The sequence below is a fragment of the Myxocyprinus asiaticus genome, chromosome 1 (assembly GCF_019703515.2).
Source record: "Myxocyprinus asiaticus isolate MX2 ecotype Aquarium Trade chromosome 1, UBuf_Myxa_2, whole genome shotgun sequence".
Lineage (NCBI taxonomy): Eukaryota > Metazoa > Chordata > Actinopteri > Cypriniformes > Catostomidae > Myxocyprinus > Myxocyprinus asiaticus.
Window position 1 is genome coordinate 47,362,922 of NC_059344.1, and position 59,194 is coordinate 47,422,115.

General features: G+C 38.0%; 3 protein-coding genes, 1 long non-coding RNA gene and 1 pseudogene across 4 annotated transcripts; 2 read left to right on the plus strand and 3 right to left on the minus strand.

Moving 5' to 3' along the window:
- Positions 1 to 6,361: 6,361 nt before the first annotated feature.
- LOC127443484 (cytoplasmic polyadenylation element-binding protein 1-like) lies at positions 6,362 to 19,044 on the minus strand. Its single transcript, XM_051702149.1, has 12 exons — positions 18,937 to 19,044; positions 18,158 to 18,326; positions 17,246 to 17,434; positions 16,254 to 16,465; positions 15,346 to 15,598; positions 15,021 to 15,134; positions 14,854 to 14,943; positions 14,200 to 14,336; positions 12,773 to 12,971; positions 12,570 to 12,664; positions 12,112 to 12,192; positions 6,362 to 7,599 (listed from the first exon to the last, which is right to left on the minus strand). The coding sequence occupies exons 1-12, from the start codon at positions 18,949 to 18,951 to the stop codon at positions 7,489 to 7,491; spliced, it is 1,665 nt and encodes a 554-aa protein (XP_051558109.1). The 5' UTR covers positions 18,952 to 19,044; the 3' UTR covers positions 6,362 to 7,488.
- Positions 19,045 to 20,600: 1,556 nt separating this feature from the next.
- Positions 20,601 to 27,182, minus strand: rbpms2b (RNA binding protein, mRNA processing factor 2b). Its single transcript, XM_051702242.1, has 8 exons — positions 26,732 to 27,182; positions 25,200 to 25,277; positions 24,851 to 24,889; positions 24,495 to 24,557; positions 23,773 to 23,923; positions 23,179 to 23,327; positions 21,599 to 21,671; positions 20,601 to 21,507 (listed from the first exon to the last, which is right to left on the minus strand). Exons 1-7 carry the CDS (start codon positions 26,783 to 26,785, stop codon positions 21,606 to 21,608), a joined length of 600 nt encoding a protein of 199 aa, XP_051558202.1. The 5' UTR covers positions 26,786 to 27,182; the 3' UTR covers positions 20,601 to 21,507; positions 21,599 to 21,605.
- Positions 27,183 to 29,546: 2,364 nt separating this feature from the next.
- Positions 29,547 to 44,847, plus strand: LOC127443612 (ornithine decarboxylase antizyme 2-like; annotated as a pseudogene).
- A 428-nt stretch (positions 44,848 to 45,275) lies between these two features.
- Positions 45,276 to 49,180, minus strand: LOC127443620 (uncharacterized). The gene is made up of 2 exons (XR_007897681.1): positions 49,006 to 49,180; positions 45,276 to 46,092 (listed from the first exon to the last, which is right to left on the minus strand). It is a non-coding gene; the product is annotated as an uncharacterized LOC127443620 (long non-coding RNA).
- Positions 49,181 to 49,256: 76 nt separating this feature from the next.
- Positions 49,257 to 53,720, plus strand: LOC127443528 (solute carrier family 25 member 44-like). The gene is made up of 4 exons (XM_051702221.1): positions 49,257 to 49,394; positions 51,676 to 52,329; positions 52,568 to 52,695; positions 52,896 to 53,720. The coding sequence occupies exons 2-4, from the start codon at positions 51,711 to 51,713 to the stop codon at positions 53,085 to 53,087; spliced, it is 939 nt and encodes a 312-aa protein (XP_051558181.1). The 5' UTR covers positions 49,257 to 49,394; positions 51,676 to 51,710; the 3' UTR covers positions 53,088 to 53,720.
- The last annotated feature ends 5,474 nt before the right edge of the window (positions 53,721 to 59,194 follow it).

A 59,194-nucleotide genomic window follows, 5' to 3' on the forward strand; every position in this document is an offset into this window, starting at 1 on the left:
TTTGTCCTACGAAGGCCGTCTCGTTTAAATGAGACTTGTTTAAAGGAGGACACTCGGTATACTGCAGCCTTCAAAGGACGCGTCCTACCTAGCATGCAGCCTTCCATACGAGACACAGCCAATGAGAAGCAAACAGTGAAGCGTTTAAACTGCTTGCACCTGTGGCTCCACCTGTGTGGTGAGATGGCTCAATTCTCCAGCTGTCCACTGTTAACTTGGAGGGCAAAAATGGTATATTTCTATCCATCTAGGGTGGAGGGTCTTTTAAAGTTAGGCTAGGTAAGTGATGACTTTCCTACTTGAAAAAGTGCAATAGAATGGCACTTGAAGTCAGACTTCCAAATTGGAAATGGTTCAAATTCCTACATGAAGTAATAATAAATTCTGTTTAACAAACTTTTGAAGAGACAGGAGTGTAAAGATACACATATTTTCAAATAGTGGTTAAGGCAGATGTTTTCAAATGTCCAGAAAGAACATGTTTTTTTTTTGGTTTAAGTTGGCTAACTACCTATTAAAGGTTGAGCAGCTCATTCTGTTGTCCAAAGTTGCATGGTTTTTACTCCCTTGGGTCTTATAAGTTTGTAGGATCCAGGAAAGTGGTGGCAGATTTTTGCCAGAGCTCCTCCTCTTTTCCCACGATTGTTTAGCAACCCTCTGTTCTGAAGAGAGACTTCGTCAAATAGACACAACTGAACTCTAACCCCATAGACCTCTGTTTCCTGCAAGTGATTTAGTTTACAAACACAGGGGGGATGGAGTGGGTGACACTTCCACAATTCAGCCATGTTTCCATTTCTCACTCACTCTCACTCACTCACAGGACCACTTCCAAAGTAATACTGAGTGGGTTATACAAAACAATTGCTTTTTCTAATCAAATAAACAGCCCTTCAACAGCTCAATATGATACCATGAAACACAAGCAAATTTGTCCAGCTTACACAGCATGAAATTGTACTTCTACATGATGATTACATTATAAATGATTGATATTATAACAGATATTAGTAACACTATTGTTAAAAGATTCTGAATGTCAACAATAATGTTGAAATGATAAACAACATCTGACACTAACAGTGAAAATACTGTGATGAGGAGCCATTTTACCACAACAATTAAAGATAAAATGCAGGGGACTTCAGGAGGACAAGTTTGAGTGAGGGCGTGGTTGTAAATCATTCTTTGAACCAATTTAATGAAACAAACCATCCGAACGAACTGATTTACCACCTTCCCTCTCTTTTCCCAACAGACACCAGTGGCAGACTGGCAGTGAAGGAATCAAGTGTAAATTGATGTGTAAATCAAGTGATTGGTCAAACCAATAAAAGATTGCAGTCGGTTTTATCCAGGGCTGTGGGGAGAAAATTTATGTTCAGGGTGCTGTAGTTGGAGGTGCATTTTTGCATGTACATTTAGGGTGACCAGATGACTGACAGAAAAATAAAAATAAATAATAATAATCAGGAAAAGATGAACAATACAATCAAGTAATGTAATTTCATTTGTAGCCTACTTCTGGAAAATATATCCCAAAATGCAGGGCTACACTTTTCCTAACCGAAAGAAAATATGATCCTTCCTTCTCTTTAAATAGTTAATGCTGGCTGTTGCATGCTTTTCTTAAGCGTTTGAGGATGTGAAGCGCATCTTTTCATTTTCTGGAGTCTTTGACCAATGACTTTATTGTTGTTTCTGAAGTTCTCTGTGTCTAAAGTGCTCACACACAGCACAGATTCACTGGCTTTTTACCATCATGTCAGTTCGCAGTGGGCCACCATTACCTGGGTTATTTTTAGGGCATTTTATAGAAGATAAAAACAGTGTAATCTTTATTGTCACATGTTCCCAGAAAAAGTCTGAAAAAAGTCCAGAAAAAATACTAATATTAGCCTTTCACCAATATATCGGTATCGGCGTATATGTTTACCGACATGCGCAGATATGAAACAGAACATATAATGCAGAAAACAATGCTTTATAATTGGTGTCATAACGTAGTTTGTCCAGCAGAGCACACTCCGACTCCATTGTTTACAGAGCTGACGGTGGCTCTGCAGACAGGGTGGAGTTAAACGGTGCAGTGTTAAGTGGTGTCTTCTCGGCAAGTTGCTGACTGATACTAAACAGTACTGATGTTTATTAGATTTAATTTTTATTTCTTTATTTTAATGGTCAGCATTTGACTGATACTAAACATACAGTACTGATGTTTATTTAGCTATTTATTTTATTTTAATTTATTCTTTATTTTAATGGTCAGCAACTGACTGATACTGAACATACAGTACTGATGTTTATTAAACTTTATTTATTTTCTCAGTGTTCATTTCTAGAATTTGTTGACAATGTATAATAATAATGTCAAATATTCTTTGATAAAAATATTTAAGAAAGCAGCCTTCTGAGCACCTTTGCATAGTCATATCGGTGCACAATCCACATAGAAAAGGTCCGTTTTCATTCCAGCTCAAAAATTAACTATATCGGCCACCATATCGGTAATTGGTGAATTTCCCCCTTCTCAAATCGGTATCGGTCTCAAAAATCCCATATCAATCCAAAATGCATATTTAGGGTGCATCAAAATAATCCACATGACGCGTCATTGTTTACAAGAAAAACTTGTGCTGTTCACAAACCAAAACAGTCCAAAACAATAATAAAAAAAAAAGTAAACAATGACGTGCTTCCTGACTCCTCCACGTGATGCGTGACCTTACCAACGAGCTTGTGTCATCCCTCTCATAAGCGCACGTCACAGATGTACTGAAGTGAACATTTGTAGTTAAAAAGTATATAAGTTGTTTTATTTCTAAAAATAATCAATCATTTGCATTCGGAAGAACTTGTCGACTGGAGTCATGTGGATTATTTTGATGCACCCTAAATATGCATTTTGGACTGTCAAAAAATGGAGTACATTCACTTGCATTGTTTAGAGGCAGCGGCCTGAAATGAAATCCTAAAAGTCTTAAATTCTGTTTTGATGAAGAAAAACTCAGATACATCTTGGATGGCCTGAGGGTTATCTATCCTGATTAAAGAGTCGATTCCCTCGACTCCAATGGCTGGAGTCAGGAACCCAAGTCGACTCCAAATAAAGTTGAAATTAAACACCCTTTAAACTAACTAACAATTCTCTCTCAAAATCTTTTCCTCACTTCTCTCTCACACACCCTCCGCGCACACACACTGAACCGCCTGGAAGGGCAGCTTTCCCATTATCATCCAACACGAAAGCACAATCGAACTTAGTGCATTATATTATCAGTGCATTCAGAACACTCGCACACAATCTTTAAACACGCTACAATTTCAAATGTATGCCAGTCTTGTAACTACCAGGTCCCAGGTCCCACCAGATTATTTTGATTTCATCCACACTTTGGCTAAATTTGAAAATCTTTCTTTCACCTGTTGCTAGTTAACACACATAAGCAGCTCAAAAAATATTTTTGTGCTATTTACGCCTTTGTCAAATTTTTGATGAGGCCTTGCTTAGACATTTGGTTTAGAACTCTAGCCAGTTAACAGTAACCGGAAAGGTTTTCTCATTTTATTTTTTATGCAAGCAACTTACAAAAAACAAACATTTCATTATCAGACTAGATGTTTACATATAAAGCAGATGTAGCTAAATAGATCAAGAACAGGAAAATATTCATTAAGTAATTTCAACACCAAGTATCAATCTATTAGATCTAGTTAAGTGTTTGCAAGCTTTACATTATTTGGAACTGGAGAGTTAAAAGGACAAATTTAGCATTACGATGGGGTGGTATCAATTTCTTGTTTATAACTTTGACATCAACAAAATACCTGTAAAACTGTCTACATTTCAGTCAAGCTTTTATGGCATGGAGTTCAATCTACGAACATACATTTTCACCTCACAAATACTTCATTTGGAACAACAATGACATTTTATATCAACAAAAACTATTTTCTTTGAAAATTGGTTTCAGAATAATGATTGTATTGGTTGACCAGTTAAACAATAATAGATAAATAAGAGCCCTATTCCAAATGGACAGTTTAATTTGGTCATGTAACTATGTATTGGAATCAATATGTGGGTGATGAGCTGGCCGGTTGAACTGCTATGCACCTCACTGATCTCTGCTGCATCACCTTTGTTTATTGATGGACTTCACTCTTAAAATGGAATACAGAATATCAATTAATAGCCAACAAAAGTCTTCATCAGCCAACTAACAAAGGACAATGCATCCATGTGAACTTCTGTTAATCCAGGATGGACTTCAAGACATTGTATAAATTGTGAGATTAGTCAAAATCTTTTAAACACTGGCCCTTAACACTTAGTTTACTCATTTTAAACCATGACTTGCACTGCACATAAACAACTAATACCCACAGTGAGCCTGGTTTCTTCCAAGGTTATCTTTCTCCATTAACCATCTTATGGAGCTGTGTTCCTTGCCATAGTCGCCTGCCGCTTGCTCACTGGGGTTCTTAATACAATTATTTCCTTTTTTATACACAATTTACAATCCTATTTAATCAAACTACACAATGACGACTAAGACTTTATGGATATTACAGTTTCATTTTCTGTTAATGCATGATTTTCTGTAAAACAGCATTGAAAATGTGTTGTGTAAAGCACTACACAAAAGAAAAATAATTTGACTTGATGTTAACTGGAAAAAGGTGTGGCTCTTACCTAACAATTATCCAATAACAAACAAGGTTAAAGTAGCATCTTTTAAACTCATTCCTAGAATACCCTTCAAAATATTAAAAGGTGCTGGAAGCTATTTAAGCGTTCTGAAGCTTTCACGTGACTGAACTGTCGAATTAGCCAAGCCCCCTCATTCCAAAACCACATCCTCCAAAGATACTGTAATTGAGACCAAAACAGAGCAAAAAGCGCAGCATTGTTTGTTCCTGTGGCTGTCAAATTCAACAGCTGATCCTCCACCTGTTCATCTAATGGTTAGACAGAGACCTGGAGAGGCCTTCAAGCCACAGTGTCCCACACCAACTATGAAATTTTCTGGAGGATCGGTGATGATCTGGGGGTGCTTCAGCAAGGCAGGAATTGGGCAAATTCATCTTTGCGAAGGACGCATGAATCAAGCCACATACAAGGTTATCCTGGAAGAAAACTTGCTTCCTTCTGCTCTGACAATGTTTCCCAACTCTGAGGATTAGTTTTTCCAGCAGGGCAAAGCTCCATGCCACACAGCCAGGTCAATCACGGTGTGGATTTAGGACAACCGGATCAAAACCCTGTCATGGCCAGTCCAATCTCCAGACCTGAACCCCATTGAAAACCTCTGGAATGTGATCAAGAGGAAGATGGATGGCCACAAGCCATAAAAAATAAAGCAGAGCTGATTGAATTTTTGCACCAGGAGTGGCATAAAGTCACCCAAGTGAAAGACTGGTAGAGAGCATGCAAAGACACATGAAAGCTGTGATTGAAAATCAGGGTCATTCCAAATACTGATTTCTGACCGCTTAAATGTTAAAACATTAGAATTGGGTTTAAAAATTAATGATCTTGCATCTTGTTATTTTGACCAGTTGTCATTTTCTGCAAATACATGCTCTAAATGACCATTTTTATTTGGAGTTTGGGAGAAATGTTGTCAGTACTTAGTTCCTTTTACTCAAACACATACCTAGTAAATCCAGAGAAACTGATAATTTTGCAGAGATGCACACACAAAATGTGAAACTTTTACTTGACAACGGAGACACATTTAGTTAGGCATTACTGCAGATCATAAAAGGCAAGCATGCAGACTCATTTGATCAAGTTGATTCCTGTAATGGCTAAATTCCACATTCATAAAATGCAGATTCAGGGGAAAGAAACCATGTTTTATAGTATTTGAAAAGGAAACTGTGCATCATTTTGAATCAATTCTCCCCTTGAAGCAGCAAAAATCTATTTAAAACTGAAGAGGACACATGCCTTTACAAAGTCGGTATGTAAATAATACTTATCCCAGAAGACTTCGATTCTAACAATTATTTGTACTGTAACAAATAATAAAAGCTTGACAGCTAGCCGGCGCTAAAAAACAAACATTAAATTGTTGTAACCCGAGGCATCTGGAGTTAAATTAACCCCATTAATTAACACCAAACAAGCATAATTCCTCCTTTGTTACCAAATCTGCTTACACCAACAATGTCTGGATTGAAATGTTAGTGCCACAATTAAAGAATGCAGCACTTCCACCTAGTGGACACAGAGCCAATGAATGACAATAAATCAATGTATGGAGGACACAATTGTGAAGTGGATAAACACTCTGCTACAAATCAGGGTTATGAAAAAAGTCAGTGACACAGGATTAATGCTTAACACCTTTATTGTGCCCAGTCAAAAATCGAACTTCACATTTGTAAGCAAACTTGGCAGACAACAATGAGGTAGAATGACAGAGGAGCTTAGGAAATAGCTCTGCATGGAATGCACATGACGAGGACAATCTTAGTTCTGAAAAGTAATGTTAACCATTCAGACAAACAGTAGAGGATGGAATAAAGTGACATTTGCATTTAGTCTGCTAAGGCTCTTGGTACATTCTTGGGAAGTCAATGGTTTTAAATTCAAGCAGCCATTTGGGCTCACACCCATAACACCTGCTGATGTACAATACAAGTGATTAAAAAACTACCCCTTTACAAAGTGCAAATTAAAAAAAGTGCAATAAAACTACGTGCAGTCGATGGCCATTCTCATTCTGGATTAATACAAGTTGATTTGAAATCTGATCAAGAGCAGTAAAAGCAATGCCTAGTGGAGGCACGCACTGAAAATGATCTGAATTGGCAATTAGATTTGCAGGATTATGGTGCAAACCTTGTTCTACCAAACAGAACACTGATAAGGCAAAAATACTCAACATGGAGAAAAAAAAAAACAAAACAAAAAACCCCACGCAAAATTAAAAAGCCGCCAGGTAGATTGCCATTCAAACTTTTCCATGCCATACCTTAAAACTGGTTCATGTAAAAATCTGAGAAACTAAAACTGAAGTGTTGATGAAAATCTGGCTTTTGTAGTTGCGTCTCAAAAAGTAAAAAAAACATTGGCAAAAAGGCACTGTATGGCTTCCGTCTGTTAAACAATGAGACTTTAGAATGATTTTTGTTTTTACCAAAACCAACAGCAACCGATGTAAAGGGGAGAGAAGAGGAAAAAAATAAATAAAAAAAAAACCCACCCCTTCAACCATGGCCTGAATCTCAACTTAAACTCTGGGTCTTCCCATCCTTGGGCCCCAGCTAACCCATCTCACGGTGTACAGTGCCAAAGTGAACAAGCCAAACTAAAAGAAAGTGCAACAGTGAACTTTCTACAGTGCTTTCCCATGCCCAAATCCTTTGGGGGGGGAGGGGGGGGGAAGAGATGGGGCAGGCAACTCTGGAGCAGTGCCCCGGTGGAGCAGGCGCAATGAAGGACCAGGCTGAGGCATAGTGCTGCCATGCATGGCTTCAGTTGGAGTCCCGCTTCTTCTGGTTTCTCATCAGAGGGCGGTGGTTACTGAGGATGTCCATGGAATGCTGTCGATGCCAGCAGGAGCGACAGTAGTATTTGAAGCAGGTCTGAAGGGATGAAAGATCAGAGGTTAAATTTAGTGCCTTTACAGTTTGCGATGCACTGATCCGAAACCTGGATCAGTATCGGCTCCAATACTGACATTAACCAGTTCGGGTATCAGTTTGATGAGCCAGATCCAAATAAAAAGGAATATTCCAGGTTCAATAAAAGTTAAGCTCATCGACAGCATTTGCGGCATATTGATTACCACAAATTAATTTTGACTTGCCCCTCCTAGCTTGCCCAAAAACAACACTGAGTTCCAGTGAGGTACTTACAAATGGAAGTGAAATGGGGGCCAATTTTTTTAACATTAAAATACTTGTACAAGGATAGCCACAAGACATTAACCATGTTAACATGATTTGTGTGATAAGATAGCTTACCAACCTTTTCGGTGTAAAGTTGCAAAATTGGCTATAACTCTGCCATGACGATGTAATGTCAAACCCTAAAATGACTATAATGCAGATTTAAAACGTCACAGCTCAATACGAGTTTTAACAGTCGAATTAATGCAATGCTTTAAAAGGAATAGTTCACCCAAAAATGAAAATTTGCTGAATTTACTCACCCCCAGGCCATCCAAGATATAGGAGTTTTTCTTCATCAAAACAGAATTTGATTTCATTTCAGGCCTCCTTTAAACACCACAAGTGAATGTACTCCATTTTTTGACAGTCCAAAATGCATATTTAGGGTGCATCAAAATAATCTACACTACAACAGTCGACAAAAAGTTTCTGAATCCAAACGATTGATTTAGAAACAAAATGTATACTTGACTACAAATGTTTGCTTCCGTACATCTGTGACATGCGCTCACGAGAGGGATGACGTAAGCTTGTAAGGTCACGTGTGGAGGCAGCAGGAAGCGCATCATTTACAAGAGAAACTTGCAAACCACAGACCAAGGTGCCGTTCACGAAAAAAATAAAACAATTACTGCAGTAAATAACCATCCTTTATTTCGGAGCAATGCCGTTGCGTTATCTACTTGTGCTTTTTCTTTAGCAGAAATATATAGGCTATATGAATGTCAGGAATTCAAGCCACACAAGTTGTAGTTAGTGAAACCAAGTGCGAGCGTTTACCAAGATTCACGGGATTTACACAGATCAATGGTACAGGTGATATCACACAGAAGAGAAGCTTCACAAGGTTGATGTCCACAGAACTGAAGAGGTAACGGGCAAAACAGCAGGGTAAGGACTAAACATATCGACGAAGATCAAGAGCAAATACAGACAGGTAAATAAACACTGCTTGAGAGCAGCGCAGTCAAAATAGAGTCCTTTGTGTGAGACTTGACAGTGAGGTGGTGTGAAGGAGAGTTATTTATGCAGGCAGTGATGAGCGAGTGAATTGAGTGCAGATGCAGTGCATTAGAAATCGGGTGATGGAGCGCTTGGGGAGGTATAGAGCCCGAGGGAGGCGTGACAAAGTTCACACACCCAAGTTCGCTTGAAAAACAGCCCTGACACAGCCAGTGAATTCAGATATCGACCCTTTGTTTCATTCCATGGTCTGAAATCCTCAGGGGTAAAATGTTCACTGCACACCCTCCAATATTTGAGAATATAGGTGTGTACTGATATCCAGGTTCAGCACAATAAGCCAGAGCTTCAAATCGCTCATGATCATGTATAGGCAAATCGATGAGAAGTTAATATTTTTCCCAATGTGCATTTTCTTTGGGGTTTCTGAAGGCTGAAGCATCCAGGATTCACACAACCATTTTGAACAATACACATACAAATCTACAGCAAAGACAATTAAACTTTTGTACTTCAACGTAAACAATGATGCACTTCCTGCCTCCTCCATGTGACGCGTGACCTTACATCACTTTCATGAGCGCACGTCAGAGATGTACGGAAGAGAACATTAGTTAAAAAGTATAAGTATTGTTTTGTTTCTAAAAATAAAATCAATCGTTTGTGTTCAGAAGAACTTTGTCAACTGGAGTCCTAAATATGCATTTTGGACTGTCAAATTGAGAACCTAAAAATCTTAAATTCTGTTTTGATGAAGAAACTTACATCTTGGATGGCCTAAATGGAGTAAATTCAGCTAATTTAAATTTTTGGGTGAATTACTCCTTTAAAAAGCTTCACATTTCTGCCTTTAAACCCCTCAAAAATTAGCCCCCCCCCATTCACATCCATTGTAAGTGCCTCACTGTAACCTCGATTTTTGCTTTACGTTTTCTAAAGTAAAAGGATGGACGAGTCTAAATCAAATGTTGATTACCACAAATTACACCACAAATGCTGTCGACTGGGCTTAACTTGTATTGAACCTGGAATATTCCTTAAATAAATGGTCGTAACAGTCAAGCAAAAAGTGGAAGATGTGATCTAGGAGCTTAATACAGCTTTATACCATGAGTGCCATTGAAGAAATGGCAAGCCTATCCCTCAAAGGTTGTCATTGCCATTAAAAATCAAAGGTGGCGCTACTGTGAATAAGGTTTATGACTCATACAGTTTAAGTTTTGTAGACATTCGATAGCTTTGGGAATCTTAAAAAGGCCACATTTAATAAAATCAGAGTCCGCATTTGCAACACGCTTCAGTAAATGCAGGGGTGGGTTTACAATTGAGGCCCCAAGCAACCGACCAACCCGGGGCCCATTTCGAATATTTTGCTTAAATTACATAATGCATTTTAAATCAATTTTAAATTCCTCCCATCAACCATTATAGCCAAGTGCATTCAAAATGTTTAATTAAATAAAATTCTAATATAAGAAAGCATGTTTTCCAGTTTGACAATACAGTGAACCATTTATTTACCTACATATATTTTTACAAACACTTATGAATAGGGTGTGAAAAACCTAGTTTCATTATATTACAGTATGATACAGTAATATTACTGAGGATTTGTTGTATACATTAGCAATATATTTCCATCTTATTTACTTTCACCTGGAGCTAATATTCTAATGAATATAATTATTCAGTGCATTGTTCATGTTGCAAAAGGCTGTATTTTATGCAAGCAATCTTAGGCAACATTCGCAACAGTAAACATACAAGGCATGGCAGCCCCTCAGCACACTAGAGCAGAAAGGATAAGAAAAAAAAAGGAAGTCGTTTATCAAGCGCTGAAACTTTGCTTGGTGCAGAATAATCTGGAATAATGTTAAACATTGTAACAGTCACCACTTTGCAACCTGAACTTGTTCAAAACATTAAATCTTTGGTTTTTAGCACAGGTGTCACAATCTAGACAGCGCAACGAATTAAACAGAACGCTGGTATCTCGACATGCGTTAGAGACCTGAAGTTATTTTTAACGAGTCTAAAAACGTGCTGGTCCTGCATGAGACACTGAAGAAACAGCGAGTCACGGTGCACCAGTCAAGGACGTTCATCCAGCGCACGTTTACATTGGAAAATAAACAGAGCAGACGCACGCAAAAACACGATCGTGTGAACAGCTGGTCACTACGCCACAGAGGACTTAGAGCGCATTGGACATTCCAAATTGAGAATTCAACCAGCAGACCTCTAAGGTGAACCGCTCTAAGAGCGCTGAAAACAGCGTATTCGCACCTGTACACAGCATGTGACGTCACACGTCAAGCGTTTTTTTGCTGAGCTATTTCCCCCCCCCCCGATGTCCAGGGCCCCACACAATTGCATGGTAATTAAACAAGTAAATGAGTGGCGCTCTGTTGTATCACACAGCTGTATGGGCGCTCCACATGAACTACATCTCGGATTTAGATGCTCGATAGTTCAGCTGGCTTACAACATGCAATAATATTGCAACCGGACAAACAATTCACCAAAACTTCAGTTAAAAGCTTAAACTGTGAACTAGCACACAGACACTCTAAAGTCACCAATCATCCTGGAGAGTTTGGTCAAAACAAAAGCTCTAAAGGGGTCAAGGAACATTTTTATTTTATTGTTCCTTCAGGGTCGCTTAGTTTTCACAGTAATCAGAAGTTGTAAAATATGATCATTTTCCACCCTCGTTCTGACACTGTCAGAAACACTGTTTTGGTGCTGCTTCAAGACTTGACCGTAAACGCCCACTGTTATGATTGGATCTCTGCTGATTGAAAAGGACTGATCCCTTTTCAACTATAGAGAAAATGAATAAGGACTGAATCCATTTAGGTCCAGATTCAAGCTTAAATGTGTGAGAACTGGCTTTTTCTACTGAAGACTCACTGGAATTACAATAAATTTTTCTGCTATATTATCCAGTAGACTACACATTGTTATAGTTTTGTTTTCTCCATTTTATAATGGAATAGGTGGTTATTTGGTTTGAGTATCTCCATATAAAAGAGCACCCCCAATCAGTTCCATACAGTGAGGTATAGATATTCTACACTGAAGGAAAAGAAAAAATAAAAAAAAAAAAGGTATCTGATTGGGTTCGGCTGACAGTTCAGGTATCGGAATTGTATATACGAAAAAGAAAAAAAAAAAAATCCTACATGACACATTAAAGAAATCTTAATATAATACAGAAGCACGACCTTAGTAACTCACCTTGTCCCTGCAGAAGAATGGCCCAGGCTCATGACTGCATGATTGACAGATGGCATCCTCCAAGTACGGGTCAATCTGAACCTACAAAAGAAAACCAGTTACCATGAACAGCATATCTGGAACAGCGTACTCCTGCTAAAGACGCACTACACATCATGTACTGTATACAGCTGGCAAAGGCAGAAAGTGGCAATGTCACCAATGAATGGATATAATTTCTCAAATTGAGGCACAAAGAGACATCCACTACATTATACAACAGTGAGCTCATGCAACACCACATACAGAAACTCTTTAACAAGTACACAGTGTAGCATGCAGTAAGCAGTCTCAGTATGCCAAACATACCTTAACACTTGACTACAGGATAAGCAAAGTTATTATATAAAAAAAAAATAAATTAAAAAAAACCCACACACACACACACACACACACCTCAACTTAGTTGACAGATTTACCTTCTTTGTAAATTTGGGTGTCTTGATCTCAACAAATGCAGCACTCACAGCTTTCAGGTAACTGCGTTGGTTGTTAAAGGTTACACGCCCAGAGCCTGGAGAAATAGAAAACAAATGTCAAAAAAACCTGTTGTCAAATCACTGAAGTAATTTCAGTTAAGAGACAACATTATGAACAAAGGGCTCAATTTGAAATGTTTTACCAATTGGGTACTTGTGCTTGTCTGTGTCAATGCCTGCATACACAACTCCACCAAACAGATCATTCATGATGCTGGCCAGAGCTTCGGCATTGAGCATGCCATGCAGAGCTCCTACAAACACAGTATTCCGAGGGTCCAGCCTCTGAGAGGGGCAACTCACAAAGTTACTGTCAGAAATCACCCAAGGAATCACCTGTGCCTGAGGATCACAAGAGATGGGAGGTTAGCATAATATAAACACAGATCAAGATCATGACCGAATGCTTAAAAACAGGGGTCTTCAACAATTTTAAGACCAAGGACCCCTTGGTGGGTAGAGAGGGAGCCGGTACACCCGTCACATTGTATAAAATTGAGTGTTGCGTTTTAGGCCTATAAACATTTATGATAGGCTATCATATTATTGTATGTACATTGTTTATATTGCAAAGCTTTTGAAATAATCATTAAATATACAGCAGGGGTCTGCAACTTCTAACATGAAGTGACATTTTTCCCCCATTCACTTGTATCACTGATCCATACACCCTCCTTAAACACCAGACAGACAAACCCTGTCCATGCAGAATAAAACATTTTATAAGGTTACCAATATGGAGACTTCATCTCAATTGAGCAAATCAATTTTTTTTTTTTCCCATACAAGAGTAAAACTTTGCAATGAGGAAAACAATGATTTGAGTCACCATCTTGCGTGTAGAATGTTAAGGACCATGTATGCCAGCTTGATAATCTCAGCAGTAACCATTTATTTACAGCAGGCAAGTATGCCATTGTTCTGAAAACAAAACGCAACTAAGAGAAACTGTAGGCTGTCATCTGCTCATTCGCACAACGAAAAGCAGATGCATTTACTCACGCGATCCTCCACTGCAGCGCTGCTGAACCTGATATGTGTTGCGCTTTGAGCGGCTCCTGATGAGCATAGGCATATGAATGGTTTGTCCACGCTGGGTGCTTCTACACTTTTGTGTTTAGCGTTCCAATCAGTTCATAACTAAAAACAACAGGATGCACGAATAGGAGCAAGGATTAAAATGTTTTGGCATGCAGGTGAGAGGAACTTAAACGTCAATGGATTCAAATTTATGCACTCATCTCTAGCTAATCGCTCACATGTGAGTGATTACTACAAGTGCCAGTGGTGGATCAAACAATAATTTGCAGACCCTCTCCAGTACCACCGCGGACCCCCTGATAAGACTGTTTGAAGCTCAAGTAAAGCAGATTTCTGTTCATTGTAGAAGTTGTGGTAACTTGGTGGGATTCCACTACAATCTCCCACAAATGCCACTAAAGCCAAAACTTGACAAAAGGCTCAATTTCAACACATTTGCGCAAATTACAAATGTAATTAACTCTGAAAATAAAAGGATAAGCCATTTACCACTTGGACACAAACACACATCAAGTCCACAGAAGCTTACATCTTTGCAGCGCATTCTCCTGCTAGACATTTTGAAGTAATACTCGCTGTAACCCTCAGGATGAAGCAGGTCCTCAGTGCAGTCCTGGAGCAGGGCACGCACAGACTTATCAGACTCAAACACCAAGTACACGTAACCTGAAAGAAAGACATACATAGACAAACTTCAACACATGCAGGTCTCCATGTTCCCTAACATGTTGAAATCACAAGTTCAATGCCTTTCAACAGCATGAACAGAATGATGCCCTCTAGTGTTCTACAATAACCATAGAGTCTCTTGCATTTTAAAATGGTGACTTGGGATGTTTTCACATTTGGTTTATTAACAAATTTCTAAATTATAAAATGAAGATGCTCTTGTTTTCTATAGTGTAATAACCACCTAAAATCAGTCTACAAAAAGCCTAAGTAAATCTAAAACCAGTAGTCTTTTGCAAATATAAAATGTCCTTAAAATATATAAATAATAAATAAAAAAATAAATAAATAAATAAAAAAAGTTAGCTTTTCCTTAATTCCCAGAATAAAACCACATGTGTATAAAATCTTATTGTATCCACCATGAAGTTGTGCAATTCACCACACCATCTTGCCACAGTGCTGTAATGAAAGTAGTATCCTACCCTTTCAGCATTACCTTTGGGCATATTACCTTTCGGAGGGCAGCGAGGGTGCTTGCCATCCTTACCCGGCCACTCCACACTTAGAGGGCCATAGCATTTAAAAGTGTTGATCAAGCCAACTGGGGACACAAAGAGAAGAGCCATTAACAAACATGACAGGGCTATGGAATGGTTTTAAACTGTAGGCTCAGATGACCTTCTGTAATGTCCCAGGGAACACCGCCTAAAAAGACCTTGCAGGAGTAGATGGGGGTTTGGTAGTGTCTGGGGGGCAGCTGTCCACTCCATGTGAAAGTAGCTTCATTAATCGCTATGGAAAACAAATTCACAAGGTGGGCATAACACCAAGCTGTATACCTGCATCATGCATTGACAAACATTACAAATATAGTCAAAATGAACTGCAGCAACAGGGTTGGATAAATCTTTTCACTTTCAGTGCGGAGAATTGAAGTTTTAAACCATGGAAAGGTGAAGAGGAGAATAATCTATGCACTCTAGTAGTATTAAACAAGCCATACAGGCTGCCTGTCTGTGAAGCCAGGCCTCTCTTTCAATGCTAAAGGGGCTCTCAGGGGTCTTCATCAGGTCCCAGTTGGGCCAGATGGAGGCACCAGGCCAGCGGTGGGACAGACCACCCGTTGGGGTGGCACTGGGTGGTGGAGAGAGGGAAGAGCCGCTGTGGTCCAAACGAGAGCTCAGAGCTAGCTTAAGCGGATCCCTTTGCATACTGGACATAAGGAAGGGCACAGTTGGCGAGATCCTCAAAGATGACTACAAAGAGAGGAGAATAGCAAGTTAGCTAACTAGTCAATTAGATATGGGTCACTGACAAAAATAAAAAAAAAAAAATAATAAAAAGGGTTGTCCAAGGTGATTAGAAATCTTTAAGAAAATTCAAAAGATCATACATTTGAGTCAGGACTATCAAGAAGTTTCCTCAGGGTTACACTACATGACCTGAACAAATATTCCATAATGTTAAAATGAGATTTTTAACTTCACATTTAGTCTCAAGTCTAAAAGGATAGTCTCAGTTAAGATGTCAAACAAGATGTCTTCCTAGAGGGTTACACCATGACTTTTTGGTAAAACAAAAAAATTCACTTCCTTTAGTTAGAAAATAATTATTCTGCACTAAAGCCTCATTAAAAGCTGGAATTCTTAAATGTTGGCATGTGTTATTTATTTTTACCAAATCTGGACAGTTACACCACATGACAACTTTGACTATAGTATAAGTCCCAGAAAAAAATCAAAATAACTTTGAACTCATAAATTGAAAATATGCTCAGAATAGGCGTGAATTACATTTATTCAGAAATACATAACAGATCTGGACAAAAGAAATTGAACACATTTCACCCAGGTCACTACTCTAGGCATCCTGAATGAGCAATACAGAAGTTCTAAAGGGGCCAACACTTACCAGCAGGTCTGAGAGGTGATCAGAACCAGAGCTGAAGCCGCTGGTCTCAGAGTCCACTGGGCTGATGGAGTGAGAGTCCAGGAAAGACTGAGAATTTAACCGTGCCATACCTGGAAACTTCTCTAGGAAGTCTGTAGCACCAATGGAGGACTCATTGGAGTAGCTTGGAAGCTTGTTTGAACACTGGCTGGAAGTACCCAAGATCTCTTGCACTGAAAGTCACAATTGTTAGAATAAAATGGTGAAAGAAAAAAAAAAAAAAAACCCAAAGTGCGACACATTGACATTTAATCTTAAGGCCCCAAAGATGTAAAAAAAAAAAAATAAAAAAGGCCAAGAACATTCCATTTTCCCAAATTTTTGCTGTGAAGATTAACACACTTCAAAGACCCTAAAAACAAAAGGAAAGCTCCCTTACTGCAGCTGTACTAATAAGAATAGACCATGCATGAGGCAGGCTGAGAATGTGACAAGTCAACAAAAGGCTCTGACTCACTTTACAGGCCCAGCAAGAATAGGTTTAATTTTGCTAGCATTATAGAGAGCCATAACTAACAAGACAACGGACTTGTCAATACCACTGCAGCTTATAAACAAAATTAAAGCAAATTGTTTAAAAAAAAAAAAAAAAAAAAAAAAAAAGACCAAATAGGGATCGAGCCAGTTTGTAAGAGAATGAAATGCATGCAGCACTTTATTCTATCTGCACATTGAGTTCGAAGAGAAAAGTTCTTAAGTAAATTTACTCAGCCTCATGTTGCTCCAAACCATACATACATGGAGAAAAAAAATTGTTAGGCAGCATGTCAAGTTTCAGTCACCATTCACTTTCAGTGTATCTTTGTCATTTTGTCCAACACCTTTTATGTTCCTTTTGTGTAGAAGGAAGTCAGTCAGTCATGCGAGTTTGGAACATCATGAGGGCAAGTAAATACACTTTTGGTTAACCATCCCATAAATAAATAAATAAAAACCAAACACACTTCACTCACGGGAGGCTGTGTTGTTCTGTGAAGGTTCTGTATCGTCGCTGCTCCACGGTCTCTCCCAGTCAGACAGGCTGAGGGACTGTAGGCCCAGACCCCAGTTATTGATATCAGGCAGACCCCTGGATGAATCCTGGCCACTGCTGGGAAAAAGCATCCTGCTTCGGACCGCAGAGAGGTCCGAGTCCGGACGATCTGTAAAATGTGTCCAGAAATCACACACAATAGTTGGCAACTCTGCATCTGCAGTGGGAATAAAAGACATGCAGATTCGAGAAAGCACTGACTCTAGATCTCCTCCCTCAGCCTAGCTAAACTGCACAGGAGCACCTCTCCGCAGAGACGACCCACCCTGCATGTGACCCAGGCGCTGCTGCCCTCACAGCCCCTTGCTAATGACATCAGTCTCTGGCCTACTCCGATGCCACACCGAGCATCCCTGACAAATTCTCCAGCAAAGAGGCAGCACCCCTCCCACCTCTGGCTCCTGTTCGAGGTGGCAGGGAGAGCGAGATTGCTAGCGGCAGGCTAAGTGATAAAACTACAGTGAATCGCAGGACTGTTGCTATTGGCCAAATAGCTGAAGGAGCAAACTGAGCTGCTCATACAAAGCTGGATGGCATCCAACTGCTTGCTCCAGCCCTGATTCAGCATCCTCAGTCTCGCCTGCATGACACTGCATGACTGGTGCTGTAACAATTCCCTGTGCATGTACAGTATATGATGCTTGAATGCAGGCCAAAGCAGAGGGCACAAACAGTACTTAGGATAAATGGAGTTCTATGTAATGCTATTGTATCTGAATGGATGTCTGTGAAACACTAATGAAGTACAGAATTAACACAAGTCTTAATAGCTGAAAGAAAACTAAAACTGTAAAGAATAACAGATGGTTTATGCACAAACAGTCAAATTTACCATTAAAGAGATCTCGCTTGCACTTGGCAGTAGGAGATGTGCACACCTCACTGAGGTCCAGTGAATTGTCCAGCATGGTGTTCATCCTGCAGAATGCATCTGCATAGCTGCATGTAGACAATGCTGGAATGTCAGAGTCCAGGCAGTTAAGAAGTCTGGGATTTTCTCTCTGTGAGAACAAAATAGATATAGGATAGTAATCCATGTTTCACTACTGTGGTGAAAAGTCATAGGCCTTCTTCCCCTGCCCTTTTTCTCAATTAATAGTCGGTATATATATATATATATATATATATATATATATATATATATATAATAAACAGAAACTGATGATCATGTCAAAATTCTAACAATTTGAGACATTTACTCAACCATTTCATGAACATCTGAGGGAGTTTTAATAGTGTGATGGATCACGTTATTCCGGTGTATGAAATGGCAATCCACGAGAGCCCCATAATCATGCCTGGTGCTAAATTTATCAACGTAGTGAATGCTTAGCTCGGACAATCCTAAACAACGCAAACTGTATTTAAAAAAAGCAGCTCAATGCCCAAGTAAACAATCATTGCTGATGATATACCATGACTTAATGTCCAACAAAAGGGGAATACATGCTCAAAAACACTTAAGTTAAGCGTTATTAAGATAATAAACGTGGGCCAAACCAACTGCACAAACAAAATACACATAGTTCTTACAAACCCAATGGTTTATTTGAAACAAGTGATGCAGATTAAAAACAGAATGGGCAGGCTTTGTCTTTCTAAACTACTCACCAGGGAAAACGCCATAGTAGAACTGTCAAACAAATATATCAAAAACAACACCCAAGTTAACTCTCCTAAAGTCTACTTAAACTTTTCGACGTAAAATTTGCTTTCATTTATAACACCTGTGCTCGGGTCATCCGCCTCTGCCCTAGGATCTATTTCTTCCCTAGAGTAACCAATCACAGGTCACATATTGATATTATTCATGAGGTGGGCGGAAACTTAGAGTGGACGTCATTTTTCAATAAAGCGACGGGCTCCCATTAACCAGTTAAGTAATTTATTTATACCAAAGCAACCTGTATCGTCCTTTATATGTCCTGAATCAGAAATATTAATTATTATTAAAATTTATATTCATTATAATTATTATATACTAGATGTAGCGTCTAAAACAAAGCTAGACGCAGGTGTATCGAGACGCGGCTTTAAAGGGGTAGTTCACCCCAAAAAGGAAACTTCTCATCCTTTACTCACCCTCATGCCATCCCAGATGTGTATGACTTTCTTTCTTCTGCTAAACACAAGATTTTTAGAAGAATATCTCAGCTGTGTTGGTCCTTACAATGCAAGTGAATGGTGACCAGACCTTTAAGCTCCAAAAATCATAAAGGCGGCATAATCCATACGACTCCAGTGGTTAAATCCATTTCTTCAGAAGCAATATAAAAGGTGTGGGTGAGAAGCAGGTAAATATTTAAGCCCTTTTTTTTTTTAAACTATAAATCTCCACTTTCAAAATGTGACAGAATATGAAAGTGTAAGTGGAGATTTATAGTAAAAAAAAAAATAAATAAAAAAAGGGCTTAAATATTTACCTGCTTCTCACCCACACCTTTTATATTGCTTCTGAAGAAATGGATTTAACCACTGGAGTCGTATGGATTATGCTGCCTTTATGATTTTTGGAGCTTAAAGGTCTGGTCACCATTCACTTGCATTGTAAGGACAGTTAAATATTGATCCGTTTCTCACCCACACCTATAATATAAGTTCTGAAGACATAGATTTAACCACTGGAGTCGTATGAATTCCTTTTATGTGCGTGTTTACATAGAAAAAAAAAATGGAGAAACATGGACTGCAAAAAAAAAAAAAAAAATAAAAAAAAAAAAAGTGAACAGCCCTATTTTTGTTTTTTTCATATTGTATTTTAGGGATTTCAGAGATCTTTAGATCCTAAACTATGAAAGTGACGTGAGGCTTATGTCTGTCTTTGCCATTTTATTAGGTCTACCAATGAAACCGTGGCGTTATGTTTTCCTTTCAAATATCTGAGATATGCCACGTGTCGAATGCTTTTATTCGCAGAAATCAGACCATGGCCAGCAGCGTTTAGAAATTGGGCCTTTTGCCTCATACAACTCATTTGGAATCAACACGCAAAACATACAGTAACTAATACACAGGCGTGCAAAGCAGTGTTCCTTTGCATCTGGCTGGACATCAACATGAAAATAGTTTGACTAAATAATTTTCTCTAGAGGGCAGCACCGATCGTATTTTCTTGACTTCTGCTTGCTTGTGTTAAAGTAGAAAGTTACTAGAGATTTTTATTGCATCAATTATATGACGGTGTAAATAACCTGTACTGAAACAGAACAAATATTATTCCAATTTAGCAACCTAGAGATGAAAGTATGGTCTAAGAATTAAAAATACACAAGACATTTTAATGCATTCCCATTTTAATACTATCATACAATGGTATATTTTTTCCAAACTATTTTTACAAATACATTGTCTGAATAAACCATTACTATACCCACATTAAAATTCATGCACCATTGTAACCTACTGTATTTTTATATTCAGAGTATTAACTTGACAGCAATTTAATCTTAGCAGCCAAACCTGCCATCCACATACTGTTAGTTTTGTGCCACACTGACACAGTCAAATCAAAGAAAATTACAATTTAACCTCTGAAACTACTACAATGGACATTGACACAAAAAACAGTTACAAATATCTTATACAGATTACTTAATTGCACAAACTCTTTCCCCGCAAACATATTGAGATAGTCTTGTCATATTTTGTAAATTCAGACCCTCCATGATGTGTTACAATGGAAAACCCTCTGCTTGCCTGTCTAGACATCACATTACCCATCCAAAACATGAGTTGGCCACTGTTTTGCATGTAAAAAGCAACTTAAGACCACGCTATATAAATAGGAGAAAATTAACAAGGTGACACCTATCATGGGAGCAAGAAATATACTACAATGCACAGAGCTACACTTCATGCTCAATGTCTGTATGTCACTTGATTGTCTCATATCCCATATACTGAATAAATGAACAAAAGAACACAGTCTAACAATTTATATTAACTTTAATACAAAAATAATAAATTTCAAGAATCTGATCCATTAAGAACTACCAAAGTCTACTGAACCATTGATATGCCTCTAATATTGTATGCAGTTGGCAATATGACTTGTCTAGCAAATATCAACTTCATTGCCCAATTCCAAAAAGTTAATACATCCAAAAACCAAGTTCAAATGAACTGTACTGATTTTAAACAGGAGCTGGAAGGTGGCATTTGAAGAGAAATTGAATTGCACACCTGAAAGGGAATAAGAGAGAACATTAAAATAATGACTGCAAAACAATTAACATTAAGCACAAAGTGTTAAATGGAAGGGTAACATCCTCACTAGGTATTTAACAGAACTGCCGTGATTTCCATCCAGGCTGGGATGACTCTGATGTGGAGGGATACCAGCGCATCTAAAAGAAAAGGGATTGAACATATACATTTAACTCCCATCAGCAATGTTTTGTGCCTCCAGCAGCCTAAATCTGATTTATCCAAATTATTTCAGAATTGACACCTAGTTAATTTTATCCAAATATTTCAATAACTTGACATTATCCATTTGTTAACTTAAGGCTAGACTATAAAACTTCCTTTTAGGAAAGCACACGACAAAGCAAAGGAAATCTTCAATTCACTGGCATGAGACCCAAGCAGTCACAGCTGACAGTTTCGATGAATACTTCATTCCAGCACGCCTTGTGCCAAGCCAATTCGTCATCACTTTCTGCTTTACTGGACAATTAAATAGCCTCTACTTATCTGGAAAACATGTTAGTATTGAGTGAGTGAAGAAACTGCTTCCTTTCTACCCAAAACTCATTACCATTGAATAAAATCACTGAGCTCTACACAAGTGATTTTAATTAAAAAAAAAAAATTAAAAAAAAACCGTGGCAGCAAAATGGTCGGCAGACTTATGTCTTCAGTGAGACCCTCAAGTAATCCTACAACCAGTAAACTAACATCCGAGACTTAAAAATCCCCAGCTGACTCACCTCAGATACGGTCTAAAAATACACTTGCCTCAATCCTTAAGACACTAATCTTCCAAATAAAATGTAATAAGTGGTTATAAGGCCTCAATGATATTGCAAAAATCATATGAAGTTCGCCCAATCATGTTTGGGTGTGCATTATGATCAAACACCACATTTTGTGTAAAACCCAAATTAAATAAATCACAAAATGTTCAAGTAGGGATTTTTGTGTTTGTCTATTCAATAAATGAAGTGACTGATGGAACAAAGTTAGTGCTATACCTTTTGTTTTGTAAATTTCAAAACTGATATTTCAGCAAAATGGTTGGTTTGATTGTCACAGAAAAGGTAGTCACTGCACTTTTTTTTGCCTAATTAGTAAGTTTCCAGTAAAATATCTAAATTCTTAAGATATATACTTGACAATTGGCTCAAGTATTTTGTATATCAAATTAAATTGAGGTTAATGCATAAACCAAACTATTTGCCAATGGGGCAAGAATAAACATTAACCTATTGGCAGATTTCTCTCTTGTTTTAAGCACAGTTTCCTACATTGTCAGATTTTCTCTGCCTGTCAATTAAATAGATATTTTTAATAGAAAACAAGACAATATTAAATTTAACAATTGATTTTTGCAGTGTTCTAGCCATTCAGCAGATGTTTTCATTCATGGTGACATAGCATACTAATTGCAGGGAGAATTTAAAAGACAGACTAACCCCAAAGTTAGTCAGCCTTATATAAGTGCATTAGTCAAAAGGCAAGATGATGATCTCAATAAGATGCGATCAATAGGAATACTGTATGTCCAAGGGTTGCATCTACCATGGTAGTCTCTGTATAAGGGCTCAATCTGCAATAAATCAGCAAAGATGTTGTTGCTTGGTCCACAGTTCGGTAAAAAATAAGGGAAAATGAAGAAAAAGATGGCCTCACCTGAGCATGAAGTGCAGCAGCAGCAGCAGCCGCCGCCGGATAGGTGAAAGCAGTGTGGGGCAGGCCGGGGCCGAGCTCTGGGGTGTAGAGGGGGTAAGGCGACCAGGCCTCTGGAGATGCTGGGATCAGTGCTGCCCCTGTCAAGTCATCTGAGGCACAGCAAATCGTCACCTCAAGGACACCTCAGCATGTCATACATGCCTGAAATCTCCACTTCAAATCAAAAACTCAAACTCCGTGTTTGACAAATTGTATAGTCTGACTCAGAATTCAGATGTCTTCACACTCTTAAAAGGCAAAAATAATGCAAAGAGCAGAGGCAGAAACCTTTGAGTATTTGGTACCTTTTATCTCTGGTAATGTTTGTGAATTTGCTTGGAACAGAGAGGTTGAATGAGATGTGAAGCGCTAATGTTGAATTCTAGTGTAATAGAAATAACAGAACAGAAAATGCCATTTGCTAATGACGCATGCATGTGGAGGTGGATTAGTTGTTCTTGCGTTATCCTAAGCTCTACTCTAGATGCATAGCTACAAAGTGTGTGCCTGTCTGTCTCTGCAGTGTGTGAACTACCATGTGGGCCGTAAACTTACATGGGTCCCGTGCTATGAAGTGTGCTCCTAGAGCTGGGTGGAAATTTGTGGGATTCGGAGTGCCCATCAGCTTACTCTTTGCCATCTTCGTGTTTGCTTTAGCAAACTCTAACCGGAGGGTCTGCGGGTTTTCAGGGTCAAATCGAACCCCCTGGAGACACAAGGGGGGGAGGGGGATAGAGTAATAGGGATGGGTTGTGCCTGCCTGACAGACCCTGGTCTACTGTGCAGTGTGTCTTAAGCTGGTGCCCACATGCAGGTGAACATTTCTACCAGTGACTGAACAGCAAAGCTAGTGGTTAACTAAACAGAGGCCAGACAGACAGACGCTAAACCCTAAAAACAAGAGAAAACACTAATCGATAGTACTGTAGAGTGATTCTCCTATACCAATCGTCAATGTCTTGGAATTAACCTTTCATGCTTATTTGCGCTGTGCTGAAACGAACCCACTTTACATAAAGAATACGGGACAGAGGCTTAATACAATAGTTACTTATCAAGACAGTCAATAAAAGACTGAAACTTAAATCCATTAAATCAAAAAAAAAAAAAAAAAAAGGTCCTTATGTCACATCCATGTGTGCTATAAACTGCATGTCTAAAAGGTATGCTCCTAATGTATATTCGGAACAGCCAAACCACATCAAATATGAATCCAGCTGGGCTTCTTTCGATTTTCAATAATTCAAACCATTGCTTACAGACAGCTGGGTTCTTACGTTTAATGCATTTTTTGCAGCTTCAGCGCCAGAACGACTTTCAAAGGTTACAAACCCAACAGGCTGGAAAAGAAATGAGAACAATCAATGGACAAAAGCATAGTGTTAAAGCACAAATGTTTACTTTTTACCTAAACCATGAAGGATATAAGTCACAAAAAGATTTTACTTTGGGACAAGCACTTACAATTCCCATTTTTAGACCTCCATTTGTTTACTGCTAATAAACTATCACTGTGTGTTAGCTCAATACAAAACAATAGATATTTTCCATAGCTACACAGGCCTAAATTCAGGTTTCAAATGAATGTTTAGGACACAGAACTACTCAGCTGCGATATCCAACAATGTCTCACCTGCTTTGATGTTAACTTGATTAGTGAACCCTCATAACCCTGAAAAGGAAAATAAATCCAATTAGCAGCGATGTAGTCACATGCTAGAAGACATTCCTGCTGCACTCCTCAGTTCACTTTACAGGGGATGCACTCCTCTGCACTGTTAACTTGTGACATGAGCTGCATGTCTCCGTGTTAAACATCTCCATTCTTCAGTTTAATTCATAAACGTTATTCTCCCAAAAAAAATTGGGATTGGGAGTGCATAATTATGTAATTCAATCAAGACCTCAGAGGGAAACAGTTACAGGTTAACAGTCAATAAGGAGAGTTTAATTTCTTGCTCTCGCCTTTTGTATGTCTTTACCTTAAATGGTCGAAACAGCAGGTACAGTTCACGAGGTTTGATATCTGTTGGCAGACCACTGACAAACAGAGTTCGTACCTGAAAAGAGGAAAAAAAAAAGGAATGAAATTAAATACATAAGTGTCTGATTCCTCAAAATAGTTAGATATCCATGTTGTTAGACACCATAAAGATGCTATCAGCACACCACTAAGGACCATCAGAACAAAGTCAGTATTTAATAATTACATGTAGAATATAAAAAACCTGAGCTCTAATAAGGGGTGGAAAAAAAAAAAAAGTCAGGAATTGCGCTAGGTTCAATAGAAATACTCCATTTAATAAAATCCTGAACTTCCAAAGATTACCAGGAAAAGTGTCTCAAGTATAGCCACATTTGGTTAAATTGCAATGGAAACAAATGTGCATCCCTTCGCTTTTGACTTAGGATGTTCAAAGCCACAATGGACAGCCAGTGGAACAGCAATGAACAACATCACACAGCAGGACAGCACTTCCTTCCCCCAAACAACAGCAGCAACCCCTACAGTGCAATGCCATTCCTTAGCCCTCAATCACATCTCCATAACCTCTCACCTTAATGCTTAATCTGACAAAGCATACTGAATGACACTGAAGAGTTTAATAAAAAAATAAAAACACCCCACTCCATAGTTTAAGGGTAATATTCTATTAATTGTGGTTATAACAAAGTAGAAAAATGCATTAAGAGTCTGAAAATGGTAGTCTTTATCCTATGAGCTACTTTTCTATTAATCCACGGTATATATCCTGGAGCCAGAACCCAAAGTAGTACTTTGTAGAATGTGTGTGATATGATGTTATGACGAGGATCAAAATGGCCTTCAATCTGGACATCGTCCATTTAAATTATAAAATGAACAGCAACACCTGTGAAACATGCATCAATTTATAAGCTTAATTTTGTTAATTGTATTCAATGCTCTCATATTGGTTGATTCCATTTTTAATCGCCCCATTTCCTTTTCTCTGAATAAAAAGTAGTGTTAAATCCACATTAGTTTACATGCTGCATTATTCTCATTATACAAATTTTAGACCATAAAATTAGTGAGGCTGAAGGTGTGAGGTGCTTTTAAGACGCACGCGCACATTTAAAATAATTGCCAAGAAGGAAAAAAAAAAAGATATTATTTATAATAGTAAATTACTATTATTATTATTATTATTATTATTATTATTATTATAAATACAAACATAGTAGCCTAGAAATTTGTTTTAATATATGTTGCGATATGGAGCAATTTAACTCAAAGCACCAATACAACTGCGTTTAAAAAAAAAAAAAAAAATCTGCAATTTATTATTTTCATTTTAAAATCATGAGTATAAACTAAAGCCATGCAGCCTACCATCCATATAAACAAACGGAAATGATCTTTTAAACGTCGGCTGTGGCAGACGCTCCCTTCCAAACATTTCAAAAGTTTGAAGCAAATTTAGGCTCCATAAGACACCGAACAATTAAGTGTCTCTTAACAACACCTCAGGCACTTCTACAAAACTCTTACCTCCTCTTCAACAGAGACATTGTTGTTTGGCTCGGAGTCAGATTTAATACTCATCTTGAAGGTTAACTTGAGACACCGGCAGAAGTTTCGTTTTCAGTGTCGAAGTGCGTCCGAAAGTGCGACTAGACCTTAATGGCGATCCGTGCGGGACTCAGCAGCAGCAGAACTTGTGCAAGAACACTTGAGAGCTCGTGTCAAAAGTGGCAGGTGAACTGAAGAAGCGAAGGTGACTCGGTGAAAAGAAGTGCAAAGTGTGTGTTGCGGTGGGGAGAGAAAAACTAAGAGCAATGGCGGTGCCACCCCACTCACATTTACCCTTTTTTTAAAAATATTAAATGTCAAAGAAATCAGAGATCATGGGTGAAACCTGTTCCATAGTTGACCTGCTCGCCAATTAGGTCATCAAGTGAGATGGGGCGAGATTGTGAGTGGCATTCACGGCCAGGAAAGGTTGCAGCTGGCAGAGAAGCCAACCCCTCTATTAGTGAATCATCGCCTTCATGGGAAAGTACGGACCAATTAGAACCGCTCATTTTATTATTGGAAACATCTCATATCAAGTATATTGGGAGGAAGGTCTGAGAGTAAATACATAAACGACAGATAGTGCATATTCAGTTGTTTACCCAAGGGATATAAGAACTGTGTAAATAAGCTTACTTTTAGGGGGCACTTGTGAAAGGGTTGTGATGCACACATCCTTTACTTGTTTGTTGAAAAATGATTATTAGGAGCTATTCTAAAAATAAACCTGACATTTGAGTGCATGTAATTATGGGAACATCTGTTTAAAGGGAAAGCTTCTTGTCTTTTCCCTTTTACACACACAATGCATGAAGATGAATTAGGGACCATCCATACACTACATGTACGCCATGGGCAATTATTATAAAGTTCATAAATGTTATGTTAGACTATTTGCACCTTAAATTGGAATTCTGTCCAGTTTCCTGACATTGTGTATAGTTGCACAAAATAAAAGAGCTCGCAGAAGCCGACTTCCTGTGTGATCATGTTGAGAACATGTCCTCTTCTGTACTGATTGACCCGTTGTTGTTTTGTACAATCTGACTAAATATAGACAAATTCTTTTTGCCAGGGCTCTCTAATTCCATTGTACATAAGGGAACCATGAATTATTTATAAATCCTACAGATGTTTATACACAGACCTTCAATTTGTTTGAGGCCCTGTCTTACAGTAACGGCTAAATTCGGTTCCAAGCTCTGAACTGAAAGTTTTTAAAGCTATAATGTACGAATAAATTGTTTGGAGTTCATATGAAAACACATTTGCAGACAAAATCTAAGATTGGCCACCCTGTTCTGATGTCAGCTTTTCCATGAACACACATTCTAATAGTAACCTATGCCTCCTGTCTTGTTCTCATGGGCCTTAAAAATAAGTCACACAGAGCACTGGGGCGCACAGAGCCAAAGATGATTATACAGTGGACGGACTGATAGACATATCAGTGCTGTGCTCCTAAAGAATGACAAGTGGACAGATTGGCTGAGTGTGGACATGCCACAGCCAGAAGGGTGCTGGCGTTCATCTCAGACATTACATTGCAAGTGACATTCCAAACCAAAGGTCTAAAACACATTTTAAGATGTAATTCTCTTTAAAATACTATTGAGGCTCCTCAGAACACTTGATAATCTTAAAGGGATAGTTCACCCAAAAATGAAAATTCTGTCATCATTCACTCACCCTTATGTTGTTCCAAACCCATATTTTTTTCTTTTTCTTTTGTGAAACACAAAAGGAGATTTTGGCAGAATGTAGTCTCAGTCGCCATTGACTGTCATTGCATTTTTTTCCATACAATAATAGTGAATGATTACGAAGGCTGTCATTCTGCCTAACATCTCCTTTTGTGTTCCATGGAAGAATGCAAGTCATATGGGTTTAGAACAACATAAGGGTGAGTAAATGATGAAGGAATTTTCATTTTTGGGTGAACTATCCCTTTAAGATTTAACAAAGCAAATAATACAGTGTCATCATAATAATGACAGGTGTAGATAATCCCTGCAAAATTGATGCACATTTCTCTGTGAATTTTTGATCCAAATCCCACTTCATGCTTTCTGCTTTTTAATGGTGAAGTGCCTAACACAAAGCAGTGGGGCCAGACTCCTGCAATGAGGCCTTCATGTTTTATTGGAGAAGAGCAGGCCCTTTGTCCCAAAAGCCACCTCAATCCACACTCCTCCTCCTCACGCCTCACTGGCCCCGTCCCATCGTATCAGCGTCACAGAGCTCCACAGCACTTAGCTTGTGTTCCCTGCGTCCTCTGTGCCTCACTGCATATCCACCGTTTACTCCAGCTCTCCCCCCTTCAGCTCAGAGGAGACGTTCAAGTCTGAATAAGGAAATACAATTATTATTCTCTTTTAGGCAAGGTTTCATCACTGATTATGTTTTTGGGAGCTTTAGAGATTTTGATTGATATTTCGTGTGACGAGTGATGGTGGGTGTTTTTTTCTGTGCGTTCACATTAATAGGCCTCCTAACCACAAATAATTCTTTGATATGCTTTTCTCAATGTGAAACAATTTTTCCAAGACAGACAAATATTGCTCCTTCTGAACGTTTCTGGTGCCGTCATCACTCCAATTCTGAATAGCCAGCAGTCACAAACAGTGGTCACCAAGTCTCCTCATTGTAACATCAGCTCTTTGCCCAGCTGGGATTCAGACACTTTTCAGTCTCAGGAAACCCTCCTACTAAGTCATTTTATGGCTGATGACACACAAACGGCAAATGCCTAAAACACAAAGTCACCACAGTTCATTGCCTCATGGTCAGGGACATTTCTGCCACTACAAAGGCAAAGCACTGCCATAGAGTCTCTGGAACAATTGTTGAGGCAGAACTGGATAAAACAAACACAAACAGAATTATGGTGAGTGATGCTTTCAACAATACAGTCCTTTTCCTGTTTACTTCTTGATGGACTCTTTTGCTTCTTGAAGTAATGAGACCTTGTGACCAAAGGATTTTAGGATGGTCTTTAGCTTTCTCTTGCAACTCTCAAAGTCCCAGTGTTAATCTATAATTTCCTCTATCTATTGCCATTTATTTTTGCTTCTATAAAAGGAAAGCACCCTGTAAAGACAAATATAAATCATATTTGATTGATTTTTTTTGTTAGTTCCAAGCATCTATATTTAAAATCTTTCCCACTAGGGCACTTTATTCTATTGTTTATTTTGTTCACATTATAAATGTTTAAGTTAAATCTATATTTTTATTTTTTTTTGTATGTGCTCTCTTATAGTTTAACAAGTGATCCCTTGTTTCCTGTTTAAATCTGGAATATTCACATGAAAGGTTATGCTGTTGAAACAAATGGCAATACTTTCCCAGAGAGACAAATTAGGATCTGATTCCATGGAGTTTTGACAGTGTCTTACATAAACATTCCATGTATTTAGGAAATGTAACCCCAGCCAAACTGTTGTCTAACAAAGTTTGTTTAATATATGTAGGTAAAAAAAAAAACAAGACCGGAAATGGTAAATATTCTGGAAAGTGTTGGATGGGAACATAACATTTTGGCTGTGTTCCTTGTGCCTAGACTGGCTGCCAAAACAAAACAAATTCTCAAAGAGGCTCTTCAGTGCTAGATCTCAAATAATTGGGCTTAGCTCATACTGAGAGAAGCAAACGTGAGCCACTGTGTTTTCAGATGAATTTGAACCATTTGAATAAACTGAGGCTGTCCAATGTGAGAAACGTTCGATAAAGAACAGGATGGACAGACTTCATGCAGCCCTTATAATCACCACCTTTAGTAATTCTAAAAAAACGATTAATATTATTCAGTGCCTTAAGCCCAACTGCAGTCTAGAATAGATTTTTGCACATTGTGTCAGCTGACTGTACCAGTTCTCCAAGAACGCTGTTCGGAGAGTTGGGTGTAATCTAAATACAAAGTATATTGCAAGTTACTGTAATCTAATTACTTTTGAGTCAAAAAAGAAGTATGATGCATTACATTTGTACCTCCTGAGACCAGAGCGTGACTGCTGTGTGCATTTTCCATTTCCCTTTTTTATTTGTAACTAGTAGCACCTAATAAACATGCAAAAAAAAAAAAAAAAAGAGCAAATTGTTTTCCTAACATTTGATGTCCTCATATGGGGACAGCGGGACTAAGCTGTGAAATTTTAAATAATACCAAGCAATAGAAAGTCAGATTTTGTTTTTAAATCAAATTGTTTATTATGTTTCCAGGAGTGTTGGTTATTCATGTTTTTAAGATGTTACAGACATAACAGCTAATTTTCTGGAAAGCTGCTTTGGAACAATGTGTATTGGGAAAAGCACAAATAAAAAACTATACAAATAACAGTTATTTGACATAATTTGACTTTTATGTTACAATGTTTTTGGCAACAAAATTTCAATGTTCTCTCTTTGCACTGTCAAACAAACAAGTGATAGCCAATGCTGAAGCATTTTACCGATCAGCAATTAGCATAATTAATTCTGATAAAATGGCCAGCATCGTCCAATCACTGCCAACCATGTTAAAATAAAATTATATATTATAAATTCTGAATCTATGTACCGATTACCATTGCCCCATGCCTGCCAACCATGCTGAGTGGTCCAAACATCATCTGCAGCCTGAAACTGAACTTTTGGTCAAATGTTTGGAGTGAATGCACTTGGCTGCATAGAAAAGTATAGGATGCTCCCTTGCTCCCTATTAAGTGAATGACTTAATCTCCAGTGTGCTGTCTGTCTGCAATGGTCTCAGACCAGTTCAAAATGCACCTTATTTTTTATCCTAACTCCATATAAAGCCTCTGAAAGCAAATATGTTCAGCTTTTGGATGAACCCATTGATTCTAAATGTTATAATGCACAGTGAATTTAGGATTTCTAAGGGAAAAATAGCCCTTTAATCCACATCAGTGGTCATTGTGTTTAACAGCGTGCCGTTTCGCAATAAATCATTCACATTTTTAAAATGGCATACCAGATGAAACTAGAGACTCTAATCTTTTGACTCAAACAGGTTTCAATGTAAAAATGTCATTAGGTTTCTTACTAGATGTAGTTTTGCTGGCGTTTCTCCCAAAGACAAACTTCACTGAGATCAGTGCCATGTTGTTTTGTCACATGATTCCGTGCGTTAAAACGTTTAATCCTTTACTAACAGCCCAGAGTGTCCTGAACTGAGATCAGTCAGTTTAAATGAAATTAAATTATGCATAGCGTGTAGCTATCAGATTACAGATAATTAATTTCATGTAATTACCTTCAAGTTCATTAATTGGATTACACTTATTTCCAAAATAATATTATTTATGTACAATAAATGAAAAATATTATGTTCATATGTAAGTCTGCTTGTGTTTCTGTAACAGCTAAAGGGTGTCTGCCCCATAGCAAGTCATTGTAAAGGAGAAACGTGTGGTGGTGAGTGTATGACTTGTGTGTGACAATGAACAAAGAAGAAATACAGACATTATTTGAAATTTGTTGAGGGCAAAAACAAAAACCATTCTGAAAAAAAGTGTTTTAGAAAATAATGCAAAAGTAATCAGTAACGTGTTTATCAATGAAGTAATTAATCAGAAAAGTTTTCTAATTATTTTTTTTTAGAGAAGTAGTAAACAGTTTGTAGTGTAACATTTTTGAGTAACTTAAAAAACTTGCTGTTCCACATATTGTTTTAAAGACTCTTTATTGTGTGATTTTATGTTTTACGTCCTGTGCGCACCTCGTTTGTGTATGATCAGCGTTCAGTCTATTGTTGTTTCTTGAGTACATGGAAACACACTCCAAACAACCAAGTTGTTTTGGCAATAGGGTAAAAAAAAATATATAAAATGGTTTTTAGGTTTATTATTATTTAGCATCAATGGCAAACAGCTTTAGAGACTCACTGTTCTGATGGCGCAAGCAGAACTTCATTTGCCAATTTTAAACCTCTCTCACAGTACAGCCTGCAAAGTAGAACTCCAGAAACCAGTCAAGAGGAACTGATCTCATCAAATATTAAACAGAAGTCAGGGAGTGATTCAGTGATGCATGGGGCTGTTAAGGCCTGGATAAGGGGGCGTACATGATGGAGCTTAAATGGGCCAGTGCGTATGTTAAGATTTACCTTCTCGATAGGTAAAAAGTAATTGGAAAATTATCACATATGTTTCAGAAAAGATGTTCTGGTGTTGCCTTTATACTCTTTGAAAATGATGATTTAATATTGCTATTATGTCACTGTGTTAAAAAAGTCAGTCCGTATTCTTGATACTGCTCGGATATCCTAGCCTCAACATCTTCCCAGCATCCATCTTTCTCATTTAAAGGAATGTTTTAGTAGACAGTGAGGACAATCACTTGGAGTCACTAGAAAAGGCAATGTATTCCAAACTTAAATGCAGGAAGTGTGGGTCTGAACACTGCGCAGCTATCCATCACATCTACTAACGTTTCAGCTTCTAAGAAAGATGAATATTTCATAATGACCCTCCCTTTTGCACTGGCCTGTCAGCCCCTGTTTCTTTCCGCAATTGCACAATGCTCTCTCTGGACTTAGAAGGACGGTACAGTTTGCATTATTCAGATGCTCCATGCTGTGCTCTTTCTGTCCCTTTAAAAAAAAAAATGGGGCCATATGGGATGATAAATAAAGTAGCCTAAATGTAACCATACATGCACAAGATCAGAAATGTGCTCAGTGCTCCATAGCCTGTGCAGGTTCGAAACTATGTGCTTATACGAAACTCTGTGTTGACTAAGACGCAGAGAGGGAAGCTACGAGTGGTAAAAGTTTTTAAAACACAACCTCACTCACCCTTTCTTGTTTACATAATATGGGACACAGTTATGCCCAGAGAAGTGGACACAGTGTTTGTGTAGTGGAAGGATTGAGAATGAGAAACAAAAGGCCTATTGACATCAAATGGTTCAGAGGCAGCCAGCAGGACAGCTGCTTGCTCAGGTCATGCAGTATTAATCTATTTTTAATAATAATAATAATAATAGTAATATAGGTTTTGTAATGCATCTGATGAATCATCGTTCTTATAATATGACACTTCAAAGAGATCACAGGCATTACAGATTACTTCCTAAATGGCTTTTGCTAAGTTATCGAAACATTTTACAGGTACATTCAGGTATTTACAGTACAGGTGTGTGTGTGTGTGTGTGTGTGTGTGTGTGTGTGTGTATATATATATATATATATATATATATATATATATATATATATATATATATATACACATATATACATAATTAGTTACTGTAATCTAATTACTTTTTTAGTCAAAAGCAGTGTAACGCATTACACAAATTATTGTAATCAGATCACAGTTACTGACCTTCAGTGAAGTTAATTACTTTGAAATACATTACATATATTTCTAAAATAATTCTAGTTTTGAGAAACACAAAACATGAATTACACTCAAGTCTGTTTGTGTTTCTGTGTCAGCTGAAGGATGTGCACCCTCTAATGCCTCATTGTAATGGAGAAATGTGTGGTGCTGAGGGTACATCTTCCATGTGACAACAAACAAGAAGGAATTTGTTGCATTTTTCTGTAAAAAGTGATTTAGAAAGTAAACATAAAAGTAAACTGATTAGTGCTATGATTACTTTTTTCAATGAAGTAATAAGAAAAGTAATCAGATTAAAATTTGAGAGAAATAACTAGTCATTTGTTATGGATTACTTTTGAGTAACTTACCCACTGTTTATAATTATATCTGATAATTGTAGCATGCTTGAATATAAGTTTAAAAAAAAAAAACTCAGCTTATGTTAGTGAATTTTAGTGCATGATTTTTACTAGCAGACTCCCGGTCACTCCAGAGTAAGTGAAAACATAACGAGAATTAAAGAATTCTTCTTATAACCACACTACATCCTCTTAATTACTGAACGCTTGTTTCCAGCATGTTTGTTCCCCAGACTTGACACAAGTTACATCATTATGAAGAACATGTTGTGGGAGCTATACAAACTCCATTCTATTAGTGGAATTTATTTAAAAAAAAACAAAAAAGACTAACATTAAAGGTCTTGATCTCAATTGTGCTGACAATAGTCATGTTGTAGTTCAATATGGATTTCTAAAATAAAAAAAACTCTTATGTTTCCAAGATTATGGGTCTCTCCAATGCCACAATGAGTTTACAATAAGTTTATGCAATAAAATCAACAGAACAGCTTTTGACTAAAGCTGCTATAAATCCAGACTCTTTCAAAGTTTTGTTTAACTTGTCCCTTTCAAACAAGACTATTGTATAGATATACACCCTCAATCCTCTCTCCCTGCTCCTCTTCCTGACAGTATATCCCAGTATTTAGAGGCTGGTGGGGGTGGGCGATGTCATCCATGGGCTGATGTATACCACCTGCCTTGGCCTCAGCCTGACCCTCCAACACCCCCACAGCAGAGGCATTCCACAACCTTCCAGAGTCATGTTTGTACTGAGGAAGATTAGACAACCCTCCCCTTAAACTCAGCCCTGCAAATGACCAGCCTCCACTCCATGCCTCTTTATCTAATGAGGCAAAGTGAGGGAAGCCATGCAGTCTGTGCTGCCAAGAGCCTTGTGCTCACTGCCACACTAAGCAATGGAGTAATGTTATTATATTAGGTCATTTCTGAAGTCATATAATTTTGATATATTTGACAGGGTTGTGTTCTCATGCAGACATATGCAGTATAATCTCCGAAAGAATGTGTAAATTTGAAAAACTAAAGCTATACATAGCTCCAATAAGCAAAGATGACAAACACCTCTCTCCACCCCCCCACGCATCTCCAAACAATAAAACCTCCCAGCCAGCATATTTGCCGTTTACTTGTTGAGGACTTCCATTTGGAAGATACTTGTATAAGCAAATATTTGATTAATGAGAAATTGTTGCGAAAACAAAACAAACATGACATTTCCACCCTCATGATAAGGACAAAACTATTATTTTGTTTTTAACAGAGCAGTCTGCCACTTTTTGAAGACAGCGTGTTTCAGTTTACAACCTTTAAAACAAGTTATGAAAAAAAGCATAACCTTCAAGTCATAAACATATGCTGTTTCTCACATTCTTGTGGAGTTCTTACATTCTTGTGGAGACGTCATCATCCACCACCGGAAAAAAAAGAAAACAGATATGAGGTTGTTGAATCGACATCTCACAGCACACATCAATACTCTCATCCTGTAGATGCGTATCCTCCTGTCCTTCAAGGTGTGCAATGTGGTTATTGAGCTATTGGCCAATTTATTCTTTCATTTAGGATCATTTCAAAATACTTTAAAATATATCAGCACTGACACTACTGACACTGTGAGTGAGTGAGCGAGAGAGAGAGAGAGAGAGAGAGAGAGAGAGAGAGAGAGAGAGATTACTTGACTACAAGAGTTTGAGTTTGAGATTGAGGATTGAGATTTTAGGATTATAGCTCCATCTACTGTTAATGTCATGGCATAGTAAGAAATTGAGACTAACTGGCTTTAGAAGTGACCAGTAGGCTTGACCTGTCTGCCACGACGCGAACTGCCCGATCAGGCAGCAGTTGTAAATTCCACTCATACATTATTTATTATTATTCATTTCATAGATACTTTTTATGCACTAAAATGTTACTTTTAATCACAATGTATAACATAATAATCCTTTCTTTTTAGGGCAGTCCTCTTGAAAATCCTTTGCCGAAGACTTAATAAAATTGCATTAATTATCAGATGCTAAAATGTATCAACTCTCCGGCGCACTTTGACTGCAAGGGGTAAGGTACAATTTATGTAGAGTAGCTAATGAGAATCCCGCAAATCTTTTTGCGATGACAGAAATATTTATTATTATCAGTTTTGTTGTCCAATAAGTGAAAGATAAGGATTTGGGGTAAAAAGGCCCCCTGTTTGAGGGCTAATGCCCCCCAGAAAACACATTGTTTTTCTTAAGTGGGGGGAATAGATTAGTTTTGAAGAATTTTCAAAGAGGGCCCACATTAACTGATTCAGTCATAATGGACATTAATTTGTTTATAGAATACGTGAGATGTTATGAAATGCCAAATGTGATAGAAATTAACAGAAAAAGGTGCATCCTTTTCTGAAGTGGTTATTTTGAATATACATTAGGCTATCTTAATTTATTTCTCAAAAAAGCATCTTGCTGTCACAGTCCTGTCACCTTGTTAGGTTGGGTTTCTGTCTGACAGGACCATGGCATTATCGCCCCCTGTCTGTCTCGTGTTTCATGTACATTATTTGTGTGAGCGCACGGGTTCGGTTGTTGATTACCGCTGTGAGGTTGGGTTTTGTCTGACGAGGACCGTGGCATCATCGTTCCCTGTTTGTTTTGTTCCAAGCGTGTTGACGTTTTTGCCCTCATGTGTTTCAGGTGCTGCTGGAACACGGAATCAGCATTTCAATGGGAACGCTAATCATGCCAACTTTCAGCTGCAAGCGGCACCTGACCCTTGTTTGTTCTATATCTATATCAATCCCCTCATGTGTCATGTCCTTTGCTGGATTGTTTAATGTTGAGTGTAGTTCGTTGTAGTTTGTAATGTGTTTACATTATAGGTAGCAGTTTGATGTTGAGTACTAAACTCACTCTCTCTGGTGGTTGCCTTCCAGTTCGCTGCGTGTCAGCTAGGCTTCCACGGAGGATACCTCATCTCTGCCCGCGTGTCGTGCGTGTGGTTGCCTTCCAGTTTGCTGCGTGTCAGCTAAGCTTCAGCGGAGGATTGCACTATTCTATTCCTGACTTCCACAATGCACAGAGACTACTATTTGTTGTAAAGAAATCCTTTGAACTGTTCCTCTGCTCTTGGGTCTGGTTGTTCTCACTATCACTTGTTACACTTGCTGTCTCAAATATATTAGCCTAATTTGACTAATTTTGCCCTTTAAGTATTGTCCCTATATTGACACAGTATCACTATAACCCCCTGGGGGCCTTTTACCCTAAATGTGTATGAATTAAAAAAAACAAACAAACAAACAAAAAAAAACATTCCTTTGTTATTTCTGTAAAAGCTCGTAAACACTATTTTGTAAGCACGTTTTTCTTAAGGTGTGCCTTTAGCCCTTTTTACCCTAAGAATTACAATTTGATCTCAAGAGAAGTCTGTTTATTTATTTAATTATTTTTTTATATTTGAAACTATTTTATTATGATATATAAGCAATGATGGTTATCAGTCTCAATATTTTTTTTCCACTGATTTTTCCACTGAGCAAATATCACCCCTGTAACCTACTGAAGTGATGAAGACCAGCTTGATCCATTTGAGAGAGCACGCTGAAGGATGCAGCACCATTTAGTGACTCGAACAAGAGTGGCTCTACACCGATTGCTTTACAAGCAACATATACAAATATACAACGCCGAGAAACGCTATGATCAACACCGAAGCGAGGTGAGTAAAAAGCTGCGTGATTCTATATTTTCCGGTTTAGGTCAGTGCAAACTGTAGCCTTATCGTCCGATCAGAGCTTGCAGTTCAGAGCACTATGACTATATATATATATGTGTGTTTTTTTTTTTTTTTTTTTTTAAAAGAAAAATTATTATTATTAACATGCAAAAAAGAGCCACAAATAAAATATGTGCATTAATTATGGGCACATTTGTAATAGCATAACTAATCTAAATAACTGCTTAGTGCTTAGTAACTGTGATGGGGAAAATGCACGCAAATGGATCGAGGTGTTTACATTATTATGCAAATTCTAATCAGATTATCAATTCTGAAAATCCATCAGGTAAAGCTATAACCTAACCCGTTACCTCCCATATGGCTCAGAAACTGTGAAGATGTTTCCATTGTGTTTCATATTTACAATTGTTATGGTGTATTTAGCCTATGGCAGCATCGAGGAACACAGTGTCCTTGTTTCATGTTGCATCATTATCACAGTTCTCACACTGGGTAGCACATTTATCCTCAGTCCTAGCAGTCCTTTTTTTATCAGTGTGGTATTTGATCTTTGTGTGCATGCTGTAAGGATTTTTAGGAAGGAAATTATTTTTATTTGTATTTTTATATAAATAAAAGCTCCAGAATCCAGATGTGACATGCAAGAATGAGATCTCATTTGCTGAAATAGATGTTTGTACATCTACATTTTTAAGAATCATTGGAATATGCACCATAGCACCACTATTCAAAACTATAAGCTGTGCAGCAAAGCAAAAGTGTTAATTCACACAGGCTGTATCTTATGTCTTGTTATTTCAACCCTGTCAGCAATAAGACATCCCTTTGAAAGTTCATTGTTGTCCTTAGCATCTCTTTGCTCTCCTGTCTGTACAGAACTGTACTTTTGGATTCAGCTTGTGTGCTCCGCTAGGCCAGGCAGCAGGCTCCAGGGCCTCTGTGGTGCTCCTGATGCCCCTCACCCACACAGGATGACCACAGCTGAGCATGAGACAAGCACGAATCAGCCACAAGATGTAGTCCTTTACCAGGTGAGGCTGCCACCACCTCACAAAGGTGATGCCTACTTGGCAAAGCAACATACAAGAATATATTATATTAACCAAGACTTCAGTGGTCCTATCTATAACTACCTACTTTTACACGTGATAATGAGACGCATATGATTTTAAAAGGATAGTTCGTTCAAAAATGTAAATTCTCTCATTATTTACTCACCCTCATACCATCTCAAACTCATATGTCTTCCTTTCTTCTGCAGAACACAAAGACATTTTTTAGGATGTATGATGTATTTTTACAATGGAAGTCAACTGAGAGCAAATCTTTCGAGTTCAAGGAGGCATAAAGGCATCACAAAAGTAATCCACGCAACTCGGGTGGCTTAATACATGTTTTCTTAAGCGATACTATCGCTTTGGGTGAGAAACAGACCAATATTTAAGTCCTTATTTACTATAAATCTTGACATCCAGCCTAATTGAAACAAGATGGTGATGATTTGATGCTGCATGTGGTTTCCAGGTGCTGAATCCCGGCAACCTCAAGACGCTGCATTTTAACTGTCTAGTGTTTATCATCAACCTTTTGGTGACCGTGGTACATTTTAAAAGTATCCCAAAAAAAATAAAAAATAAAAAACAAAACCTGTAACTTTTTAATTCATGTCTCTATTTTTTTTAGAAACTAACTGGGCATAAAAACCGCAATCCTGGCAACACTGTGTCTGGTTTGTGTATGCTTTGAGCATGCGTCAAGCATGAGGAAGTGTGTGAATAAGCTTATCTCATGTACGTACCAAGGAAACTGTGATTGTCAATATTTATAGTGAATAAGGACTTAGACTTTTATAAGGATTTAAATTCGCACCCAGTGTGATTTGAATCGCTTCAAAAGACAAGAATTAGACAACTCAATTTGTATGGATTACTTTTATGCTGCCTTTATGTCCTTTTTGGAGCTTGAATGTTTTGGACGCAATTGACATTGTACATTGTATGGACAAAAACACATCATACATCCTTCAAAATATCTTTGTGTTCTGTAGAAGAAAGTCACACACGTTTTGGATGTCATGAGAGAAAATGACAGGAGAATTTTCCTTTAATTAACTGCAAGGATGTTATTGGGGTGGATAGAAGCACAAATAATCTGATCATTCCAAGCCAGTCTTTGGTGTATCTTTGCTGCAGGATGGCAAGTTAACTGCAAAATAGGTGACCTCACTGGACAACGAATTATCCATTCTGCACTTTCAGTATCTCCTAAGTGAGCAGCTGTCATGGAGTATGCAGACTGTACTCTCTGGCCACAGCCTCTTTGTTGGTATACCGAATGGAGAACTTCTCAAGGGCAACAGAGAAGGGTAGGACATTACTATGGACTGCACTCTTTTTTGCCTTAACTAGGCTGTAGGCCTTTATGTTGAAGGCAAACTGCTAAAGTTCTAATCTGAGTATTTTTGTTTTGTTCCAAAAGCACTTAACCAATCCACACTATATGCACTTAAAATTTTTTTTTTTTTTTTTTTAAATCCTTCTGTCTCTTTCCTCTGCGCTAGCATCTATACTACTCACACTGCTTTGAGAACTTGGCAGTGAGATACTGAAGATGTTGTTGACTTTTGTATCACATATTGCTTATGTTCCTCATTTGTAAGCTGCTTTGGATAAAAGCGTCTGCTAAATGACTAAATGTAAATGACTTGATGTATTCATGTATAAGGCATTTTTTTATTTTTATGTAAAAATGTTGTAAAAGTAAAGGTAACAAGAACTCTTTGTCTGAAAATTCAACATATAATAGCCAGAATCAGTCAATATACTGGTGTAATGTAGAAGTATGTGCTAGTATGTTGACAGAACAAAAGTCCCTGATATAAAGTAGGAGCAAGAGCTATTTTAGCATGAAGGCACTGTACGGTGTGAATGGATCACTGAGCCCCACTTCTTTCACATTAATAGATGTTATTAATGTTTTAGAACTTTCTAAGCATGACCTAAATAGTCTTGCATAACTAATTTCTGTAATCTTGATCTGTGTCCCAGGGTCAAATTCTTCACAGCAATACATTTAATATACATTGAGATATTGGTGGAAGCATGTTTTCTTTTTTGCTTACTCCCTTTTTTTTCCCATTTTCACCTTCTAAAGACTCACCAGTGTTTTGGAGTTTGCAGAAGAGAAACTGAAGGTCAGTGATGTATTTGTGTGGTTCATGAAGAGCAGGCCAGATGCATGTAAGTTCAGGATGAACACTATATGACAAAAAGGCATGCTTAGTGAGATAGATAGCATAATCTTATAGGCATTGTTTGACATTATCCTGATGAAATATCACCAAAGGGTGTTCTAAAAAAAATCTTGCTTTTTGTTTTTAAGTTGCCATTTGTTAACTGTTTTAATAACCTTTAATAGCTTTTTTTCTTTTCTGTCTTCCTCGGTGCTCCTTACCAGAACATTCTTCTGCCTTGGCTTTGAGCTTGTGAAACCAGGTCATCTAATAACATCCATTGCAGGAGATTTGCATCTCATGGTGTACACAATACAACAAATGCACTCATCAGAAGAATGACTGCAAAGCCTAAATTCTATAGGCTGCTGCAAAGTGCACTAAATGCAAAACCCACAATACAGTGTCTTTATCGTGCTAAACTAACATTCCACGAGGCATTCAGGGTACAGCAACTCAGTAGCTGAACAAACTTGATGGTCTTAAACTAATATATCATTAATATTATGGGTTTATGTACCCTCGGCCTGGCCGCGCGCTCCTCCTTGTAACAGGGTTATTTTGTTTACCTGGAGGAGCGCACCTTTTCACCCTGAGCATGCTATTTAAAATTTTACTTACACAATTAAAAAATAAATAAAAATATGTATCAAAACAGTATAGCTGAGTTTGTTTATTGAGCTTTTGTCTTTAGTCTATGCATCAAAGGTGTTTTCTAAAAGCTACCGAACATTAAACATGCTCACTCTCTGAAGTTTACTGAAAGAAACTTTTTTTTTTTTTTTTTTTCAATTCTCTGTGGCAGAAGAAAAACACCTTTTACCCAGCACTCTTTGCATTAGAGTAAGATCTGCATGTGTTTCATTTTTTATTTTATTTGTTTATTTTGCCTGTAATGTAAACTGTTATTGCACTTTATCATGAATTTATTGACAAGATCTATCAGTAAAACCACAAACAAAACCAAATGCAATAATTAAAAATACATGTGAGCATCAATAGAAACAGAAATATAGGCACAATTTACTCTTCCCAAACTTTTTTTGTCTTTAGTACACCTACAGCCTTAAAATGTGCCCCTTGTAATTACTTTATTACCCCCTGTGCATTCCTCTGATTAGAAATCACTGTTATGGTGCATAATTTGTGGGTCTATTCACTACATTATTGTAACACCTGCCAGCCAGGTTGGTTCCCTCGAGCGCCACCAGAGGACTCTATTGCCTGAATACTGACACTCACAGTCACCTGTTTCCTGTTAGCTCGTTAGCTTTTGGCTATATAGCACCTAAATACACTGTGAAGTCTTGTTTTAAATCACAGTTAGGAAAAATTAAAGAGAATTCAGTCACAAGCATTAAGAATTTGTTGTGGAGCTTATCCTTCTTCTCCAGTACCAGCATTATAGGTGGAGATGGGAGAGATGTAATCCACTTAAGAAGGAAGCAACTGATATTGACATACTGGGCAAACTTAAAAGGTCTGAAGGATAATCACCCTGCAAAAAAAGGTACTAGAAGCATGCTGGGAACATGGGAAAAGGAACATTAATAATTTTGGCTGGATTATTAAGGATTTAATGCAGGATATTAAATTAAATGAGTATAATGTTACCCCAGAGGTAATATTACCATCAATACCTATATGGATCTTACCACAGCCAAACGTTGATTTATTCCTATTGGAAGCAAGACAAGATAAGGGTCAAAATGCATTAGAGTCAGAATTAACAAAGGAGTATATATGGACTAAGTATGAAAGTTATATACAGGTTTTTACAGATGCATCTAAAGATCCAGGGAAAGGTCAGGTGGGGGTAGCATACATCATCCCAAGATTGAAAGAGGCAGAATGAAAAAGGATATCAGATCAAGTTTCAGTGTTTACAGGAGAATTACTAGCAATTTTGCTAGCAATGAACAAAATAAGAGATGGGATTAAACGAATCATATGTTCAGATTCAAGCTCTGCCCTGTTAAGTCTGGAAGCTCAACAGTCTGAAACTAGACAAGATACATTGATGGAGATTCTTCAGATATTATATATAATGCAGCAGGCAAATAAGACAGTTCAGTTTTTATGGGTTCCTACGCATACTGGAGTATCAGGGAACGAGGAAGCAGATAAATTAGCAAAACAAGTTATGGCAAAGGAAAATTTAGACATGCATATAATGTATAGTAAATCAGAACTCAAATCAATAATAAAAAGGAGTTAAATCATAAATGGCTATTTTATTTGGATAATGAACAAAAGGGTAGGCATCTACACTTTAATATAACCATTAGTAGGAAGAGGAAGGAATTCAGGTGGGAGCAGAAAAAAAGATTGTATTTTATCTAGACTCCGACTGGGACATACAGGACTTAACTCAAGAATGTATATAATAGGAAAACATCTTACAGGATTGTGTGATTGGTGTGGAGTTAGAGAAACTGTGGAACATGTATTAATACAGTGTAACAGATCTACAGAAGAAAGGAGAACAGCAATTAACCTTAAAGAAGCTTTTAAATCCAGTAAGAGGGGATAGTCTATTAATACAATTTCTGAGTAGAACTCGGTTAATTGAAAGAATATAGCTAGGCCATAATTTTTTTTTTTTTTTTTTTTCCTCCTCTCTCTGGGCAGTGAGGGACTTGGGGCTGAAAATGGAGGAGCTGAACACGCAGCACCATCGGAAGCACGAGTCCTGAAAGGTCTTTGGAGAGAAGGAAAAGAGTCTCTGATCCATAACCCACAGTAGATGGCGGTAATGCTCTATTTTAGAATGCGAGCCGCCAATTAAAAAAAAAGTCTTTTCTGAGCTTTTACCTGTGGGTTGCTTGTTTCTCTGTGCCTGTTTCGCTTTTTCTGGATATGTGCCTGGACTGTTTTCCCGTTGTTGATCTCCACCTGTTATGTCATCTGTGGCTTTAGACCAGGGACTGTCTCTCTGTGTTTGATCTTCGCCTGTTCCATCTTCTGTGGATTTATTCTCTGTCCGATTCTTCGTGTAAGACCTATGCCTGTTTATCACATGATTGGATTTATACTTGGACTGATTTTCTGTGTACCGATCCCTGTCTGTTTAACTCTGTGGATTTGCCTTTCAAACTCTAATATTGAGCCCACTCGTATTATCTCCTGGCAAAACTAAGCTGTCTCCACGAACTGTGTTTGCTCTCAACGCTTTGTCCTTTCACAACATCTAATAAAACTGCATATGGATCCAAACCAAACTCTTTCTGCCTCCATTGTTACAATTAACCTGAATAGGAGCTTTTATCTCTAGTCTAGCTACAGTATATCTGAAGTGTTTTGGTGATATTACATGACTATTAACTTAATACTATAACTTATTTAGGACCACGTTGTGGAAATGAAGCTCATATAAAAACTTTGTATCAAAGGCAGTGATAGACTCCACTTACCTCTTGGAAAAACAATCAGTGCACCTTTGAGGCCTCAAACCCATTTACATTTGCAAGAGCAAAATATAAGTTCCTCCCAAGAAATGCCACTTGATCCTGAAAATGAAGTAGACACTTATACGTAACAAATGGAGACAAATGTTTACAATATAAAGTATAATGCATTGACTGTTACTTTTTGCAAAGTGACAGACAAAGAGTTGCAAACTTAATATCATATCTTAGTGCAAGAATCTTGCTTTGTCCATTTAAATCATGATTTAAGCTCAGCGTGATCCACCAAATAAGGTTCAGTAGTTCACAAGTAATTGTAATCCTTCTTAGAGGATAGTATAAAACATTTGTGGCTCGCTGCCCTGGGCGAAGTGTTCAAGGCTTGACCGGAGCGCGAATAATTGGTCGGATTAAATTATCTTGCTACCGAACCTTGTTTATAAAACTCCATTTCAGTAGTTCACAAGTTAATGTAATCCTGCTTAGAGGATAGTCAAGTCATTTTTATTTGTATAGCGCTTTTCACAACATGCATCGTTTCAAAGCAGCTTTACTGGAAATCATGCATATAAATAAAAAATGAAACTAATATCTATAATGTCTTACAGTGATCATTGTGTAGATTAAATATGATTGTAAAATGTGTATCGAAATTAAATAATTATATAATTGTATTTAAAACCCCTGTGAACAAGCTGAAAGCGACTGTGGCAAGGAACACAAAATGGAGAAAAATAACCTTGGGAGAAACCAGGCTCACTGTGGGGGGCCAGTTCCCCTCTGACTAAACAACATGATTATAATGCCAGTATTAGTTATCTGTGTTCAGTGCAAGTCATGGTTTTAAGTTTGTAAATTAAGAGTTAAGGTCCAGTGTTTTAAAAATAAAATATTTTTTTATGAACTTTAAGATTAACGACTAATGTCTTTGAAGTCCAAACTGGATTAACAGCAGAAGTTCACATAGATGCATTGTCCTTTGTTAGTTGGCTGATGAAGGCTTTTGTTGGCAAATGATAGTCTATGTATTCCATTTCAAGAGTGTAGTCCATCAATAGGCAAAGGTGATGCAGGCAGAGATAAATGATGAGGTGCATCACAGTTCAACCTGCAGGGCATTTCGGTGAGGTTCGGTGGGGTCCATCCTAAATCCAAGGTACAGGCAATGGCATATGAATTATCCGATGTCTTACAGTTGGAGTTAAATCAGTTCATCCTCTTAAGTAAAAAAACTGAAGCGATGTCTGGCTAGCACTGGCTGCAGGAACGGAGCTGGATCTGGCAGGCTCTGGTGAGACATGGAAACAAATAGAATAATATTAGCGTAGATGCCATTCAATTTTATGCAGGGTGATAGATCATGATGGGTGTTTCTGGTTCCGGCAGACCTAACTAAAGCAGCCTAATTGTGAGTTGATGGATAAATTAGGTGTATGCCTGGCTAAATAGATGAGTCTTTAGTCTAGACTTAAACTGCATGTGTCTGCATCCTGAACACTGTTAGGGAGACTATTCCATAGTTTAGGAGCCAAATATGAAAAGGGTCTACCTCCTTTTGTGGATTTTGATAGTATAATGTAAAACGTTTGTGGCTCGCTGTCCTGGGCAAAGGGCTTGAGGCTCGAGGCTCGAGGCTTGACCTGAGTTAGGACAGGGTCGCCCTGGACAGAGGCATGAATTCTAGCAGCCCGGACCGGCTTAAGTCTCCCTCCTGGCTTAGTGAGTTTGACGGATGGGTTAGAGCAGCGAACGGGCGAATCCCGAGGGACGGGGCACTGCAGCCGCTGGAGCAGGCAAGCCCATCCTGCGAATGAATGGGGGCTCTCGCTGCATTTGACCGGGAGAGTCCTCCAAGCTTCGAACGGGAGAGCCCACGATACAAATAAATGTGAATAGCTCACTCTGCGTTCAGAACAGGAGAACCCTCGCTGCTGTTTGAACAGGAGAGCCCTTGATGGATTGTGCTGGAGGATTCTGACCCGCCCGAGCAGAGGCGTGAATCCTAGCCGCTAGGGCAGTTCGCCCCGAGTGTAGGCGTGAATCCTAGGCACTCGGAATGACCTCAGCCTCTCCTCCTGACAATGGGGGGCCCTTGCTGCACTTCAAACGGGGGAGCCCACGATACAAATAAACGTTTGTTAGCTCGCACTGCATTTGAGCAGGAGAACCCCCACTGCGATTCGAACGGGAGAGCCCTTGAGTGCTAAAGGCGGGCCCATCCTGTGTTGTGGGATGGGGCTTCCGGACTGGCCGGGGTGGACCCCTGCTGCATCCGAACGGTGGGGCCGGCCTATTGGAAAGACGAGGATGAAGCAAGTGTCCCCCTGACCCTGAATGTCTGTGTTTAGCTAATTAGGGCTTGATGTGCTTTCCTTATATGGAGACGGCTGGTGCGGACATAGCCGAGATATGCGTCGGATGACCAGCGGCCCAGTAATTGTATTTGGTGTTTGGGCAGGCCTTTGTGGGCTGCTGTGGTTGTGGCTCTGATGCATTCTGTGATTTGTGGATGCCTGGGGATGGTTATTGTGGGGGAATTTGTTCTGAAAATTAATTTGTGAAAGAAATGTATGCCGCTTAGGGACCCTTTAATAGTACTGGGGTGGAGGTTTTTGGTTTTTTGAGGTGAGGCGAAGGAGGATACGGAGAGGAGAGAAAAATCAGTAAATGGCAGGTTATAAGTTAAGTGGAAATCTTTGAAGCATTTCCAAGCTGTCTGGTATGTTTGTAGGGTTGGGGGGGAAACTACTTGAGGGGGAAGCGTGATGGAGGAGTCTGAGAGGATAGTTTATTGGAATTTCATTTCTGAACAGGGAGTTACTCGGGTTGGTGTCGGGTTTGCTTCTGGGGACAAGACTCTGAATTTCTGAAAGAGAAAATGAGAAGGAGTCAGCAATCTGGTGTTTTGAGCCTGGAATGTGCTCTGCTTTAATAATAAATTGGTTACGTATGGAAATCCAAATAAGGCGCCTAAGAAAAGATGACCATTCTGGTGAACTGGATCTGCTCACGATAGATGCTTTTAGATGTCCATTCCAACCCCCAGAGGGAAGCTGCTACCACAATGGGATACAGTTCGAACAAGGTGGAAGATGCCGAGTGAGGGGGGGTTGGTCATGTTGGGGGCCAAGTGGATGCAAACCATTGGCCCTGGTAGTAGCCTCCAAATCCGACGGATGAAGCTGCGTCGGTGTACAATTGGATATCGTCGGGGGAGGAAATGAAATCATCATAGAAGAAGGAAATGCCGTTCCAGTGACTGAGAAAGGTTAATCATAGTATTAAGTCTGCCTGGCATGCTTGGTCCAGGATCATGGTGGTGTTTAAAGAAAGAACAGAAGAGGCTAGAGAGAGGGGGTGTGAGATGAACGGGCGGCCTTGGGGAATGATGCACATGACAAAGTTTAGATGGCCAAGGAAGGAGAGATCATCATGCTTTGAGCAACTTGGGATTGATAGGATGTTTGAAATGATCGAAATCATCCAAACAATCTTCTCTTTGGGAAGAGAAGCGACAAATTTGGCTGTATCAAGTTGGATGCCAAGAAATTTGATGGAAGTGGATGGACCGATGTTTTTTTTTCTTGTGCTATGGGAATTCCCAGGTCGGAGAGCACCTTGGTATCTACGGTGAGATGGAGAGCTGGGGGGAGTTGTGAGGCAAGACGGGGACACCTGGGATGGCATGAGGGTGAGTAAATAAGAAGACAGTTCTCAACTATTCTCTCTCTCACACACACTCACACACACACACACACACACACACACACACACACACACACACACACACGTTGGTGCAGCTATCATTATGAGGACTCTCCATAGACATAATGATTTTTATACTTACTAACTATAGATTCTATCCCCTACCCCTAAACGTTCTGCATTTTTACATTTTCGATAAAACATTGTTTAGTATGTTTTTTGTTTTTTTTGTTGTTGTTTGTTTTTTAAGCGATTTGAATTATGGGGACACTAGAAATGTCCTCATAAACCACATTTATAGCATAATACCCTTGTAATTACTGGTTTGTAACCTAAAAAAATTTCCTCATAAACCACCCAAACCAGCCACACACACACAAACACACACACACACCCAAACAAAGTAGTATGTGTAAAATACTTGAAATATAGTGCACAGACTATTTTAAAAGACTTTTATAGTACTTTTATGTTAGTTTTTTGTCCATTTACTTACGTTGTATAATGAAGAGCAGCCTGGACATTCAGCTAAACATCTTATTTTGTGTTAATCGCAAGAAGTCGGCCAACGTAGATGACAGAAACTGAATTTTTGTTTGAACTTATAGCCGAAATAAATTAATAACTTGTGAAGCGTGACATCTATTTCTGACACTTCGGTTGATGAACTTTAACCTGAAACGGCATGTCATATAAGAGGGCTGTGATTGGTCGGTTAGGCAGCGTGAAGGTGCGTCATCCTCAACATCACCATAGATATCTGGTGAACATGGTAGTGATGTTCATACCCAGAGAACAGCTGTAGCTAATGCTACGTTCCTCCTGTGTTGAACACACCAATGTCAACATAAATATGCCACATTACTGAAACATCTCTGCTGCATGGTAAGGCGCCGGTTGGTCCTTTTGAAACGTATTCGGACTGATCGTTCGTAAATACTGACCAAATTGAAATGCTAACCAGACGTCCTGTCTATTGCTAACTAGCCCACAGAATATCATGCTATTACACCGAGCAGACTATCAAACTTAAGTCGCGTGTTGAAGCTCGATGAATCGTCTTTCTTGACATTGTATATCAGAACATGACGTGAGTGAGAAGTATGGTTTAACACCAGCAGTGAGAGCTGATGAAATCCAGTAGCAGAAAGCTCAGTCATATTCAGACTGAAAGCTAATGAACACTAGCAACTGTCTGACGTTATGATGAACCATCATACTTAATAGTAGATGCCGTTTAGCCATCATTGAAGCAAACACTGCAGCTTGTATCATAGATGTTTGTAGGTCATGATATGTACTTTACTGGCTGCTCTACAATGTTTTTTCAGAGATTCTTGTTGTAGTAAATGTAGCAGCTAAAATATTAATATTTTAATATTGCTACACATAAGGACCTGAATATAAAAAGTCAGAATCTGAGTGATTGGCAAGTATTTATTTATTTATTTATTTTAGTTTTTATTTTTCCAGTGGCATAGCTTGAAATTGCAGCTTCTGGTTGAATTTGACCAATAGTGGATTTTGCTGATACTGATAACTTAGGTGGTGGAAAAGGCTGATAACTGAATAATCTGACTTTTAGCTATATTAAAAGGCCATATTTTAAAACGACAGAAAGTTGAGTCTGTGACAATACTCTATAATTATGTATTTACAAAATTAAGCTTTTTGTGGACAGATGAAGGGTTTTATGTGTGTAATGTGTATCTATAGTTCACCCAAAAATGAAAATTCTCTCATTATTTACTCACCCTTGTGATATCCCAGCCAGGTGTGTTTGACTTTCTTCACCAGAACACATTTGAAGAAAAATATCTTGGCTCAGTAGGACCTTAAAATGCAAGTGAATGTAGATTTCTCATTTAAAGCTCCAAAAATCACAGACAGTCAGCATAAACGTCATCGTTACGACACCAGCGGTTAAATTAATGTCTTCTAAAACGATACGATCACTTTTGGTATGAAAAAAAAGATCAATATTTAAGTACTTTTTAACCATAATCAAACACTTCCGGTAAGCTTCATGAGAGGGTGGAGATCATGCGGTCTCTCGTGTGACGTATTCGTTGCGATGATACGGCCGTACTCACGTTCTCCTCTCAGTTGAGACATCCAGGATGAGCACACAAATGTATCATTGTGAGTAAAGAAACAGATAAATGTAGATCTAAACCAAAACCAATTAAGCTTCTGTACAGCGTTCCTCCTATTCACTTGTAAACAGCGCTGCTTTTCTATGTGTCACAACTGCCTCATTTAGTTCTCGTATGCCAATGTTATTACGTCACACGTGTATGTGTGTAAATGGTCTTATTTAAAGTTAAAAAAGTGCTTAGATATTGATATTTTTCGCACCAAAAGTGATCATATCACTTTAGAAGACATTCATTTAACCGCTGGAGTCGTATGGATGATGTTTATGCAGACTGTCTGTGATTTTTGGAGCTTAAAAAGATAAATCTCCATTCACTTGCATTTTAATGTACTACTGAGCTAAGAAATTTTTCTGTTTTCTTCAAATGTGTTCTGGTGAAGAAAAAGAGTCATACACACCTGGGATATCATGAGGGTGAGTAAATAAGAGAATTTTCATTTTTGGGTGAACTATACCTTTAATGATTAATAAGGTTTATTATTATTTACAAGATATGAAGTTGGAGACACAATGTATGTGCCGACGGGGAACGTTTCCATATAGTCAAAATTTTGCTTTGCATGCCCTCGCTTCAATTAAGAACACTTGAGGATCTAATCAAAATAATAAAATATACACTGAAGTGAGAATAAAAACAGGGATGAATATGATGAAAGATTTAGATTCAGCAAATCCCTACATGTTTGTTTTCATTTCACCTCTAAAGGCTGCAGTTATACTGCAGAACCAAGCCAGTCTAATTGTAGAATCCTCCAGCACCAGAAGAACACAGAGGATTAAAATAATAATAATAAACATCAGCAACTATCAGCATAAATTGTTTCTGATAACTGATATTTCTAAAAGGCAACTATCTGCACTGAAAAATCTGTAAATCCGATATATTTGTCTACCTCTAGTTTCTTGCACTTGTTGCAGCACATCCTCATCACATTTTACATATATGCTTATTTTACTTATGAATGCTTAAGATGCTTGTTAACCCTCAAACTGTTATTTTCCAATAAGTGTGGGTCTGATGCTGGGCTCTAAAGGCAGGAAGCATGCAGCAGAAGCGGAACATTCAAATCATAGAATGGGAGGACTTGGACAAACGCAAGTTCTACTCATTCGGAGTATTCATGACCATGGCCATCCGTGCCACAGTTTACCCGGCCACACTCATCCGCACCAGGCTGCAGGTTCAGAAGGGAAAGTCACTCTATACTGGAACCTATGATGCCTTCCGGAAGATACTCGGAGCTGAAGGATTGAGAGGACTTTACAGAGGCTTCATGGTGAACACTTTCACGCTCGTATCAGGGCAGGCATACATCACCACTTACGAGCTGGTGAGAAAGTATGTCTCCAACTATTCCAAAGACAATACACTGAAGTCATTAGTGGCAGGAGGGTCAGCATCACTGGTGGCCCAGAGCATTACTGTTCCTATAGATGTAATATCCCAGCAGCTCATGATGCAGGGCCAAGGGGAGCATCTGACCCGCTTCAAAACAGTTTCAGGTGCAAAGCATCCATTATATTTTGGGCAGACGAGAGACATTATTGCACAGATATTTGCTGCAGATGGTGTTCATGGGTTTTACCGAGGATATGTGGCATCTCTCCTGACATACATCCCCAACAGTGCAGTCTGGTGGCCATTTTACCACTTTTATGCAGGTAAGAGGTGATTAATGCACCTACAGAGGTTATAAACCATCTATTAATGGATTAAAGCAAATTATGACCGCTGCAATTTTTTTGCCACTGTAATGGCTTCAGGTGTTGCATGTTTTTGGATGACACTTGTCCAACAAGGTTTAATTTACATTTAGCCCCAAAATTAGAATTTACACAATCAGAATGCTGAGTTGATTTTCAAGCCATTGAAATGAATGCATTCTCTTTGGCTTCACAGAACAGTTGTCCAAGATGGCTCCAAGTGACTGCCCTCATCTACTGCTGCAGGCCATGGCTGGACCTCTAGCAGCTGCCACTGCCTCCACCGTCACCAACCCCATGGATGTCGTCAGGGCAAGAGTTCAGGTGATTCCCATGCACACAGTAACACTAAAGTCAGACAATAGACTGATATGTGTAGTAGACATAGAAATGCGTCACTGAATATGTTTACATGTATAACAGGACACTGCTAACTATCAAAATTGATGTCATGTCAAATTGTTTGTTTTTTTTTTTAAACCACAGAGAAAATAACTATTAAATATCTAACTGTTTGCCAACAGGTGGAAGGCAGGAGATCAGTCTTAGAAACTTTTAACCTATTGATCAGAGAGGAAGGATTCTGGGGGATGACCAAAGGCCTCTCTGCTCGCATCATATCTTCAACACCCACAGCAATAGTCATGGTGGTTGGATATGAAACTCTCAAAAAACTCAGCCTACGGCCAGAGCTGGTTGACTCCCGTCACTGGTAAAAAATAAATAAATAAATAAAAACTCTACAAAAAAACCATTTACAGGGTCTCAGTCATCTGCTCTATGACTCTTACACACCATCTTTTTTGTCATTTTTGCCTTTCAAACTTCCTGCCTTTTGATAATTCAGTGTGACTTGGCAGATTTCATTTTGGGTTTTTATGGAAATCGTTTTAGCTAACTGTAACATTGCAGCTAGTGAGCTCTGTTATTGCATTTTAATGGAAAACACTGCTCAGGTTTGTAATAGGTGCATTAATTTTTCTGAATGATTTTTAAGAAGTATGAGATCTAACAGATTGAATGTTTTTGAAAAGGAGAGTATTTTGTCACTAATTTATAAATCATTGTATAAGTAGTATTTTAAATGTCTATTTTGTCACTGCTCATTTTCAAAAGTAGATACAGAATATTTATTTTAATGTATTTAATTTAAGGAACTCGCTGTATCAGGCTGTCCCCACATTGACATGTTTTCAGTAGTAGTGCAGTTACTATCATAATTTAAAACATACTTTTAAGGTGCATGTGCTGTAACTATCTCCTCATGTGCATGTTGTCCTTGTTTTTTTGTGGGATGTTTGAAGTTGCCAAAGTTTGGGGATATTCAAGGAAAAATTGTGTATCTGTTGCTGGAGGTGAATAATGAAAACTTCAGGTTATATAAAGTGTGTGTGTCCTTCAGTTTCATTTTAAGGTATTAGCAGAACATATGATGCAATTGTGTAAGTAGTAACAGGAAACTAATCCACATCCCTTATATGTGATGTCTGTAAAAAAAAAAAAAAAAAAAAAAAATTTCACCTGTAGATGTTTAACTGGCAAAGTTCAGTTACTTTATCATGAAATACACATCATTCAGCACATGTGGATTATGTACTGTGCTATTATATCTGTCACCACTAGGGAGCAGACGCTTACAAAGAGTTGTCAGGTAACGCTGTGTATTTGGGGAGCATATAGGACACTAAACTGAAATTTATTTGCGGCATAACAGGGTTTTATTTATTTTGTTTTTTAAAGATTTTATTTCCCTGCAGTTTAATTTTAGCCTCATCAGGACTACTTTGCAACATCAGGGCACATACCATACCAGACAGCAAATCAATAGAAATCATAAAAGTACATTTTTTGAAATACAATGTCAGAAATACTGTAGGACATGTGTTGTATAAATGTTGATCTAATATATATACACTACCATTCTAAACTTTAGGGTCGCTTACTCATTCTTTATTTTGTATTTACTATTATTCTAAAATGTGAAAATAAAGTCATCACAACTATGGAATAATAGAAATGGAACTATGGGAATTATGTTGTGACTAGAAAAATCCAAAATAAATCAAAACTGTGTTATATTTTAGCATTTTCAAATTGGCCACACTTTGCCTAGAATTTGCAGACATGTACTCTTGACATTTTCTCAACCAGCTTCTTGAGGTATCACCCTGGGATGCTTTTTAAACAGTATTGAAGGAGTTCCCATCTATCTTGGGCACTTATTGGCTGCTTTTCTTTATTATTTGGTCCAAGACATTCATTTCAAGAACTATTTTTTATTTTTATTTTTATAAAATGTTAGTTTTGTAATTAAATAAATTAATATGTTGGCACAATTATATTTTTGTCTACAAAACTAATTTCGAACATTTAAGCATACGCCTTCAGATCAAAAGATTTTTAAGATCATGAGAAACTTTTCAGGCAAGTGACCCCAAACTTTTAAACGGTAGTGTGTGTGTGTGTATGTATATATATATATATATATAAGGTAACGATAAGGTAAAGGATTATCTGGAAATGACCTGAATTGATCACAGAACTTTAGATAGTATTTTGAACTTTGTGAGGAATTTATCACATGCCACGACTGCAAACTGCATGTACACAGCAAAATTCACCTTAAAAACATCAAGGGAGTCTATGCTCAAAAAGTCTAGTTAAGTCCTTATGGCAAAAATTGTTAAGCTAAATGCATTTAAATCCGATACATTCAAATGGAGCTCTTTGTCGACAGCAAGAGTTTAGCTTTCAGTCTTGGTGACATAAAAATTCAAATGCAGTGGATGAACTGAAATAGGTTATGTTTTCAACATTGTAGCAGAACCCAAAAAATTAATCACTTGACCAAAAGATTTGCACAGAATGTCTGGGAAGGGAATATTTATTAGTTCAGTTTCAGGACAAGTTCACTGCCCCCTACAGTGGTTTTTTTCTTTTTTTTTCTTTTTTTCCTTTGGGCAGTATAGAGTTTCTTTCTTCTCTGATTTAATGGTTAGTGCCAGAGCAGTGCTTCTGTAAAGCCTGTTGTCAAAGATGAGACACTTGTTTCCCCATTGCTACATTCATCTGAGGGTTGGAGTTGCTTGAAATCAAACTGTGGGCAGGGGCAGGGATAATGTTACATGTTTAAACATAAAACTTCTCAATTTTGTATGATTAAAACATGACTTTTTATGTGTTGGAAAGATGTGAAATCTGGACCAGCATGAGCAGATTAAAAAGGGAAAAACAACTTTCTAAACAAGAATAACCTATAGGTTCAATGTCAGACAGTTTATTTTTCACATTTGGGATGTATTTTTTCTTACAGCTATACCATGCTGTAGAACTAAAAGAACTTGAACAAGACTAAGGTGGTGAAAGGCTAAAATACACAATAAAAATAAATTGGGAAATGGGAGGTTACATAAAATGCATATTTACATAAAGAAGATGCCATTACCTAATTTACATGCTTCACATGAAGAAGGCATATAATGTGATATTTTCTTTGAGAGTAGAAAACAACAATGGCAAGTTATCAGCGTGTTTACAGCAATATGTTGGGATTGGGTGGGACGTGCAGCTGTGATTAACTAGTGCTGCATATGATTAGGGCCTCAGGCAAGGAAAGTGCTGCCAATGATCCATGTCTCAGCCAGAACACAATGACACAGACTTCATCACTGGGGCCAAAACCACTATCTGAAATCCTGCAACGGCTATGGTCCACTGAAAAGAGCATTACTGTCCTTTCTCATAAAACTCCCTATTTTATTAAATGGCATGATCCATTTTGGTTTTATTTCTTTGGTTTCTCTGAATAATATTTAGCCTATAATAAAAACTAAATAGTTATCCAACTGATGGAGTAATAAAAAGCAAATGTGAGATGAAAAACAATTGCTGAAGCGTCCACGTTATTTTATGGTGCTTCTGTGACATATTGGCTCACTTGTCGACTTGCATGCTTCTCTGGATGGATCTTAGTTGAGGAACAGCACACCTTGATCATGTGTGAATAATCTTGTCAAAGTAGTTGGTATTGTAATGCAAATGTTAAAATGACTTGTCTTACAAGTTGTGTGCTATAGTAAAAGTGTTTTGATGTCATAAGATAGCATTATGTTCATAAGAGGGCAAAAATTGCATGTTTATAAGCTTACAGTATAATCTGCCATTTTACTCATGATTTGTGCAAAGTGCATAAGTCATTGTCATAGTGACTCTAGTCTTTATTTCACCAGGAAACTGATGCTTTACCTTCAACAAGCCTCCTAAAAATTATTTTGCAAAAATGTAGGTATAGTAACATGATTATATGAGACCAGGTTGAGTTTTTGTAACATTGTGAGTATGAGTAAATTATGACATTTTATTTTTATTAATTTTGGGTGAACTATCCACAACATTATGCAAAAACTTGAGAACTAGGGTCTGACAACCCAATTGCTGATTCGTTTGAGGTCAACATAAATGATCAAGCAATGATCCAATGGACTGGAGTCTGAAGAACTGCTCTTACCAAATTAACTTATGGTCCAAACGGGCCATATTCAAAAGCCCAAGGCAGTGCATGGGCGCTCCTACTGGGAACTTCCATTAGATAAAATTCTGAGTGAAAAATGACAGTGGTTGTAATAGATGCACTAACGAGTCTGTGGTGTCTGTATCTGAAACATCAGGGGACAGGGTGTTTTCACACTGGGCCTTGACTCTTTTGATGAGCGGGAAGATGATGGATGTTCTCCATTAGTGTATGTCGATGGGTGATTTGTGATTTAATCTGGTATGACCTTAAACCAGCTCCATCTGAGCCCCATCAGAGGTACAATAAAGGCATCTGCTAACATGTGTTCAAGGGCTTAACAGTACAGGTTTACTTAAAGCAAAATTACTTAAAGGCATGGTTGACCAAAAAAAAAAAAAAAAGAAAAAAAAAAAAAATCTTAGCACCATTTACTCACCCTCATATTGTTCAAAACCTATATGACTTTCTTTTTTCCGTGGAACACAAAAGGAGATGTTAGGCAGTATGTTATTCTCAGTCACCATCCACTTTCATTACATTTTTTTTTCTTCATACAATGAAAGTGAACGGTGACTGCGGCATGTTGTCTAACAACTTACTGAAATAAGAAAATTGTACAGGTTTGGATTATGTGGTGGTGAGTAAAAAGGGAAAAAAAAAATCCATTTTTGGGTGAACTATTCCTTTAAATGCAATTCTCCATTTACTTGTCCACTGTTAATTCAATGACATTGCAATATAACCTTTACATGAGTAGCCAAGTGGAGAAATTTAAAGTAATTAATTCTGGTCATAAATTGGACGTAGCCCCTTTAAGTTTAAGTTTTGTGACATCTGCTGTGTTACACACATATGTATGGAGATAGTATTGTTCCTAATTCAGAGACAAATGGAAAGAGATTCACAAATAGAAAGTTGGTTCACAAATAAATTGAATGAGATCCACAAATAAATGTAAGGAGTTTCACAAAAATGAAATGAATTTACAAATAAATAAAATGAGATTTGCGAATAAAAAAATTATTTACGAATATATTTGTGAAACTCCTAACATATTATTTGTTACTTTTTATTTGTGAATTCATTACATTTTTGTAAAACACCTTACATTTATTTGTGGATCTCATTCAATTTATTTGTGAAATAACTTTCTAGTTGTGATCTCTTTCCATTTGTCTCTGAATTAGGAACAATTCTATCTCCATACATATTTGCTGGTTAGAACGTGAGATCATACGTTGGCCAAGAGATCTCCTGGTTTTGTTCATCGGTGATAATTCTTTGGGTAAATATCACATTTTACGCAAAATGCTCATAAAGTGCTTTAAATGTGTTCAGAAGAATTGTATGTTAAAACTGAGTGTGTGTTATGGATCATTTTTGAAGGATGCATGTGGATTGCATGTGTGGATTTTGACCATGTTCTGTGCACACATGTGATGACTGGGTATGTAAATTTAGTATTAATCATAACTTATTTAATGATTTAGAGCCCAGAGTGTTCTCTAAATAGGTGGAATATGTGTTGTATGTGAAAACACGTGTAATGAGAACATGTGTAATGAGAATTGTATTGTTTTAAACTGTTATACATGTCTTTAAAGCCTGGTTGGAAATGCATAGAATGCTTTGAGTGGTTTGAGCAAGTACTTAAGTGCTTGAATGTATAAAATACTGTGAATGTTATAAGCATGTATTAAGTCTGTGTTGAAGTATACAGTTAAGCTAATTCCCTGTTTGTATTTTCTTTTGACATTAGCCTCTACCATTTTCATTATACCATATTTCTTTCTACTGATTTTCATCGTGCTGAAATTCACTGAATCATTTTTGCTCTCATTTGGGACATTGTTCTTTTTGAGTCACATTTACAAATGGTCAGAAACTCTTGGCTTGTAATCCAATTTTTCATTCTTCAAAATAGTACAGAAACATTATTTTTTATTCTCTTTTTTTATATATGGCCCCATTGACCCCTGTGTTTTTTGTTTAACAGACAGCCATCAGAAGAAAACCCCAAAAGATATTTTTGTATCCTGTGGTGATTATTTTCAAACCACCAGCTACACATGTTCTGCATGTTCTTGAGGGAGGGATTTTAAAAACTAAAAAGAGACCTTACACATCATGGTCTTGGCATAGAAAAGTCTATTTCTCTGACCACACATTGACACAGTCACCTTATAAAAACAAAAGAGAGAAAAGACATTCACACGCACACACACATACACTAACATTTAAAGGCCCATACCAAATCAATTGATTGATGGGACAAACAGTGGCTGATGAGGGCAAGTAAGGGAGTAGATG

Excerpts from the sequence above, each read along its gene's own strand:
- LOC127443484 (XM_051702149.1), bottom strand. Across the intron at positions 14,944-15,020 it reads TCCCTGGGACATTACAGAAG|TTGGCTTGATCAACACTTTT; the intron begins GTCATCTGAGCC and ends TTGTGTCCCCAG. Across the intron at positions 7,600-12,111 it reads CATTCTTCTGCAGGGACAAG|ACCTGCTTCAAATACTACTG; the intron begins GTGAGTTACTAA and ends TCATCCCTTCAG.
- rbpms2b (XM_051702242.1), bottom strand. The coding sequence starts at position 26,785 with ATGAGTATTAAATCTGACTCCGAGCCAAACAACAATGTCTCTGTTGAA. Across the intron at positions 24,558-24,850 it reads TCAAGTTAACATCAAAGCAG|CCTGTTGGGTTTGTAACCTT; the intron begins GTGAGACATTGT and ends TTTCTTTTCCAG. Across the intron at positions 21,672-23,178 it reads CTGCTGCACTTCATGCTCAG|ATGCGCTGGTATCCCTCCAC; the intron begins GTGAGGCCATCT and ends CTTTTCTTTTAG.
- LOC127443528 (XM_051702221.1), top strand. The coding sequence starts at position 51,711 with ATGCAGCAGAAGCGGAACATTCAAATCATAGAATGGGAGGACTTGGAC. Across the intron at positions 52,330-52,567 it reads ATTTTACCACTTTTATGCAG|AACAGTTGTCCAAGATGGCT; the intron begins GTAAGAGGTGAT and ends TTGGCTTCACAG. Across the intron at positions 52,696-52,895 it reads TCGTCAGGGCAAGAGTTCAG|GTGGAAGGCAGGAGATCAGT; the intron begins GTGATTCCCATG and ends GTTTGCCAACAG.